Source organism: Solanum lycopersicum, chromosome 7, assembly GCF_036512215.1.
Source record: "Solanum lycopersicum chromosome 7, SLM_r2.1".
NCBI classification, from domain to species: domain Eukaryota; kingdom Viridiplantae; phylum Streptophyta; class Magnoliopsida; order Solanales; family Solanaceae; genus Solanum; species Solanum lycopersicum.
In genome coordinates this window covers 60,829,550-60,901,638 of record NC_090806.1, presented here as the reverse complement: position 1 = coordinate 60,901,638, position 72,089 = coordinate 60,829,550, and the positions used below count along the sequence as shown (strand labels likewise).

The window sequence follows — 72,089 nt, the reverse complement described above, 5'->3', positions numbered from 1 at the left end:
ACCATCTATGATTGAAAAAGCAAAGATTTTTAGTATAAAATCAATATGTTAGTAAAATTTTCTATTATTAAATCATAGATAAATAATTAAGGTGAATGAGGAGTGTTTCGTGATTTCAAAGTTGCTCCAAGTGGATCTCGAGAAAATAGAGAATTCCACATATTTTAGTACATTTTTATACTTTTTTTATTTGACCATTATTTTGAATTTTATTTTTACTTCACATTTTTAACATATTAAGAAAAAATAATTAAATTTTCTCATATTTTATATTAAAAAATATTGATTACTCATTCTTTAGAGACGTAACATAAATATATCCAATTAATAAATATAATATAATAAACTAATCACATCAATCATTATTTTCTTAATAAATATACTATGAAAAATAAAAGTGAACCAATAGAATAGTTATATACATGAGTCAACTAGGTTATATTATAGATTGTGAATCCCCGTGTAGCCATTTGATTCTTTTAATTCCTATTTATGTGTTGTTACTATTAAAAATAGATAGTATTTTTTAGTATTTGTTATTTTATAAAATCAATACATGATGACACTATTCTTTGTATTTTATCCTTTGAAAGCTTTTAGCTTGAAACTTGAAAGTATACATTTATCCAACATAGAAAAATTAAGTACTACATCCCTTCTTATATATGTCGTCTTTTAATCAGAAAATCAATATATAAATAACATTATTCTTTTTATTTTATCCTATAAAGTATGAATTTGATTAACATAGAAAAGTTAAATAATAAGTTCATGTGCATTAGTGAACGTAATTAATCAAATAAATTAATTTTCGTTTATTTGTTGAAAACCTGACTAAAATCACAAAATAAGAACACAATGATAAATTTATCTAATTTCGTAAGGGACAGAAAACCTAAAATAAAAAACTAAATAGAAACGGGGGAGTATACACAAATCCCACAATCCGTATGACTCATCCTTCTTTTTTTTTTTGAGATGTCTGTCTCTTTTGGATCAAGTTTTGATATTTGAGTGTAACGACCCGCTAGGTCGTTTTGAGAATTAGGACTATTTTGACTCTTTCTGGAAAAAAAAATTAAAGGGGGGTATTTTAACTATTAATAACTACAAGTACCTAGTTGATGAAACTTTTATTAAATAAGTAATATAGATAATAGATTAGTGGGGTTTCACGGTTAACATACTCTTGTTCAGAAAATAAAAGGGGTGGAGGCAGAAACTTACTGTAAGCGACGAACGAGAGGAAAAAACAATAAGAATTGCTCAGGTAAACGCAAGCAATTTTCATTCTTTCTCAATTCTGCATATCAAAAATAGGTTGTCAGAGGGCATTAGATTGTTGTTATTATTTTATTCTTATGTTGTTATTTAAGGGTGCTTTTCTTTTTTTTTTGTTTGTTTTCATGGGTGAGATGTAGTGTATAGTGAGTTGAGAATTTATTTATTATCACGGATTGGGATTTCTAGGGACGTTAGTGTGGTTATTAGGTGATATTCTAATAGAATCTTAATCGCTAGACGTATTGTGAAAATCTGGAAATTTGCAGAAAATCTGGAAATTTGATCTGCAAATTTCCCTCCCGTATAATTAATATTGCATAAGAATGATGGGAAAGGTGTTGAGCCAATCATTGGGCAATGATTGCCAATGATTGGCATGTGACAAATTGGCATTGTTATGAATTCTGGGAATTGCCAGTGATTCCCGTTGATTGCCCAGCGATCATTTTTTTCTGTTTTTATTTTTTTTTTAATTTATTTTTTTATTGAGATAGATAATTAATTATTAGGTGTTATTTTATATGATCTAACATTGAATTTAGTCCATTTGAAGAGGTTAGAGTTAAGTTCTTGGCTTGAAATTTAGCAAGTATGAAAAATTTGGCATACCAATATGTATCAAGATTTGGAGTTTGTTGAAAATATGAGTGAGTTGTAGCGTCTATGATAGACATATAATAATTTGAAATGTCTACAAAAAAATTGCTTACTGAATATTGCAAAATTGGTAGACTGGGAACGTTCCGAAACCTTGCGAAAAGGAAAGGAAAAATCTTAAAAGATTCGTGGCACAAGTTCGGCATCTAAGGTATGTTAAGACTTTTTAGACTTGTTGAAGGACGTTTTCCTAATTCAAGATTAAAAATGGAAATAGACAAAGGGGTAAGGGAAAAAATGGTGGTCTCGTATCAATGGTGTGACGGGCATTGGTACGAGTACCGGTGTTATAAAAAAGGAAAATTACTATTATAGAATGTGGATTGAAATTTGAGAATGCCAAAGCATATGGGCATTAGTTGATATATTATTGACTTAAATTCCTTTTGTGATTGTGTTTTATTTATTTCACCCGTATAGTTGTGATAATTGAGGTGGTTATGTATTATGTTCATATTGATTGATTGAGATGCATCATCATCCCCTCTATTGCAATAATATTGTGCACATGCATAGACATGAGACTGAGTATAAGTTGGGCACGTGGAGATCGTCCGTGCTGGGGATGGTGAGATGTTAAGATTGTAATTTGGGCACGTGGAGACCGTCCGTGCGAAAATTGTTTGATATTATGATAGTGCGTTGAGATCGTCCGCACAGACACGTGGAGATCGTCCGTGTCGGTATATGGACCTCGCGAGTCCCCCATGGGTCATGAACTCTCGATGTATTTCTGAGGAGTATCATGTATATACGGTTGAGTGAGTACTGGGTATTCTGAGACATATCATTACATGGCATCATATTGCATTGCATTTCATCCCATCATTCATTCTTGATGACTATATGTTTCGTTTGGTGTTTGGAAAATATTAAATGTTGATTTCCTTTATTGATGAAACTTAAATAGTAAGTGTAATATATATATATATATATATATATACTTGTACAATCTAAGAATTTATTTTCTATATAACTCCCGTCACTACTTCTTCGTTGTCGGTCAATGAGACATACTGGGTACACGTGGTTTCGTACTCATACTACGCTTGTTGCACTCTTTGTGGTGCAGATTCGATTCCGAGTAGGAGCACATCTCGTGGAGCAAATTGAGTCCGGCTTGAAGTTCTTGGAGTTGTGGTGAGCTGCTTGGCTGTTCCGTGGCCCACACCTCCCTCTATCTTTTACTTATTCTGTTATTCAGTATTCAGACAGGATATCCCTTATGTTAGATTTGCTTTTTTAGTTTCAGACTTGCATCGTATTTTAGAAGCTCTTGTACTCATGACACCATTTCTTGGGTATTACTTTTTTTCAGTTTTCCGCCTTCGTACTTATAAGAACTCAATGTTGGAGATTTGGAAATTGTTGTCTTTTCACTTCTTTGTTAGTTAAGTTTGTTAAAATATGTTGGTTGGCTTACCTATTGGTTGGGAATATAGGTGCCATCACGACTCGTGATTTTGGGTCGTGACAAATTTGGTATCAGAGCTCTAGGTTCATCGGTCTCAAGAGTACAAGAGCAATGTCTAGTAGAGTCTTGCGGATTGGTATGAAGACGTCCATACCTATCTTCGAGAGGCTATAGGACATTTAGGAAATATTCTGTTCTTTTATTCCTTATCGTGCACATTTGACCTTGTAGAAATTCTAATCTTGATATATCATTCTCTCTCAGATGACGAGGAATCGTACGTCGGCAAGTGGTGGTCAGGATCCTAATCCTGTGCCTGCTTCTGGGAACCCTATCCGAGGTAGAGGTAGGGGACGAGCTCGAGGTCGGGGTAGGGGCCGTATTGCAGCACTTGTGGGTGGTCAAGTACCAATAGCTACCCAGGGTCATGATAGGACCGTACCTCCTGATGCAGATGTTCTTCATGGGGATGTGCAAGATCATGTCGAGGGGGATGGGTCAGCTCAGGCTCCAACCAGTACTATTGTTCCCCCAGTGCTTCAAGATACCCTAGCTCGTATGTTAGGAATCCTAGAGGGGATGGCCCAGGCAGGAGCTTTGCCTGTCACTTCTGATGGCTCACAGACCCGTGTTGGAGGTCAAACTCCAGATCCGATAGTTGCTCCAGATTCTCAGACTCCCAGGACTCAGCCAGCTGCCGCTGTAGCTCCTCGTTTGGATAGTATGGAGTTTCCAGATATGACATCACATTTGGTGAACAGGCCTTCTATGACTATTGATGAGCAAAAGATGTTTGGGAGGTTCAGACTAATGAATCCTCCTACTTATACTGGTGACTTAGCTGAGGATGCATATGAGTCTATAGTTAGTTGTCATGAGAGGTTGCATAATCTTGGATTAGTGGAGTCTCATGGAGTTGACTACACAGCGTTTCAGATGACTGGCTCTGCTAAACAGTGGTGGAGGGATTATATTAGTAGTAGGCCAGCTGGATCTCATCCACTATCCTGGACTGAGTTTACTCAGGTATTTCTATCCAAATTTGTTCCACGCAGTGAGAGGGAGCGCAAGAGGGCCGAGTTTGAGGGTTTACAGCAAAATGGTATGTCAGTTGCAGAGTATGAGGGTAAATTTCATGCCTTGGCTAGGCATGCTTCGATGATACTTCCCACAGAGGCTGAGAGAGTGAGGAGGTTTGTTAAGGGGCTGATTATTCCAATTCGTCTAGGAGTGTCTCAGGTTGCTGCTTCTGGTGTTCCATTCCAGAAAGTGGTAGATGCTGCTAAGGAGTTGGAGATGATTCGACGTGAGGGATTTGAGCAGCGAGAGGGCAAGAGGACTCGTTATTCAGGTGATTATGGTGGTGCTCCGTCTAGGAGTCGGGGTTACTCGGGCAGAGGTTATCACCCTCAGTCCAACAGACCCATTCATGCTGCCATATCAGCGTCTGAGGCTGGTTACGCTGGGCATAACTCTTCGAGCTCGGTACATACTTCGCAGGGTTCACCTTCTAGACCTGTAGTTCGTGGAGGGCATTCTGGTCATTCCGGTTCCTCTCATCAGCCGGCGTCTCGTAGGGGTTGCTTTGAGTGTGGTGACATGGGACACTTTGTGAGAGACTGCCCTAGGACCCGACGTGGTGGCTTACATCAGGGTTCTCAGGTTTCGACTTCCAGGGCTGCAAAACCTCCAGCTAGGGGTGGTGCACAGAATGGTAGAGGTGGTTCTCATTCAGGTAGAGGTGGTTCTCCTTCTGGTCGAGGTGGTGGTCGTGGAGGTCCACAATCTGATGGAAGTCGTTCTCACTGTTATGCTTTTCCAGGTAGGCCAGAGGCTGAAGCCTCAAATGCTGTTATCACAGGTATTATTCCGGTTTGTCATCGACCAGCTACTGTATTATTTGATCCAGGCTCTACTTATTCTTATGTGTCCACATATTTTGCTCCTAGTCTGGATATATTGTGTGAGTCTCTTGATTTGCCGATACGTGTTTCTACTCCTGTCGGGGATTCTGTAGTTGTAGATCAAGTGTATCGTTTATGTACTGTTACTTTGATGGGGTATGACACTCATGCAGATCTAAAGGTCTTAGAAATGATAGATTTTGATGTGATTCTTGGTATGGATTGGTTATCTTCTTACCACGCAATTTTGAATTGTCATGCCAAGACCATCACTTTAGCTATGCCTGGAATTCCTATAGTAGAATGGAGAGGTACTCTTAGTCATCCTTCTAAGGGTGTGATATCATTCCTTAAGGCTCGTCAGTTGGTACAGAGAGGATGTTTGGCTTACTTGGCCCATATTCGAGATACTAGTATTGAGACTCCTATGCTTGAGTCTATTCCAGTGGTGAGTGAATTTTCAGAGGTATTCCCAACCGATTTGCCAGGTCTTCCACCAGATCGTGATATTGATTTTTGTATCGATGTGGAGCCAGGCACTCGACCTATTTCTATTCCTCCTTATCGTATGGCACCGGCTGAATTGAAAGAGTTGAAGGAGCAGTTGCAGGATTTGTTGAGCAAAGGTTTTATTAGACCAAGTGTATCTCCTTGGGGTGCTCCAGTGTTATTTGTGAAGAAAAAAGATGGATCTATGCGTATGTGTATTGACTATCGACAGTTGAACAAGGTAACCATTAGAAATAAGTATCCGATACCTCGTATTGATGATTTATTTGATCAGTTACAGGGTGCTTCAGTTTTCTCCAAAATTGACTTGAGATCTGGCTATCATCAGCTGAAGGTTAGGGCGGAGGATATCCCTAAGACGGCTTTTCGAACAGGTTATGGTCATTACGAGTTTTTGGTGATGTCTTTCGGATTGACCAATGCCCCAGCAGCTTTTATGGACTTGATGAATGGAGTGTTCAGACCATATTTAGATTCCTTTGTTATTGTCTTCATAGATGATATATTGATATACTCACGCAGTAAGGAGGAACACGAGCATCATTTGAGGATTGTTCTTGGGATTCTAAAGGAGAAGAAGCTTTATGCAAAGTTTTCAAAGTGTGAGTTTTGGCTTAGTTCGGTAGCATTCTTGGGACATGTAGTGTCCAAGGAGGGTATCATGGTGGATCCTAAGAAGATTGAGGCGGTTAGAGATTGGGTCAGACCTGCTTCAGTTACTGAGATTCGGAGTTTCTTGGGCCTTGCAGGTTATTATCGACGGTTTGTTGAGGGTTTCTCATCCATTACATCTCCATTAACTAGACTGACACAGAAGGAGGTGACTTTTCAGTGGTCTGACGAATGTGAGGTTAGTTTCCAAAAGCTCAAGACTTTATTGACTACTGCTCCGATTTTGACCCTACCCGTGGAGGGAGAGGGTTTTGTCGTATATTGCGATGCTTCTCGGATTGGTCTTGGTTGTGTATTAATGCAGAAGGGAAAAGTGATAGCTTATGCTTCGAGACAGTTAAAGGTTCATGAGAAGAACTACCCTATTCATGATTTAGAATTGGCGGCTGTGGTGTTTGCATTAAAGATTTGGAGGCATTATCTTTATGGTGTGCATTGTGAGGTGTTCACGGATCATCGTAGTCTCCAGTATATATTCAATCAGAGGGATCTAAATTTGAGGCAGAGGAGATGGTTGGAGTTGCTCAAAGACTACGATATGACTATTCTTTATCACCCAGGCAAAGCAAATGTTGTAGCAGAAGCCTTGAGTCGGAAGGCGGTAAGTATGGGTAGCCTAGCCATGTTACAGGTTGGCGAGCGTCCCTTAGCTAGGGATGTCCAATCCCTGGCCAATAGCTTTGTGAGACTTGATATTTCAGAATCTGGTAAGGTGTTGGCTTATATGGAGGCTAGGTCATCCTTGTTGGAGCAGATTCGGGCTCAACAGTTTGATGATGGTGATTTATGTAAGATTAGGGACAAGGTGTTAAAAGGAGAAGCCAAGGCTGCAATTCTTGATAGTGAGGGAGTTTTGAGGATTAAGGGTCGTATATGTGTTCCTCGTACAGGTGATTTGACTAGATTGATCATGGAGGAGGCTCATAGTTCGAGGTACTCTATTCATCCAGGGGCTACTAAGATGTATCGTGACTTGAAGCAACATTATTGGTGGTGTCGTATGAAGAGGGACATAGTAGATTTTGTATCCCAGTGTCTAAATTGTCAGCAAGTGAAGTATGAACACCAAAAGCCTGGAGGTATGACTCAGAGGATGCCCATACCTGAGTGGAAGTGGGAGCGCATTGCTATGGACTTTGTGGTAGGGTTGCCACGTACCTTGGGTAAGTTTGATGCTATATGGGTCATCGTGGATCGACTAACTAAGTCTGCACACTTTGTACCAGTTCAGACTACCTATAACTCAGAGAAGTTAGCCAAGATCTATATTCAAGAGATAGTTCGTTTGCATGGGGTTCCTATATCTATTATTTCAGATCGTGGCACCCAATTTACATCTCATTTCTGGCGGTCTATGCAGAAAGAGTTGGGCACTCGGGTGGATCTTAGTACAGCCTTTCACCCTCAGACTGATGGTCAATCTGAGCGGACTATTCAGGTTCTTGAGGATATGTTGCGGGCGTGTGTGATAGACTTTGGTGGTCAGTGGGACCAGTTCTTACCTCTAGAGGAGTTTGCTTACAATAATAGTTATCACTCGAGCATTGAGATGGCACCATTTGAGGCTCTGTATGGCAGGAGATGTCGATCTCCAATTGGCTGGTTTGATGCATTTGAGGTTAGACCATGGGGTACAGATTTGTTGAGGGAGTCCTTGGACAAGGTCAAGTTGATCCAAGATAGACTTCTCATGGCTCAGAGTAGGCAAAAGAGTTATGCAGATCGAAGGATTCGTGATTTAGAGTTTATGGTTGGAGAGAGGGTTTTATTGAAGGTTTCACCCATGAAGGGTGTGATGAGGTTTGGAAAGAAGGGCAAGTTGATCCCAAGGTATATTGGTCCTTTCGAGATTGTTGAGCGTATTGGTGAGGTGGCGTATCAGTTGGCTTTGCCACCTGGTTTGTCAGGTGTTCATCCTGTATTTCATATTTCCATGCTTAAGAAGTATCATCAGGGTGGTGATCATGTGATTCAATGGGATTCAGTGTTACTTGATCAGAATTTGACTTTTGAGGAAGAGCCGATCACCATTTTGAATAGACAAATTCGGAAGCTAAGGTCCAAGGAGATTGCTTCAGTAAAGGTTCAGTGGAAGCATCGTCCAGTGGAGGAGGCTACATGGGAGACAGAGTCAGACATGAGGAGTAAATATCCTCATCTTTTTGATCATTCAGGTTAGCTCTTTTATTTTACCGTTCGAGGACGAACGTTTGTTTAAGTGGTAGGTGATGTAACGACCCGCTAGGTCGTTTTGAGAATTAGGACTATTTTGACTCTTTCTGGAAAAAAAAAATTAAAGGGGGGTATTTTAACTATTGATAACTACAAGTACCTAGTTGATGAAACTTTTATTAAATAAGTAATATAGATAATAGATTAGTGGGGTTTCACGGTTAACATACTCTTGTTCAGAAAATAAAAGGGGTGGAGGCAGAAACTTACTGTAAGCGACGAACGAGAGGAAAAAAAAATAAGAATTGCTCAGGTAAACGCAAGCAATTTTCATTCTTTCTCAATTCTGCATATCAAAAATAGGTTGTCAGAGGGCATTAGATTGTTGTTATTATTTTATTCTTATGTTGTTATTTAAGGGTGCTTTTCTTTTTCTTTTTTTTTTGTTTGTTTTCATGGGTGAGATGTAGTGTATAGTGAGTTGAGAATTTATTTATTATCACGGATTGGAATTTCTAGGAACGTTAGTGTGGTTATTAGGTGATATTCTAATAGAATCTTAATCGCTAGACGTATTGTGAAAATCTGGAAATTTGCAGAAAATCTGAAAATTTGATCTGCAAATTTCCCTCCCGTATAATTAATATTGCATAAGAATGATGGGGAAAGGTGTTGAGCCAATCATTGGGCAATGATTGCCAATGATTGGCATGTGACAAATTGGCATTGTTATGAATTCTGGGAATTGCCAGTGATTCCCGTTGATTGCCCAGCGATCATTTTTTTCTGTTCTTATTTATTTTTTTTATTTTTTTTTAATTTATTTTTTTATTGAGATAGATAATTAATTATTAGGTGTTATTTTATATGATCTAACATTGAATTTAGTCCATTTGAAGAGATTAGAGTTAAGTTCTTGGCTTGAAATTTAGCAAGTATGAAAAATTTGGCATACCAATATGTATCAAGATTTGGAGTTTGTTGAAAATATGAGTGAGTTGTAGCGTCTATGATAGACATATAATAATTTGAAATGTCTACAAAAAAATTGCTTACTTACGAATATTGCAAAATTGGTAGACTGGGAACGTTCCGAAACCTTGCGAAAAGGAAAGGAAAAATCTTAAAAGATTCGTGGCACAAGTTCGGCATCTAAGGTATGTTAAGACTTTTTAGACTTGTTGAAGGACGTTTTCCTAATTCAAGATTAAAAATGGAAATAGACAAAGGGGTAAGGGAAAAAATGGTGGTCTCGTATCAATGGTGTGACGGGCATTGGTACGAGTACCGGTGTTATAAAAAAGGAAAATTACTATTATAGAATGTGGATTGAAATTTGAGAATGCCAAAGCATATGGGCATTAGCTGATATATTATTGACTTAAATTCCTTTTGTGATTGTGTTTTATTTATTTCACCCGTATAGTTGTGATAATTGAGGTGGTTATGTATTATGTTCATATTGATTGATTGAGATGCATCATCATCCCCTCTATTGCAATAATATTGTGCACATGCATAGACATGAGACTGAGTATAAGTTGGGCACGTGGAGATCGTCCGTGCTGGGGATGGTGAGATGTTAAGATTGTAATTTGGGCACGTGGAGACCGTCCGTTCGAAAATTGTTTGATATTATGATAGTGCGTTGAGATCGTCCGCACAGACACGTGGAGATCGTCCGTGTCGGTATATGGACCTCGCGAGTCCCCCATGGGTCATGAACTCTCGATGTATTTCCGAGGAGTATCATGTATATACGGTTGAGTGAGTACTGGGTATTCTGATACATATCATTACATGGCATCATATTGCATTGCATTTCATCCCATCATTCATTCTTGATGACTATATGTTTCGTTTGGTATTTGGAAAATATTAAATGTTGATTTCCTTTATTGATGAAACTTAAATAGTAAGTGTAATATATATATATATATACTTGTACAATCTAAGAATTTATTTTCTATATAACTCCCGTCACTACTTCTTCGTTGTCAGTCAATGAGACATACTGGGTACACGTGGTTTCGTACTCATACTACGCTTGTTGCACTCTTTGTGGTGCAGATTCGATTCCGAGTAGGAGCACATCTCGTGGAGCAAATTGAGTCCGGCTTGAAGTTCTTGGAGTTGTGGTGAGCTGCTTGGCTGTTCCGTGGCCCACACCTCCCTCTATCTTTTACTTATTCTGTTATTCAGTATTCAGACAGGATATCCCTTATGTTAGATTTGCTTTTTTAGTTTCAGACTTGCATCGTATTTTAGAAGCTCTTGTACTCATGACACCATTTCTTTGGGTAGTACTTTTTTTCAGTTTTCCGCCTTCGTACTTATAAGAACTCAATGTTGGAGATTTGGAAATTGTTGTCTTTTCACTTCTTTGTTAGTTAAGTTTGTTAAAATATGTTGGTTGGCTTACCTATTGGTTGGGAATATAGGTGCCATCACGACTCATGATTTTGGGTCGTGACATTGAGATAACAAGTTATTATCTTTATTATACAAAATTGAGCAAGTTCCAACTTCTTGTTCTTTTTCCATCTTAGAGGTATGTAATCGTGGCACATAGATCCAATTAAGTTGAGTAATGTCCAATGGCATTATAGATTTATGTCATGTGTAGTGTATAATAATTTATGGTTAATATTTATTTAAATTATATATTCATTATAATAATAACTAATAAAAATGACAAATTTATCAAATTTTTTTTTAAAAAAGAAAAACTATCAAATAAAGCAATTAAGTGTACTAAGCTAATATTTTCAAGAAAAAATTAAGATTGGCGGGAATATGCGAACTTTTTGACTTTTTACCCGCCAAACTTCTTCGGGTGTAATTTCCCACATGCTTTCTTCAAATTCTGAAGTAATCTCCAAAAATAGATCAAACTTAAAAACATCATTGAATTCTAAAATAGTAATTCAATTAAAGAACATGATAAGACCAAAAAAAACTTATTTGGAGGTTTTCAAATAATTATAAAAATATTTATTCAGATTTTTCAAAAGTGTCAAATTCTTTAAAATTAGAATAATTTGAAAAATTCAATACAAGTATGAGATTTGATGGGTAAAAAAATCGAGAAGTCCGCATATTCTCGTCAGTCTTATATTTTTTCTTGAAAATATTAGCTAGGGTACACTTAATTTTTTATTTAATAGTTTTAAAAAATAAAAATAATTGACGGATTTGTTGTTTTTATAATTAAAATGAATATAATTTAAATGGATCTCAACCATAAATTATTATATGATACATATAACATAAATCTATAATGTCATTAAAAATTACTTGAGCGAATCTTTATTCGTAATTATGTTCTTTTTGTTTAGATTTTTTTATATCGTGAATGTATCTAAAACTTTGGAATTTATATCTTATCTTTATGTAAGAGTTTGCTACATAATGGTTTACTAATTAATGAGAAGCAATTGATCATTATTGTTAGGTATGTGTTTGAGTAAAATAAAAAAAATACTTATAAATACTTATTTTTAAGTCAACAAAAATAAATAAAAAGATCGTAAGCTATAATTTTTTATTTACGAGTCAGTAAATTGAAAATCAGTCCAAACATATACTTTGTCACTTGAGAGGAAAAGAGAACGAAGATTTGAGTTCTTCAAACAAATTTATTAGTCACAATTTTTATATTTAGACATATTATGTTATGGTTTCACTATTATAAACCTAAATCTGACAAACATATTACTATTAAGATTAAATTTAAAACATGTGAAAATGGATTTTTTTTTTTAATAAAGAAATGGAAAATAGGTGACTAATGTTATAAAATCAAGCTCATGGCAATATAAATATAAAGATATGAAGACAAGAGGAGTAAGATGGAAGATAAGACTTTCTTTTATTCAAGTGTATTATACAAAAGGTGAATGATATCTCTATTTATAGAGTTGAGATATCACCCCAAAGGCCACCATGATAAATTCCCAATTAGTAGGTACATAGTTATCCAAATGGTTCTTATCACCTTGGAAACATGTATACATGAATACAATCAAGTTTTGAGTATATCTAAAGGACAATCCACACAATTCTATGGATTTATAACACTCCCCCTTGGATGTCCATAGATAATGTGCCTCGTTAAAACCTTACTAGGAAAAACCCCGTGGAAAAAAATTCTAGTGAAGGAAAAAGAGTACACATATCTTTTGATACGCACTATTTGTTGCCTCATTAAAAACCTTGCCAGGAAAATCCAGTGGGAAAAAACCTCGGTCAAGGGAAAAAGAGTGCAACGCGTATTATACTCCCCCTGATTAAAACATCACTTAATTTCTTGTGATGATGTCTCCAATCTTCGTACATTGTGGTTGGTATATTCTTTTTCAAAGAAAAACCACACATTTCTTGAATATGGTGTGTCATTTATCTCAATCATACGCACTTTCGACTTGCTTCATGGAGGACTTTTAATTCTGCATAGCAACATTTGCTTCATTGATCGCCAGGATATTATTGTTCCTCCACATGCAAACATATAGCGTGCTTGAGATAGAGCTTTATGCGGATCAGATAAATATTCTGCATCTGCGTAATCAATCAATTTTGTCTTGGATTCCTCGGGATAGAATAAACCCATAACTATGGTCCTTAGAGGATATTCAATTATGTGCTCAACACCATTTCAATGTCCTTTATCGGGGAGAAACTGAATCTTGCCAGTAAATTTACTGCAAAACAAATATCTGGTCAAATATTGATAGTAAGATGCACTAGTGCCCTGATTGCACCAAGATAGAGTTTCATCACCAAGAAACTCTTCATCCTTCTTTTGAGATCAAACTGAATCATCATTTATGTCAAGTGATCTCATAATCATTGGGGTACTCAATGAATGCGATTTATCCATATAAAATTGCATCAAAACTTTTCAGTGTATGTGCACTATTAGACAAATATTTTATTTGTCAAATTATCAATGTGTAGGTCAAGACAAAATTTTGTCTTACCAAGACCTTTTCATAAAATACAAGGACAATTAGGGTCATTCTTTTGTACCCTTTTTCTTCCTTGACTATTTCAATCCATATAAGGATTCTTGAAGCTTTATTGAAAAAGTTTCTTCAAATTCTTATATGCTTCAGACACCTCAATTGTTTTAAGGATTTTCATATAACCTTCATTGTCTAGCTAGACATTACAATTATTCATTACATGCATTCAAGTTTTCATATGTTGCCAGATTAAAACAAACCTCATTGAATCCACCAAAATAGGAAATATCCCCAATAATGTCAGGATTTTTGCGATAAACCTTTATGCCCCAAGGCACAAATCGTATTTGATATCTTACGGTTATACTATCGCATAATAATATATTTTTACCCCACTGACATTATACCTTGATTTATGGACTACCAGTCCAAAATGTCACTTTTCTAAGTGAAACAAAATATACTTGAATTGTGCATTTTACTTGGCCAACCATTTATCTGTCCACATTATATGACAGATTTGAATTCAAGATCCTCGTCACAATTTATATCATTGAGCGCTACCTCATATCAAAGATACTGTCGACGGTTATTTGATATCGATTCGAACAAGACATAACTTATCGAGATCTCTTCATTTTTTATTATTTCAGGTACCTGAACCTTTTTCAAGATTTTATGAAGTGTTATGTCAATGTGCTCTTTTATAGCACTTGCCTCATTATCATGACCATATTGATCATTTGCTCCTTCCTTCTTTAAGGAATTTTATATTTGGAATCAATTGGTCTATTACGCTTTCGGCGTATCATAGACTCTGTCCTTCAAGGACTTCATATTGGAGCATTTGCAGCTGAATTATATCATAGGGTCAGTGCATTCATCTGGCAACTGATTTGCAACATTATGCAAATGAATTATCCCTTGAACTTTAAGTTCACATATTTATTTAACGAGGATCTAGATAATTCATAATTAACATCACACATAATTTTCAGCTGTCAATCATCTCTCCCCCTAATGTTAGAAAATCTAACATTCATTCCAACCTTATTTGGAAGTTCATCTATGTGCGTGGTGGAGCAATTAAAATCGTAATCGCACATTTTAATATTTTAGATGAAAATTATATGGTTACTGACCCTGAACCAATTTTAATGGGGAGACCTTGTTGGCTTGATGCATACATGTGTTGCTACATGTTAAATAAATTTATCTCACACCAAATTTTGTTTTGGGAGTTCTGTTCTCATAACCATGATTTAGCTATAGTTAGAGGCATACAATTTTAGCTAAATCAACCAGCATTATCAATATAATTTCATAATTTGGAACTGTGCTCTTAATTAACAATTCGAGCAAACAACCTTACATACACCATTTGTAAGTTGACAATAAAACACATGTGATCATCTCATAGACGCATCTATCATATAGTTGCAGATGATCCACATGGAAGGTGAATGGGCCCATATTCACCTTTTTATATGTTCCAAAAACTTCAGGGGATTACAATCCCAACCTTAGCTGGTACAATGAAAACAAGCAATACAAGAGAATTCTTGAAGAATCTTTTATTTCTTCATCATATAAGCCTCATAAATTCTCAATTACGTTTGCATCACATTTAAATCAGAATGGTCAACTGATCATGCCAACTGATTTTTATTTCAGTACACTTATAGTTTACTTTTGCATGTGATTCCATCAGCATGCACATGTTTGTGTGCAACAAACAAGAGGAAAAAATGGGTAATATTTATAACCCTCTTCAATTGTAGTAATTTAAAGATATTAAATCTTTATAATTTATAGTCTCAATATTTCTTTTCAATTCATCCGAAACTTAAAAAGTTTCTTTTGAGATTTACTACAACCCAATATTATTCCATTGATAATAGCACAACTCGTTAGAGCTTGCAATTTAATTTTGTGTACTATCACATATTTCATGACACCATTCCTATGGTGAGCATCTCCTTCAAGGAGGAAATTATATTATCATTGTCATGGTCAAAATCATTACGAGCAAGATATGTTTCTTGCTTTACTTTTGTTGTACCATAGGTACACAACCAATGACAAATTTGTATTGCCACACAATAATGACTACAACCATTATAGGCAAGAACTATTTCTTTCTTTTGCCCTTTCGGTAGTTCACAATAAACATACCATAGTGACGTATAAACACACAATACCATTAACTATTTCTGGTAAATAAAATGTATTTCCTCTCAAACCTCCCGTAGAGGTGAATTCTGGTGTATATATCATTTTTCTCAAACCTTCCATAGAGGTGAGTTGTGGCATATATCCAACCTATAATGATTTTATCACATCTGGACTCATTCTCTTATAGAATGGTCGAGCATTCACGATACTCATCAAAAGTCACATTCTCTTCAAGGAATGGACTAATTATTTATATGTACTTCATAAATTTGCATTACAAGCACATCGTCGTGGCTTTAAAATTCATCATATTTCCATGACACACCTCAACATCACTTTGAAGGATCAAGTGTATCATCACTTTATCTTCTTGTCTTTTGATGGAGGATTTATAAAACTGTCAAATTGGGTCAACAACATTCACAAGTCCAATGACCTTTCATACCATTTTATAATAAAAATTGCCTTCACATTTTGAAGGACTATTTGGAGACCCCGTAGTGTTCTTTCTTTTATAATTATCACAATGATGACTATTATAATTCCGTCATTTCATTCCCCTTTTAATATCGTTAAATATTTGTCATCTTTCAGATTAACTATTTACTGCTACCACATTCATACGATAGAATAGAGCAAGTGAACATGCGATTCCAAAATTATCATATGTTGCTACCACATTCTTTTCAAGGAATGAAGCAAATTCAATAGGACGAATTTCAAGACTTTTCATCAAAGCCTTAGTCATCATTATATCATCACTATGGTGCATTGACTCAAACTCAATGTCTTATCCATATAAGGCGTTTTACGCCATAATTCTATGGGACTTGAGCCCAATCACGGTGCATCAAAACTCAAATTGATGTCTTACCCTTTTGGTGCGATAGAACTTGAATCTATCGTCTTATCCTCAAATATTTTTCATTATGGTGCATCCGAACTTTAATCAGATGTCTTACCCTTTTGGTGCGATGAAACTTGAATCCATCGTCTTACCCTTAACCAACGGTATAATAGACCGAAGTACAACATGACTCACCCTTTGAGTCTTTCAAAACAATCAAAAAAACATTCAAACTCGTGCTATATACCTTCTTCTATTTAAGAAGTTTTGTATAGCATGTTATATTCAACCAATAGTAGTATATGTCTTCGGTTCTTGATAATTGTTAGTGACTGAATATTATTTTTATTCTAAATCATAAATTATTCTAGAAAATACATACCTGATTTTATGCATATAATACTTTGATCTTCATAACGAGATCAACCAAAATATGAGCTAAAGATAATCAAGAACTCACTCTCAATTGAATAGAGACTCGTGCTGATAACGTGTTATAAAATTAAACTCATGGCAATATAAATATAAAGATATGAAGACAAGAGGAGTAAGATGGAAGATAAGACTTTCTTTTATTCAAGTGTATTATACAAAAGGTGAATGATATCTCTATTTATAGAATTGAGATATCACCCCAAAGGCCACCATGATAAATTCCCAATTAGTAGGTATATAGTTATCCAAATGGTTCTTATCACCTTGGAAACATGTATACATGAATACAATTAAGTTTTGAGTATATTTAAAGAATCCACACAATTCAATGGATTTATAACAACTAATTTTTTATTTTTATTTTTTAAAAGGATTTTTCTCCCCAAACTCTCAAATTATCATCTTCTTCTCCACATTTCCCTCATCTTTGCCACTTCACTCTCTCATTTCAGCCATCAATTGAAAGGAAGCTGAATTCACTATTATATTACAAACCTCTTCTTATGCCCCTAAGAAGGGTCCAATTAAAGCCAACTATAAAAGGGTATGCTTTGAGATTTACATTTCTGATGTTAAAATATTAATGGGTATTTTCAAGAACCGAAACAAACTTTCAATTTTGGTATGAAATGTTATTTTGGTGAATAGTTTTTGTTTGTTTTCTTGTAAATAAAAGAGCTTTGAATAGACTTCTGCTAGTTTTATATTCATGCATATTTCAGAAATTCGTAAACTTGCTGTAGAATTCTAGGAGATGATGCGCTATTAGAAGTGTGGGGTGATGAACTAAAGATGGTTTTAGGTGTAAAGTTTGGAACTTTATGATGAAGCTATGTTATTTATGGTGGATGGTTTAAGCATTTCATAGCTATGTATTCTTTGCAATTTACTCAAGTTTGAAATGTTATTATCAGTTCACCAATTTCAAAATGATTTAAGTTTTAAAATTTCTTTATTAGAGTTTCTATTAACATTTCCCTGTTCGTCTTCTCATTGAGAAAGAGTGTTTGTTAGGGTCTAACCGGAGATCTTGTTATTTCAAAATAATTTTTTGGATGTAGTATTGCATAACTTTGTCTTAAATGTAGCTACATGGTCAATGAGGATTCATGTAGCTGACCCCTACTTGCTTGTGATTGAGTCACAGTATTGTTGTTGTAGTGTTATATACTTCCTCCGTTTTAAAAAGAATGAAGAGGTTGAAAGTACGAGGGAACCATCTGCTTTTCCGTATCATTTGGATGTTGATTTATACATCCTTTGAAATAAAATGTTTTGAAATAAAATGTATATAATTATGAGTTAGCTTAAATGGTTACTAGTTCTCTTCCATGTTCTGAGATGACCCTCACATACTTTCTTCCCCTTTCCCCAGTTCACGTTCTTTTGTGTGCTTCCGACTTGGTTTGCAGTAATGTATCAAAGATTGTTTAAGTTGTTCGAATTATGTATTTTGAAGTCAATGTATAGCCAAGGTTGAGGACACTGATCCAACACACAGTGAATTGGACTGATGGAAATTAAAGAAGTTTGTTATGTTCCGGTGTCTCTGATTTTGCTCTTTCTTATTATAGTTAAAAGGATTGAAGTATGTTGTGCTAGTTAGTTTACTGTCCTAATTTGTTTACTTTTTTGGGAATTAATTCTTTTGGCTTTTGATGCAGATTCCGTACAGGCTGGACTTTGTCGTTGGAGCATACCACTAATTGTCTTTTCATTTTAGTTGAAAACTATTAGAAGTTGGATCAGCTGCCTCTTTGGGAATTACCCTTTGTACCCATTACGATTGATATCTTGAATGGCTGGATCTTTGATGCACTATTAGAAGTATGGGGTAATGAATTAAGGATGGTTTTAGGTGTAACGTTTGGAACTTTATGATGAAGCTATGTCATTTATGGTGGATGGTTTAAGCATTTCATAGCTATGTATTCTTTGCAATTTACTCAAGTTTGAAATGTTATTATCAGTTCACCAATTTCAAAATGATTTAAGTTTTTTTTTTCTTTATTAGAGTTCCTCTTAAGATTTCCCTGTTAGTCTTCTCATTGAGAAAGAGTGTTTGTTAGGGTCTAATCGGAGATCTTTTTATTTCAAAATAATTTTTTGGATTTTTAGTATTGCGTACTGTCTTAAATTTAGCTACATGGTCAATGAGGATTCATGTAGCCGACTCCTACTTGCTTGTGATTGAGTCACAGTATTGTTGTTGTAGTGTTATATACTCCCTCCGTTTTTAAAAGAATGAAGAGGTTCAAAGTACGAGGGTGGAACCATCTGCTTTTCCGTATCATTTTGGATGTTCCTTATTTATTTATATGTTTTTCTTGTACCAAGTGTTCTCTAACTTCGTATTAAGTTATTTTATTGACATCTATCCGGACAGGTTGGAAGAAGACTGAGTCAGAAGCCGCGACACTAAAAAATCACCTGGAATCCATCACTCTTTTGAAGCTTAATGCTTAAGACAGGGCATCACATTTGGATGGTGCACTGAAGGAGTGCATGCGACAGATACGTAATTTGAAAGAAGAGCATGAACAGAAGCTGCATGATGTGATCCAGAATAAAACCAAACAGTTTGAAAAGATGAAGCATGAGTTTGAAAAAAAGATAGCTAACTTGGACCAACAGGTCTGCGGCAGAAAATTCTGCACTCTCAAGCTCTTTGCAGGAGAGTTCTAGCATGGTGATAAAGCTCAGTGAAAAAAATCCCAAGCTGAAGCAGAAATATTGAGTCATGTGAAAAGGGATCTGAAATATTGAGTCATTTATGCAAACGGTTGTGCTCATTTTATGATTCGACTTCTGATCCAGACATTCCTCGTGAAGGAAGTCTTGTTCTCCTACTTCAGAGTCAACATCAACCTCTTTGAAGTGCTCGTTGGAGGAGAAGAACAATTGAAATTAGAGAAAGAAAATATGGCTCTTGATCTTGCTAGATACTCCGAACATGGAGAGCACTAAATCCCAGTTGGCTGAAACCGAGCTACTCCTAGCAGAGATTAAGTCACAATTGGCATCTGCTCAAAAGGCAAACAGTTTGTCCGAAATTAAGCTCAAATGCATGGTAGAGTCATACAACTCACTTGAAACTCGGAATGAGGAGTTGCAAGCTGAAGTCAACCGTCTTCAGGCAAAGATAGGAAGTCTTGATAATCACCAGGATACCCTAGCTAGTTGCAAGGATTTTGATGAACATCTACAAAGGTTAGTGGTTTCTTATCCACATTGGCCTGGAATTATAAATATTTAACTGTCAAAATTAGTTTTTAAAGTTATCACATTGTTCTTCGTCCTATAGAACGGATTTTACTTTATTGTGGAAGTATCTATTGATATCTCAAATACTTGAAGTTTTTGTATATAAGTGAATTTTGCTCCAACCCCCTAATCTTTGGATGAAAAGAGTCAAAGTTTTTTCTTTGACCATGATTGTCTTATATTTTGAACTATTAACTTTTAATAATTATTATACTTTTTATGTAGTTTCTTAAAATTTTATTTCAGACATGAAGATTCTATGTCTGAATTTGCGTAGAAAATAAAGTTGTGAGACTCTCATACTCCGGACCCACCCAAAATGAAACAGAGGAAGGAAAAGGAAAAGGCAAACAGTTTGTCTGGACTTTTGATCTAATTTCACATTAACTCAATGAAAGGCAATAGATTTCAGTATGCAACTGAACTTTGAAATAAATATTGGTGTTATATTGTTGCTAACAAATAGATTTATTTTTGTTTTGCTCCATCTCTCTAAGTTTGTTTCAGGTACAGAAGTTCCAATGCATATGAAAAGATTTGCAAATTAAACATTTATAATATATGAGCAAATAATGATATTTGGATGACTTTTAAGTCTCACTATGCTTTCAGAACTCAATAAATCATGTGTTTTCTGGCGAGGGCCATAATTTAAATAGTAAAAGAACAATAAGAAATTGATATAGTTTTTAGTAAACATGGAGTTTCGTAATGTTTTGCTTCAGCTGTGATAATCTTCTTATTGAAACCGAGATTCAAAATCCTCAGAGGCGACGACAAATTTCCAATAGAAGCTGTAATTTCACCAGTAAGGTTACAATTTGAGAGGACTAGCACTTCAAGGAATGAACTTGCTTTATGAGAAGGTTGATAAGTAGCACATTTATGAGAGAGTTTATGTAGCACATATATGTAAAATATGAGATAAGGTTGCTTGTAATGCTAATGTCATTGATATCTAGATGAACGAGAAGTGAAATCATGATGAGTCAAAGAAATTAAAAGACGTATTCTTTTCTAGGAATTATTATATTTATAATCAAACAACCGATAACCTTAAAAACACCCTTCTACCTGACGAACTAAACTTAGATATACCCTCGATCTACCACATAACTTAATTCTTTTACCCCAAATGTGGCTAGTTTAATAAACAAAAAACTAATTCAAAATAATCACCAACTATAATTTTGAAACAAAATCTTATACCACTATCTTCTTTGGATTTAGCTAACTCGTGAGATTTTATCGAATATGTTATTGTTTCAATGCTTACTCAAACATTACTTTCAAATTCAATTAAATTCAAATGTACTAAACCTAGTATAAGGTCACATATATCATTTCCTATAACAAAAATTATTTTTATTAATAAAATGTGTCAATGACCATATATAATTACTACTTGTAATTTTAATTTATAAAAAAATAAAAGTAAAAGCAAAGGGGAAGCGCCAGCTTGACCAAAGTCAAGAACGAATCCCTTCAAAATCCTTCCGTTGTGAGCTCCTAACGGATAGCCAATTTAAATCTCTCTTTTCCCACATTTTTCACAATTACAAATTACAGCTTTCTTCTTCGTTTTAGGAGGAGGAGAAGAGGAGAAGAGGCGTTCATCTGTGACCGGAAAATTGAATGTTGGAGTGAAGGTACGACCGCTACTTTCTTAGACGTCGACTCATGTGTACTTGTAGGAAAATAATTGGGTTTTGTGTTTTTTCTTGATTACTGGGTTTGATGATTCACATTTTTGTATGTTGGCTAGGGGTTTCTTGTGTTAATTTGTGTACGGAAAGATAATCTAGGTGGGTTTTTTGATTTCTTTTTCTGGGGTTCTCTTTCTCGGATAAAATAAGTAAATTGGTTAATGTTACCTTGGGTTTCATGAAAAAATGATTAAAGATTCTTGAAGTTTTTTGGTCGAGATTGTGATATTTGGAAGTTGAATTCTTTGTTAATTGACTTCCCTTGTATAAACAAGTTCACTGTCCACTTTGCTTTTTGAAAATTTAAAGAAAGTTCTAATGTTTGTATGTTAATGGGTGGAAGGAAAGTTTAAATTTCTGTCATAAGTACTAACCATTTAATTTGCTCTAAAAAGTAATAATCTAATTGTGAGTTCTAGCTTTGTTTTAAGTCTTTAATTGGTGGAAGGAGGTAGTAATGGTTGATGGCTTTGGCGAGGTCATGGATCGGGTGCAAGTGGTGGATTGAACCAAATTGTAGGAGGTCTTGTTTACGGTGGTGTGTCATTTTCTGTAACTACCATTTTTGCGTATTATATGTCATCTGGGATCATTTTGTGCCTTATAATTTGGCTTTGTTATGAAATGCGATCATCAGTATTTGATCTGAATAAATATTCCTTAGTATATACATATCATTTTGATATTTCTCATTGAGATTATGATTTTACCTATTTGGAAGTTTTTAGGTGCCAGATTCTTGTATTTCTCTGTTTCTTTTATGTTTATTTGCTTGTATACATAATTTGATTACCTTCTCAGCTCCCTCTACTCCTGTATACCCGTGCCTTAGTGTTGTTTCTCTGTTTTCCTCCTTTTCTGCTTAATTCTTTGCCCAATTCTCGTCGCATTGTAGTTACATGCAAGTATATCCCGAGGACTTGTCTAAAAAAATTTGCTGCTTAATTTGGTCAATGCTAGCAAAGAACTACTAGATTTTTCTAAATTTTGACGCTTATAGCTTTAGTTTGAGATTTTGATGGATGCTGGTTGTAGTTTAGTTCTGAAATTTTGTTTGCTTCTCTAGTCTCTTTACATTACAATCTTATTGGTGCTAGAAAGAAAAAGACAGTTTTCAGTTTGGTAAATGAATCTCGAATTGTTTTGACAACTATACATTGTGAGAAATCTTCATTCAGTTTGTCTTGTCTGGTGATATATGTTTTGGTTTCCTTTGTATTTCAGATTAAACAGGAAATAAAAAAACCAAAGTATGTGCTTAAGCTTTTTATGTAATTTATGTCGATGTAAATTTTGTTTCGCCTAACTGCCATTGAATTTCATGTTCTAAAAATATTTTGATTTAAAAATGATCAAATTTGTCTATGTAACTAAGTTTGTTTGTTATCTTCTTGATAAAAGTTTGTCCAGAATATATATTTCTCCTCCTCCTTTTAAAAATATTTTGATCAAGTTTGTGTTTATATCTTCCTTCTCTTGGATCAATGAGTTTGTGTTAGTTCCCCCTCTCATTATATGAATTCTGAAGTGCATTATAAATGATAGATTGTAAACCTTTCCACTTCGTCTTGCATCTGGCAAGCCTGTTTAGAAATAGGGTTGGTTTGTAATGATTTACATGTTCCAATGCTGCCCTGTTTGTGGCCTGATGCGATCTGAAATACTTCTACATGAGAGTCGAAATCATTTTAGCTACAGTTTGTGTTTAGAAATTTCTAAATCAGTGTGAATGTTCAATTAGATTGAATTTCTCATTTCGAGTATTTCGATTCCTGAAAGTCCTTGGCTGTCAATTTTTACCAGTGGCATTTTAGATCATATCAGTGGACCAATTCCTGCTTTTTGTCCCTTAAAATGATTTTATTACTGTTCTTAGTTTGTCAACATCGATATAATGTTATCTTTGATCATCGTACTAGGCAAGGAAAAAGGAAAGGCTTTCCACATATTCCATCCATCGGGCATACGCGCTATATAATTTGACTAGCATGTTGAGGTAAACTTCTAATATCTTTCTTGGGGGGGGGGGGGGGGGTAGGTAGGAGGTAGGGTAGGAGGTAGGGTAGGGGGTAGGGTAGAGGGGGAGGGGGGTAGGGGAGGGTAGGAGTAGGGGTAGGAGTAGGGGGTAGGGTAGGGTGACAGAGTAGGGTAGGGGGTAGGTAGGAGGTAGGTGGGTCGGGGGTAGGGGGCCTCGGAGCGCAGCGCTCCGAGGTCCGGGGGGGGGGGGGGGGGTAGAGAGGGGTAGGGTAGGGGGCCTCGGAGCGCAGCGCTCCGAGGTCCGGGGGGGGGGGGGGGTAGAGGGTAGGAGGTAGGGTAGGGGGGTAGGGTAGAGGGGGAGGGGGGTAGGGTAGGGTAGGAGTAGGGGGTAGGGTAGGGTGAGAGAGTAGGGTAGGGGGTAGGTAGGAGGTAGGTGGGTCGGGGGTAGGGGGCCTCGGAGCGCGGCGCTCCGAGGTCCGGGGGGGGGGGGGGGGGTGGGGGGTAGAGAGGGGTAGGGTAGGGGACCTCGGAGCGCGGCGCTCCGAGGTCCGAGGGGGGGGGTAGAGGGGGGTAGGGTAGGGGGCCTCGGAGCGCGGCGCTCCGAGGTCCGGGGGGGGGGGGGGTAGAGGGGGGTAGGGTAGGGGGCCTCGGAGCGCGGCGCTCCGAGGTCCAAGAGGGGGAGGGGTAGGGTAGGGGGCCTCGGAGCGCGGCGCTCCGAGGTCCAAGAGGGGGAGGGGTAGGGTAGGGGGCCTCGGAGCGCGGCGCTCCGAGGTCCAAGAGGGGGAGGGGTAGGGTAGGGGGCCTCGGAGCGCGGCGCTCCGAGGTCCAAGAGGGGGAGGGGTAGGGTAGGGGGCCTCGGAGCGCGGCGCTCCGAGGTCCAAGAGGGGGAGGGGTAGGGTAGGGGGCCTCGGAGCGCGGCGCTCCGAGGTCCAAGAGGGGGAGGGGTAGGGTAGGGGGCCTCGGAGCGCGGCGCTCCGAGGTCCAAGAGGGGGAGGGGTAGGGTAGGGGGCCTCGGAGCGCGGCGCTCTGAGGTCAGGGGGGGGTAGGGTAGGGGCCTCGGAGCGCGCCTCGGAGCGCGGCGCTCCGAGGTCCGGGGGGGTATAGGTAGGGTAGGGGGCCTCGGAGCGCGGCGCTCCGAGGTCCGGGGGGGGGGGGTATAGGTAGGGTAGGGGGCCTCGGAGCGCGGCGCTCCGAGGTCCGGGGGGGGTATAGGTAGGGTAGGGGGCCTCGGAGCACGGCGCTTCGAGGTTAAACGCCGATAAACGTAAAACTATACCTGGTAAACTTTAACTCTTTATCCGATTTGTATGGCATTGTGTTGTGTTTTACACGCAGATATCGAAAAAATAATCTGTCTCAATAGGACATCGGAGGCACGATTTATGATCGTTTGAAATTCAAAGTTTTACAAACTACCCCTTTTACATAAATATGTTGAAACTTCTAATGGCCGTAACTTTTGCCTCGTGTATCTTTTAGACTCAATCCCTTTGTCTGATTTGACTTTCATATGGTAAAAAACCGACAAACATACAACATAAATCCTATGGCCGTGTGTGGTATTTTTTCGCATAGATATCAAAAAAGAAGCAGATTGAAAAAATAGCGTCGATCGGACATCGTAGGCACGATTTATGTCCATTTGAAGTTCATAATTTCACAAATACCCCTTTTTCGTTATATATGTTTAAACTTCAAATGGTCGTTGTTTTAGAGGCTAATTTTTTTTGAAGTTGTTTATTTTTTCAAGATCTACGTGGTAAATTTTTTTCAACTTGACTTTAATTTTTTCCTTATATTTTTTTCTGTATATGGTAAAAAATTGATAAACGTAAAACTATACAAATCCTAGGTATTTTTTTGTGTAGATCCCAAAAAAATAATCAGGTTGGGAAAAAATAACCTCGATCAGTCATCGGAGGCACGATTTATGTTCGTTTGAAGTTCAAATTTTCACAAACTACACACCTTTTACGTTATATATGTTGAAACTTCAAATGTCCATAACTTTTGCCTCGAGTATCATTTAGAGGCGATTCTTTTTTCAAAGTTACTTATTTTATCGAGATCTATGTGGTAAACTCAATCACGTTATCCGAATTGACTTTGATATGGTCAAAAATTGATAAACGTAAAACTACAAATCATATGGTAGTGTGTGGTATTTTCTTCTCGTAGATATCAAAAAAAATAGCAGATTGAAATAAGATCACCTCGGTCGGACATTGGAGACACGATTTATGTCTGTATACAATTCAAAAAATTTCACAAACTACCCCTTATACGTAACTTTTTATCTTTTAGAGGCGTTTCTTTTTTTAAAGTTGCTTATTTTGTCCTACGTGGTAAACTCAATCACTCTATCCAGTTTGACTTTCAATTTTCCTTGTAATTTTTCCTATATATGGTAAAAAAAATTGGATAAACGTAAAACTATAAATCCTACGGCAGTGTGTGGTGTTTTTACATGTAGATATCAAAAAAATAGCAGATTGAAATAAGATCGCCTCGATCGGACATTGGAGACACGATTTATGTCCGTTTAAAATTCAAAAAAATTCACAAACTACCGAGATCTACGTGGTAAGCTCAATCACTTTATTCGGTTTGACTTTCAATTTTCCTTGTAATTTTGCCGTATATATGGTAAAAAAAATGGATAAACGTAAAATTATATGGCAGTGTGTGGTGTTTTTACGTGTAGATACAGAAAAAATAACCAAAAATTAATTGCCTACATCGGAGGCACGATTTATGTTCAATTGAAGTTCAAAATTTCACAAACTACCTCCTTTTACGTTATATATGTTGAAACTTCAAATAGTCGTAATTTTTACCTCGAGTATCTTTTAGAGGCGATTCTTTTTTTAGAGTTTTTTTGGAGATCTATGTGGTAAACTTCAATCTCTTTATCCGATTTGACTTTCATTTTTTCCTTATAATTTTGCCCTATATATGAACCGATTAACGTAAAACTATAAATCATATGGCAGTGTGCTTGTGTTTTTCACGTAGATATCAAAAAAATAAGCAGATTGAAAAAAAAATTGCCTCAATCGAACATCGGAGGCACGATTTATGATCGTTTGAAATTCAAAATTTCACAAACTACCATTTTTAACTTTTGCCTCAATTATCTTTTTAGGCTATTCTTTTTTTAAAGTCGCTTATTTTTTTGAGATCTACGTGGTATATTCAATCACTTTATCTGATTTGACTTTTATATATGTTGAAACTTCAAATGGCCATAACTTTTGCCTCGAGTATCTTTAGAGGCGATTCTTTTTTTAAAGTTGCTTTAATCTACGTGTAAAACTCAATTACTTTATGGCAGTGTGTTATTTCTTATCGCATAGATATCAAAAAATAAGTATATTGAAAAAAATCGCCTCAATCTGACATCGCAGGCACGATTTATGTTTCGTTTGAAGTTCAAAATTTTACAAACTACCCTTCTTACGTTATATATGTTGAAACTTCAAATGGCCATAACTTTTGTCTACTTTTAGAGTAACTTTTTTTTAAAGTAGATTATTTTATCGAGATCTACGTTGTTAACTCAATCACTTTATCCGATTTGACTTTCATTCTTTTCATATAATTTTGCCTATTTATGATTGAAAATTGATAAACGTAAAACTATAAATCCTATGAAAGTGTGTGGTGTTTTATCTCATAGATATCAAAAAAATAAGCAGATTGAAAAAAAATTGCCTACATCGTACATCGGAGGCAAGATTTATGTCCATTTGAAGTTCAAAATTTCACAAACTACCTTTACGTTATATATGTTGAAACTTCAAATGGACGTAACTTTTGCCTCGTGTATTTTTAGAGGCGATTCTTTTTTAAAGTTGCTTATTTTTTCGTGATCTACATTTTAAACTCAATTAATTTATCTATTTTTTCTTATAATTTTTTCCTATATATGATTAATAACCGATAAACGTAAAACTGTAAATCCTATGGAGGTGTGTTTTATCGAGTAGATATTGAAATTTTTTTGGCCTAGATCGGACATAGAAGACACGATTTATGTCCATTTTAAGTTTAAAATTTCATAAACTACCCCTTTTAAGTTATATATGTTGGAACTTTTGAATAGCAGTAACTTTTGAATCACCCTCCTATTTATACTACTCTAATGACTAAGAAGTAAATAAATGCTGCTATACAAGTCCCTAAGTACATGCACTCAAGACATGTCTACATTCCAAGAATGTCTCTAACTCTTCCAAAAGAACTCCTAGATTTCTCTAGTCTGTCCCAAGATTCTAGAGGGCCTGCACAAGCCTCTCTAAGGCTCAAGGCCGCCTGCGTTTTGGGCCGCCTGTCCCCTTTCGCATGCAATCTGCCTGGATAGGTGGCGATCTGCCTGGATAGGTGGCAGGACGTCACAATCTCCCCCACCTAATGATGCATTCTTATTTTTTTTAGATCTACGTGGTAAACTCGATTCCTTTATTCGATTTGACTTTTATTTTTTCCTTATAATTTTGGCCTATATATGGTCAGAAAATTGATACACGTAAAACTATAAATCTTATTTATGGTAGTGTATGGTGTTTTTTCGCATAGGTATCAAAAAAAATGAAAAAAATAAAGCGCCTCGATCGGACATCGGAGGCACGATTATGTCCATTTGAAGTTTTAAATTTCACAAACTACTCATTTTACGTTATATATGTTGAAACTTTAAATAGCCGTAACTGTTGCCTCGAGTATCTTTAAGAGGTGATTCTTTTTTTAAAATTGCTTATTTTTTCAAAATCTATGTGGAATCACTTTTTCCCATTTGACATTCATTTTTTTCTTATAATTTTGTCCTATATATATATAGTCAAAAAAATCGATAAACGTAAATCTATAAATCCTATTTTAGTGTGTGGTATTTTTCGTATAGATAACGAATATAGATAAGCAAATTGAAAAAAAAATCGCCTCGATCAGACTTTTGAGGCACGATTTATGTCCGTTTGAAGTTCAAAATTTCAAAAAATACCCCTTTACGTTATATGTTGAAACTTCAAATGGCCGTAACTTTTGCCTCAAGTATCTTTTAGAGGCTATTCTTTTTTTAAAATTGCTTATTTTTTGGAGATATACTTGGTAAATTCAATCCCATTTATCCAATTTGACTAATTTTGCCCTCCATATCGTCAAAAACTCTGATAAACGTAAAAGTATAAATAAATACTATGGCAGTGTGTGGTGTTTTATCGCATAGATATCAAAAAAATAAGCAGATTGAAAAAAATCGTCTCGATCGAACATCGGAGGCACAATTTATGTCAGTTTGAAATTTAAAATTTCACAAACTACCATCTTTTTACGTTATATATGTTGAAACTTCAAATGAACGTAACTTTTGTCTCGAGTATCTTTTAGAGGCGATTTGTCTTTTAAAGTTTCTTATTTTTTTGAGATCTTCGTGGTAATATCAATCCCTTTATTCGATTTAACTTCCATTTTTTCCATAAAATTTTGCCCTATATATGGTCAAAAAGTGATTAACGTAAAACTATAAATCCTATAACAATGTGTGGTATTTTTTCGCGTAGATATCGATGAAATAAGCAGATTGAAAAAAATCTCCTCAATCAGACATCGAAAGCACGATTTATGTCCGTTTTAAATTCAAATTTCACAAACTACCCTTTTACGTTATATATGATTAAACTTCAAATATCCGTAAATTTTGCCTCGTGTATCTTTTAGAGGTGATTCTTTTTTTAAAGTTACTTATTTTTTTGAGAACTACTTAGTAAACTCAATCCCTTTATCCGATTTGACTTTAAATTTTTTCTTATAATTTTGCCCTATATATGGTCAAAAATCAATAAACGTAAAATTATAAATATGTCGTGTGTGGTATTTTTTCTCGTAGATATCAAAAAAATAAGCAGATTGAAAAAAATTACCTCGATCCGACATCGAGGGCACGATTTATATCCGTTTGAAGTTCAAAATTTCACAAACTACCCTTTTACATTACATATGTTGAAACTTCAAATGTCCGTAACTTTTGCCTCGAGTATCATTTTAGAGGCGATTCTTTTTTTTAAAATTACTTATTTTTTTGATATCTACGTGGTAAACTCAATCACTTTATCTGATTTGACTTTCATTTTTTCCTTATAAATTTGCCCTTTATATGATCAAAAAGCTAATAAACGTAAAACTATAAATCATATAGCAGTGTGTGATGTTTTTTCGCGTAAATATCGAAAAAATAAGCATATTGAAAAAAAATCACCTCTATAGTACATCGGAGGCACGATTTATGTATTTGAAGTTCAAAACTTTACAAACTACCCCTTTTGCCTTATATATATTGCAACTTCAAATGGCCGTAACTTTTGTCTCGAGTATCTTTTAGAGGCAATTCTTTTGTTAAAGCTACGAATTTTATCGAGATTTACGTGGTAAACTCAATCCCTTTATCCGATTTGACTTTCATTTTTTTCCTTATAATTTTGCCCTATATGTAGTCAAAAACCAATAAACATAAAATTATGAATCACATGGCAGTGTGTGGTATCTTTTGCATAGATGTCAAAAAAATAAGTAGATTAAAAAAACGCCTCGATCCGACATCGTAGGCACGATTTATGTCCGTTTGAAATTCAAAATTTCACAAGTACCCCATTTACATTACATTTGTTGAAACTTCAAATGGTCGTACATTTTTCCTCGAGTATCTTTTTGAGGCGATTCTGTTTTTAAAGTTGATTATTTTTTTGATATCTACGTGGTAATCTCAATCAATTTATCCGATTTGACTTTCATTTTTACATTATAATTTTTCTCTATACATAGTCAAAAACCGATAAACGTAAAACTATAAATCCTATGAAAGTGTGCGGCATTTTTTCGCATAGATATCAAAAAAATAAAGAGATTGAAAAAAAATCGCCTCGATCAGAAATCGGAGGCACGATTTATGTAAGTTTGAAGTTCAAAATTTCACAAACTACCCCTTTTACATTATATATGTTGAACTTTTAAATGGCCGTGACTTTTGTCTCGAGTATCTTTTAGAGGCGATTCTTTTTTTAAAGTTGCTTATTTTTTCGAGATATACGCGTCACTCAATCACTTTATCCGATTTTATTTTCATTTTTTCTTATAATTTTGCCCTATATATTGATAAACGTAAAACTATAAATCCTATGACAGTGTGTGGTATTTTTCGCTTAGATATTGAAAAAATAAGCAGATTGAAAAAAATCGCCTCGATCGAACAACGGAGGCACGATTTATGTCCGTATGAAGTTCAAAATTTGACAAACTACTACCCCGGTTACGTTATATATGTTGAAATTTTAAATGGCCGTGAATTTGTCTCGAATATCTTTTAGAGGCGATTCTTTTTTAAAAGTTATTTATTTTTTCGGGATTTACGTGGTAAACTCAATCTCGTTATTCGATTTCACTTTAATTTTTCCGTTATAATTTTGCCTCATATATGGTCAAAAACCATAAACGTAAAACTAAAATTTATATGGCCGTGTGTGATTTTTCGCGTAGATATCAATAAAATAAGCAAATTGAAAAAAAAATCGCCTCGATTGGACTATGGAGGCACGATTTGTGTCCATTTGATGTTCAAGATTTCACAAACTACTTATTTACGTTATATATGTTGAAACTTCAAATGGCCGTTACTTTTGTCTCGAGTATCTTTTAGAGGCGATTCTTTTTTAAAAGTTTCTAATTTTTTGGGGATCTACGTGGTAAACTTTATCCCTTTATCCGATTTGAATTTCTTTTTTCCTTATAATTTTGTCATACATGGTCAAAAAATGATAAATGTAAAATTAGATTTCCTATGGTCGTGTGATTTTTCGTGTAGATATCCAAAAAAAATAAGCAGATTGAAAAAAAAATCTCCTCAATCGGACATCGGAGACATGATTTATGTCCATTTGAAGTTTAAAATTTCACAAACTACCCCTTTTACGTTATATATGTTGAAACTTCAAATGGTCGTAACTTTTTTCTCGAGTATCTTTTAGAGACGATTCTTTTTTTAAAGTTGCTTATTTGTTGCAGATCTGCGTGGTAAACTCAATCTCTCTATCCAATTTGACTCTAAATTTTTTCTTATAATTTTGCCCTATATATGATTAAAAAAAACAATAAACGTAAAACTATAAATCATATGGCTGTGAGTGGCATTTTTTCGCGTAGATATCAAAAAAATAAGAATATTTATCAAACATTGAAGGCACGATTTATGTTCGCTTGAAATTCAAAATTTCACAAACTACCCCTTTTACGTTATATATGTTGAAACTTCAAAATGCTATAACTTTTGTCTCGATATTCTTTTAGAGGCGATTTTTTTATAAAGTTGCTAATTTTTTGGAGATCTACGTGGTAAACTCAATCTCTTTATCCGATTTGACTTTCATTTTTCCTTGTAATTTTTTCCCATATATGGTCAAAAACTCAAACATAAAATTATAAATCCTATGGCAGTGTGTGGTATATTTTTCGAGTAGATATCAAAAAAATAAGCAGATTAAAAAGAATTGTCTCGATCGGACATCGGAGGCACAATTTATGTCCGTTTGAAGTTTAAAATTTCACAAACTACCCCATTTACATTATATATGTTGAAACTTCAAATGACCGTAAATTATTTTTCGAATATTGTTTAGAGGCGATTCTTTTTTTTAAAGGTTCTTATTTTTTCAAGATCTACATGGTAAACTCAATTTCTTTATCCTATTTGACTTTCTTTTTTTCCTTATAATTTTACCTTAGTTACAAATCGATAAAAGTAAAACTATAAATCATATAGTGTGTGATATTTTTTCACGTAGATATCAAAGAAATCATCGAATTGAAAAAAAATCGTTTTGCTCGAACATTAGAGGCATGATTTATGTCAATTTGAAGTTCAAAAATTTACAACTACTCCTTTTACATTATATTTGGTGAAACTTCAAATGACCGTAAATTGAATTTCTTCTCTTTTTTCCTATAATTTTACCTTATATATAGTCACAAACTGATAAAAGTAAAACTATAAATCATATCTCAGTGTTTTATGTTTTATCACGTATATATCGAGAAAATAACTAAATTGAAAAAAAAATGCCTTGATTGGATATTCGAGACATGATGTATGGCTTTATACGTTTCATTTGGTGAAACTTCAAATGACTGTAACTTTTGCCTCGAATATATTTTTTTGAGACGATTCATTTTCAAAGTTGCTTATTTTTTAAAAATCTACGTGATTAAATCAATTCCTTTATCTGATTTGATTTTCTTTTTTCCCTATATTTTTATCTTATCGATAAATGTAAAAGTATAAATCATGTCTTTGTGTGTGGCATTTTATCGCGTAGATATCGAATAAATAACCAAATTAAAAAAAATTGTCTTTATTGGACATCTGAGGCATTAAATATGTCCGTTTGAAGTTCAAAAATTTTACAACTACTCCTTTTACGTTATATTTAGTGAAACTTCAAATGACCGTAACTTTTGCCTCGAATATCTTTTAGAGGCAATTCTTTTTTTAAAGTTCCTAATTTTTTTGTAAACTACATAGTAAATTCAATTTTCTTTATCCGATTTGACTTTCTTTTTTCTCTATAATTTTACCTGATATGTAGTCACAAACCGATAATAGTAAAACTATAAATCTTATCTATGTGTGTGGTATTTTATCACGTAGATATAAAAAAAATAACTAGGTTATAAAAAACGTCTTTATCGGACATTCGAGCCATGATTTATGTTCGTTTGAAGTTCAAAAATTTACAACTACTTTTGTTTCGTTAAATTTGGAGAAACTTCAAATGGACATAACTTTTGCCTCGAAAATCTTTTAGAGGCGATTCATTTTTTAAAGTTGCTTATTTTTTCGAGTCTACGTAATAAACTCAATTCCATTATCTGATTTGATTTTCTTTTTTTTCCTTATAATTTTACCTTACGTATAGTCACAAATCGATAAAAGCAAAACTATAAATCATATCTCAGCGTGTGACATTTTTTTGAGTAGATATCAAAAACATAACCAGATTGGAAAAAAGAATCACGTCGATCGGACGTCCGAGACATAATTTATGTCCGTTTGAAATTCAAAAATTTACAACTACTCCTTTTAAGTTATATTTGGTGAAACTTCAAATTACTCTAACTTTTATCTCAAATATCTTTTAGAGGCGATTCTTTTTATTTAAAATTGCTTATTTTTACTAGAACTACGTGGTAAATTCAATTCATTTATCCGATTGACTTTTCTTCCCTATATTTTTACCTTATATATAGTTACAAATCGATAAAAGTAAAACTATAAATCGTATCTCGGTGTGGCATTTTATCGCATAGATATCAAGAAAATTAACCAAATTGAAAAAAAATTGCCCCGATCACACATCCGACGCACGATTTATGTCCATTTGAAGTTCAATAATTTATAACTACTCCTTTTATGTTACATTTGGTGAAACTTCAAATGACCATAATTTAATCCTCGAATATCTTTTAGAGACGATTCTTTTTTTTAAAGTTCCTTATTTCTTTGAGAACTATGGGGTAAATTAAATTTCTTTATCCGTTTTGACTTTCTTTTTCCCCTATAATTTTACCCTATATATAGTCACAAATCGATAATAGTAAAACTATAAATCTTATCTCAGTATGTGTTATTTTATCGCGTGGAAATCGAAAAAAAATCAGATTGAAAAAAAACATCGTCTTAATCGGACATCCGAGCCATGATTTATGTCATGTTGAAGTTCAAAAATTTACAACTACTTTTTTTCGTTAAACTTGGTGAAACTTCAAAAGACCGTAACTTTTGCCTCGAATATGATTAGAGGCGAACCTATTTTTAAAGTTACTTATTTTTTCGAGATCTCCTTAGTAAACTCAATTCCATTATCCGATCTGATTTTCTTTTTTTCCTTCTAATTTACCTTATATATAGTCACAAACCGATAAAAGTAAAAGAATAAATCCTATCTTAGTGTGTGGCATCTTTTCAAATAGATATCAAAAAATAACCAGATTGGAAAAAACACCTTAATCGGACATCCAAGACATGCTTTATGTCAATTTGAAGTTCAAAAATTTACAACTACTCATTTTATGTTATATTTAGTGAAACTTCAAATGTCTGTAACTGTAACGACTTGTTTAGTAGTTTTGAGCAACATATTTTATTTTTGGAAAAACTGGCTGAGACGACGGACCCCACGACGGACCGTCATGGGCACATGGACTGTCGAGGGGGTCTCGTTCCAAAACACTTAGATTTTTGAAATTTGAGTACTGAAATCGACTCTCTGAACTTCGTGACGACGTGGCAGGACGGACCGTCACAGGCATGACGGGCCGTCACAGACTGCGTAATCCCAGGCTAGGTCGGATTTCTGTTAAATGTTTTAAGGGGCGTTTTGGACTATTCCTGATTATAATTATAAAGTTAGTGGTTGAATATTAATAATCCAATTTCTTGAGGGTTAAAGGAGATAACCTTGAGTTAATTAATGGGTTAATTCATCATCTTTTATACTTAATTATATGCTAATTAGGGTAAAAGAAAGAGGGTTGAATAAGAAAAATAGAAAAAACAGAGAGAGGGAGAAGAACGATCTCGAGAGAGGGAGAAGAACGATCTCGAGAGAGGAGAAACGAAGAGGAAAACAAAGCTTTGGGGAATTTGCTTGCTTGATCACTAATCTTCGGTGGAGATAGGTTATGGTTTTTATGCTATTCGTAGTAAACTCTTAATAGCGAATGATATGAATTTGGTAGTGTTGTAAACCCTTCTATATGCTTAATTGTATGCTTGTATGGATGTGATGAAATAATTGTGATGAAATAAGCATGATGAAGCTATTGAATCCTAAATCTTGAAAACCTCTTGTTAATGATGATGCCTTGGTATAGAAGAAGGCTTGATGAACTAAAAGAATGAGGTTAGGGGATCGGGTGTCACGAGCCGATACGTAGTAATAGGGGGATCGGGTGTCACGAACCGACACGTAGTAATAGGGGGATCGGGTGTCACGAACCAACACGTAGTAATACGGGGATCGGGTGTCACGAACTGACACGTAGTATTAGGGGGATCGGGTGTCACGAACCGACACATAGTATTAGGGGGATAGGGTGTCACGAACCGACATGTAGTATTAGGGGGATCGGGTGTCACGAACCGACACGTAGTATTAGGGGGATCGGGTGTCACGAACTGACACGTAGTATTAGGGGATCGGAGTGTCACGTTCCGACACAAGAGGAATAAAGAGAGTGAATCTTGAAATATGTTAATATACTCAATTTAATGAACCTAATTCCCAAATGAGTATGATGGGGAGGTGTGAGTCCTCATTGATGTGCTTGGTGTTGTGACCAAGGGTTATGGTAATTGTAAATGCCGCATGTTGAGTATTGTAGTTGATTTTATGATACTATTTGATATATACTGTTTTCTATTTTGAGTTGGTCGATGATATCTACTCAGTACTCGTGTTTTGTACTAACCCCTACTTGTATGTTTTCTTTTTGTTCATTGTGGAGTGCAGCAAACGTACCGTCGTCTTCAACCCAACCGCAACTCTAGCCAGTCTTCGTCACACCAGATTTCAGGGTGAGTTAAAGCTTCTAGCTTGGACTGGATCTCCTTCTTCATGTCTTGATGCCTTGAAGTTCTGGCATAGACTAGCTATTACTTATGTTTAGTTTCTTAGATACTCTTAGCTTTAGTAATTTGAGGATAGATGTTCTTGTGATGATGACTTCCAAATTTTGGGGATAATAATAAGTATTGAGTTTTTAGAAGTTGATTATTGATTTTGTTAATGAGTTTTAAGTCTTCCGCATTGTTTTCTATTTATTATGTTTGAAATGTTGGGGTTTAGATTGGTTGGTTCGCTCACATAGGAGGATAAATGTGGGTGCCACTCACGAAACGTTTTGGGTCGTGACAGTAACTCTTACCTAGAATATCTTTTAGAGGTAATTCTTTTTTTAAAGTTTCTTATTTTTTCAGGAACTACGTGGTAAATTTAATTTCTTTATCCGATTTGACTTTCTTTTAATCCTATAATTTTACCTTATATATAGTCACAAATCGATAAAAGTAAACTATAAATCTTATCTCAGTGTGTAGCATTTTTTCGTGTAGATGTCAAAAAAATAACCAAATTAAAAAAATTGTCTCGATCGGATATCCGAAAAATGATCTATGTCCATTTGAAGTTCAATAATTTACAACTATTTCTTTTACGTTAAATTTATTGAAACTTCAAATGCTTGTAACTTTTGCCTCGAATATCTTTCAGAGGTGATTATTCTTTTATGGTTGCTTATTTTTCAAGATCTATGCGATAAACTCAATTCCCTTATCTGATTTGAATATCTTTTTTTCCTTATAATTTTACGTTATCATAGTCACAAACTGACAAAATAAAACTATAAATCTTGTTTCAGTTTGTGGTATTTTATCGTGTAGGTATTGAAAAATTAACTGGATTAACAAAAATTCCCCTCGATCGGACATCCGAGCCATGATGTATGTCCGTTTGAAGTTCAAAAAGTTATAACTACTCCTTTTACGTTACATTTAGTGAAACTTTAAATGACTGTTACTTTTGCCTAGAATATCTTTTAAATGTGATTCTTTTTTTAAAGGTTCTTAATTTTTTGAGATCTACGTGGTAAACTTAGTTCATAATTCAATTTGACTTTGTTTTCTTCCCTATACTTTTACCTTATATATAGTCACAAACGATAAAAGTAAAACTATAAATTCTATTAAAGTCTGTGGCGTTTTATCGCATAGAATCGAAAAAATAACCAAACTGAAAAAAATTGTCCTGGTCGTATATCGGAGACATTATATATGTCCATTTGAAGTTCAATAATTTACAAATACTCCTTTTACGTTACATTTGTTCAAATTTGAAATGACCGTAACTTTTGCCTCGAATATCTTTTAGAGGCGATTCTTTTTTTTAAAATTGCTTATTTTTTTAGATCTACGTGGTAAACTCAATTTCTTTATCCGAATTGAATTTCTTTGTTTCCTTATAATTTAACCTTATATATAGTCATAAATCGATAAAAGTAAAACTATCAATCCTATCTCAGTGTGTGGCGTTTTATCGCGCATGTATCGAAAAAAAACCTAATCATAAAATAAATTGCCTCGATCGGACATCCTAGACATGTTTTATATTCGTTTGAAGCTCAAAAATTTACAACTACTCCTTTTACGTTTCATTTGGTAAAACTTCAAATGACTGTAATTTTTGCCTCGATTATCTTTTAGAGGCGATTCTATTTTTAAAGTTGTTTATTTTTTTAACATCTACTCCCATAATATTTCCTTTCTTTTCCTCCTCTCTTTCCCGTTTAAGGCAAGGAGGTTGTGGGATCAATCCCCCACAAGCTCATTCTTTTTCTCTTAATTTATCTCTTAACTTTCTCACCTATGGAAGAGGTTGTGGGTTCATTCCCCACTCACCACATTTATTTTTCTCCTTTATTTTTATCTTAACTCTCTCATCTATTCAAGAGGTTGTGGGTTCAATCCCCACTCACCTTGTTTTATTTTTCTCCTTTATTTTTCTCCTAACTCTCTCATCTACTCAAGAGGTTGTGGGTTCAATCCCTACTCACCACATTTATTTTTCTCCTTTATTTTTTTCCTAACACTCTCATCTATTCAAGAGGTTGTGCTTTAAAACTCCACTCACCACATTTTATTTTTCTCCTTTATTTTTTTCCTAACTCTCTCATCTATTCAAGAGGTTGTGGATTCAATCCCCACTCTCCAGATTCATTTTTCCTTTCATTTTTTTCATGAAATTTTTATGTAGTTTACATTTGGTGAGGTCTTGGGTGCAATTCCCAACGACCTCACAATTTAAAAAAAAACATAGCTATTTTTTTTCAATTCTTGGCCGAGACCATCAATTTCCAGCAAGCTGGAAATTTGGTCTTTTTCAATCCATTTTGTCTCATTCTTATGCTGATTTTTGTAGTATTTTGAGTGACATTCAGTCAGACACCTTAACCTTATATGAACATCATATTTTTAACATTTTCATACACGCGAAACACACCATTTTAACATACAATTACTCCTTTTACATTGCATTTGGTGAAACTTCAAATGACTGTAACTTTTGCCTCGAATATCTTTGAGAGATGATTTGATTTTTAAAGTTGATTATTTTTCAAGTTCCATGTGGTATCCAATTTGACTTTCCTTTTTTTCCTTATAATTTTACCTTATATATAGATACAACCCGATAAAACTAAAATTAGAAATCTTATCTCAGTGATTTGTATTTTTTTCTCATTGATATAGAAAAATTTACATGATTGAAAAAATATCGCCTTGATTAGACATCCGATCATGCATGATTTATGTCCGTTTGAAGATAAAAAATTTACAACTACTCCTTTTACGTTATATTTGGTGAAAGTTAAAATGATCGTAGCTTTTGTCTCGAATATCTTTTAGAGGCAAATCTTTTTTTAAAGTTGCTTATTTTTTTTTTAAATCTACGTTGTAAACTCAATTTCTTTATCCGATTTGACTTTCTTTTTTCTTATAATTTTACCATATATATAGTCACAAAATGATAAAAGTAAAACTATAAATCATATCTTAGTGTGTGGTGTTTTTTCGCGTAGATATCCAAAAAATAATCGAATTCAAAAAATTTGCTGCGATCAGACATCCGAGGCATGATTTATGTTCGATTGAAGTTCAAAAATTTACAATTACTCCTTTTACGTTACATTTGGTGAAACTTCAACTGACCGTAACTTTTGCCTCGAATATTTTTTAGAGGCGATTTTTTTTTAAAGTTTCTTATTTTTTCGAAATCTACGTGGTAAACTCAATTTTTTATCTGACTTGACTTTCTTTTTTTCCATATAATTTTACCTTATATATAGTCACAAACCGATAAAAGTAAAACTATAAATCATATCTCAGTGTTTGGTGTTTTTTCGCATAGATATCAAAAAAATAATCACATTAAACAAAAAATTGCCTCTATCGGTCATTTGAAGTTTCACCAAATGTAACGTAAAATGAGGACCTCGAGGTTGGCGCCTCGGGGTTGTGGAGGGGGGTTAGGGCCTCGAAACAGGCCCTCAGGAGGGGGTCTTAGGGCCTCGAGGGAGGGTTAGGGCCTCTAGGCAGTCACATTGGGGAGGGGGGCTGGGATGTTAGGGCCTCGAAGCAAGTGTCTCGGGGCGGGTGGCTGGGGGTTTAGGGCCTCGAGGCTGGGGGGAGGGAGGGCCTCAAGGGGGGGGGGGGTTAGGGACTCGAGGCAGAAACCTCGAGGCGATGGGCTGGGGGGTTCAGGGCCTCGAGGCAGGCGCCTCGGTGCTGGGGGAGGGGGTGGGGCCTCGAGGCAAGCGTCTCGGGGCTGGGTAAGAGGGCAGGGCCTCGAGGCAAGCGCCTAGGGGCTGAGGGGGTTAGGGCCTCGAGACAAGCGCCTCGGGGCAGAGGGATGGGGGGGGGGGGTTAGGGCCTCGAGGCAGACGCCTCGGGGCAGAGAGCCGGGGAGGGTTAGGGCCTCGAGGCTAGGGGATTAGGGCCTCGAGGTAGGTGTGTCTCTTAGATTTCGGTCATAGTCTAAGGATACTTGTGTATTCTTCCTTGTTTTTTTAAATAATCATGTGGTGTCTTAAACCTAATAATCCGATTAATTTCACTATACACTTTATGTAAGACTTATTTAAGGATGAATATTCTCTATCAATCATATTTTCAATCTTAAAACTCCTATTTTTAACTTTTGATCAAAAAGATGGGAGATCAAAGATGTAATTATTCATTTCACTGTCGCTTACGGGTCAATTGGTTGTTTATTAGAGTTATGTCATATGAATAATTATTTACATATTCCCTTTTATATCTTTGTTATAGAGATAGTGTTTATCTATAAATTTCATGTTTTCTATATTCATGATATTAATGATTATCATAAAGTATTGTGTATTTGAGTAAGTATATAATGTTATAGAGAGGTAATGGTCTTTTAAAAAAAGTATCTGTTATAATGGATGTTAGTGACGTTATATATATAAGTAGAATGTTATTATTGAAAAATTGAAAAATATTACTTGAAAATTTGATTTTAGAGAAAATCAAGTCGTTAGGGAGAAATGCTATTATAATGAGTGACATCTTATACTGAGTTTTGACTGTGTAACTTAATATCTAATGGGTATGCTGAATTTTATACAACTTGCATTTCTATATATTTGTCATAATTTACTTTTTATTTTATTTAAAAAGTGTTTTTTGTTAACATTTTAATTCTAATTTTCACATAATATATTTAAGATCATAAGATTATAAGATATTTCAGTACATTCAACATGTCTTTAGTTAATCTCCACAAAATTTTAAAAAAAATTATTTTCTTAAACATCATTCCAAATCGAAATCAAACAAACAAATTGAGACAAAGAAAATAATAAACATGATATAAGCTAAACTAGTTTTCCTTCCCAAGACAAAATTCAGTCTATGTATATTTAATATACATCATAGTCAACATTATATATTGTATGTATAACTAATTAAACATAACAATTCATGTATTAATAATATTTTTCTATATATTTAAATAAAACTTTAGCTTTAAATCAATCCAATTTTAAATTATCATTTTGATAATATATATAAGCAATAAAATAAAGGGAAAAGAACCGAAAAAAGTGGTTTTTTTCCATTGGTACATGTAAAGAAAAATATATTGTCCCACATGCAATTCCAAACATGTCAAATAATAAGTACACACCACTCAAAAGAGCAAATAAAGAAAATACAAAATCGATTTGAAACAAAACTAAATAAAGGTTTTCCATTTTTCAAAATGAAAATAAAAAATAAGACCAAATTGTATCGTTTGGTAGCTGGTAAGAGTTTTATAGATATTAATAATATATAAATTAGTTACAAGAGAATTTATATAGTAATTATACAAAATATTAGTTATACACGTGTTGACATGAAATAATGCTTCATCCGTTTAAAAAAAATGAACTAGTTTAATTTGACATAAAGTTTAAAAAAATAAAATTAAAAAAGCCAATCTTGTCGTCTGAAATTAAAATTATGTCAAATATTACTACTCTAAACATGTCACGTCCAATACTAAAAACTAAATTTTGTTACAAAAGAAAATGAATTATTCTTTATTAAAAGAGATGACGCAAACGAAAAATAGATCATTATATCTTTTTTAAATGAAGAAATAATATATAGATTCTTTGGTGACTTATACTTTTATGTGTATATTTTTATAAACTTGTCAACCAAATATCGTATTAATATTTTCTTTTATCTACCTTATCAAACATAGTATTTAAATTACTTCTTTCTTATCAAACTCCTAATAAAGTCACTAGATAAATAAAGGACATGTCAAAAACACCTGAAAAGGTTCATGTAGAATGTAATAAACCATATTCTCTTCTCATCTTCTTGTGAATATGGTTCAAACCATGTTCTCCAATCAAATTCTTCTTTGCGACTTTCTATAATCGCAGTTGATTACTATAGGGTTTAAAGTTTAGGGTTCAGGAACAGAACCTCGATTACCAATTTGACTTTCATTTTCAAATTATAATAAGAGGTCTTTTTGTGATATAATTTTGATCATACTAATTCTCATCATGTCAACTTCCGAACAAGTTGGAGGAGGACGAGGAGGAGGACGAAGACGTCTTAGAGGTGGAGGAAATAATGGTGTTTGGCCAGAGCCATTCTTGGAGGCATTAGCTACACAAATGGCTATTAATACTACTAGTTCCATTAATCGTCTTGCTGCTGCTCAAGCACTCTCAAATCTTTTCCAGGTACACACACCTCTCAAATTACTTTATACGCTCTCATGATATCTAATCATCGTTTTTCTTTCTTATGATATTTTAAAATATATTATTGATATAATAATAAGTTGTATATAACATGACATGAATTACTTGTATGTACAAAATAAACGAATTCAGAATTTAAAATTTATATAAATCGATATGAAATATTGTTAACTCCCACCCTAAGAGTTGTTAATTAAGCTAAGGTACATTATTATTATGAAATTAATAATGGGGTTTTGGGTGATTTGTATTTAATTGGTCAGGCGTAATTATGTATGTTTGTATTAAAGATAATATAATGATTTTTGTAAGATAATGAGCATTTTTATATATAGTTTGGTCAAATGGAACCCGTGATCAATAAATTATATATATAAGTAGGTGTAGGTATATAGATTGTAGTATAGTATATAATTATATAATAATATTAGAGATAAAATGGCATTAAATAATATTACTGAAAAAGTATGATCAGTGCATATAAATGAAATGTTGAAAGTAACTGGTTATGACTGGCATTAGGATGAATTTTAGCAGCAGAAAAAAAGTCTTTTTGAGGAACTCTATTAGCTACTAGCTCTGTACTTGTGCATCAGAAATTACTTTGTCTATTTTAGTTATTTTAGAGTTCGATTAAATTTTAATTTATATCGAGAGGTTTCATATCAAAGTGTTTAAATTCTCTAACAAAGGTGAGTTTGTATTAAAGAAATTTAAATTCTAAATGAGTACTTACCACTCTATCATAACTCAGATCGATTAACAATATATTTTTCTTATTGTTTTATTGACTCCCTAAAACATGATTTTTTTCGTCTCAATTTACGTGATACTATTTGACTAGACACAAATTTTAAGAAAGAAATAAAGACTTTTGAAATTTTTGATCTAATATATTGCTTGATCATTTATTTGATTATAAATCATTTCACTAAAACTAAAATATTATTTTTAAAATATTACTTTTAAAAAATCCGACACTCACGGATCGATACTTTGAAAGATTCTTGACCTAAGGTTTGTCTATTCTTTGGACAGTCGTTTTCTAGGATTTTGTTGCATCTATGCCAAAAAAGTTCTTTTGGTTAAAATTTGAATTCCTTTCCTTTTCATTGCATGATCCTCTTTAAGCTCTACATATTATAAATCCCCACAACTTTTTTGACTCAAACTTTCTAAATATATATATATATATATATATATATATATACATAATACTTTCTCCGTCCTTATTTACTTGTTCATATTTTCTCTTTTAGTTGTCCTTATTTACTTGTTTATTTTGACAAATCAAGAAAGGACAAAAAAAATATTTCTATTATTGCCCTCATTTTAAGTTCTTGAAAATTTTCAAGTTTTAATTCATCATTTTTTAAGCCATAATTCATAAGAGTGAAATTATAATTTCACTATGCTAATTATTATTATCTTAATATGTGTGTCATTTTTAAAGTGGACAACTAAATAAGGACAGGGAAAGTATATTATAATATATATCACTCAATTATTAAATGCACTTCTTTTTTATTATTTGCCCATATATAACACTAGCTTGCACTCCTATATATTACTCTAAATAAAAAGATGTGGAAAGAGACCTTTGAGTCCTTTTTATTGACATCATTACTAAGTACAAATTCAACTTTACTAAGTACAAATTTAACTTTCTATACTTAGTTAAAGATGTGGATCAAAATACGTATATGTAATTATCTTTAACCTTTTTTGATAATATTAATTCATCGTGATAAGATGAAATATTCTACGATAAATTTAAATTATTCATTAAGTTAGTAAATTTAGATATCTCACCTTATTCAATATTAAATTTGAGACTATTTTATTTTATTTTTTAAATAAAATAATCTCGAAATAATTTAATCCGCCTGTCAAGACTAATGATATGTATGGCTTTTCATGAGTATTATCCATTGGGTAATATCATCTATTTTCCGGGTATTATTCTCTATTTGGTAGGTAGCTTATTAAGGGGAAAAAATAAATTATAGCGGTTGCATTTTTTCAGAATTAACCTACCAAATCTAAGTAATATATAGGAAACTTACATAAATATATTATATCAAAAAAATATTTGTCATTTATAATAATGATATTTTTTTATTTGATCACTATTATTATATTTATAATATATATTATAGTACAATTTATAATATACATATATATTTATATACATAATTTATTTTTAAATATATATTACAGATTTAACATAACATTATTGTATATATTTTTATAAATGATAATAAATTTTTTTAAATATGATTAATAGTAGAATTTTATCAAAAAGATCCCCATTCAAATATCTTTATCATTATATACTCTGGATTCATTTTTCTAGTTATGATAGAGTAATTATTTGAGTTTTTATTATTATTATTATTATTTTTTTGAATAATTGGGTATTAATTGTTTATTGGTTGATTTCCAATGAAAACTGTAACTATCAGATCTGTTTGCATATCTAGTATGGTATAGTATGAATTGAAATGAAGAGCTTGTTACAGATTCTTTATTTGTATACTTGTCAGTACAGATAATTAACTATATAATAATAATAATTCTCTATAACACAGTAAATAAAGGTCCATTTTATTTAACAGGAATGAGTTGTTTGGATGATTAAGATTTTGAGTTTTTAGAAAATAAAGTTCCTGAATCATTTTATATTCAGAATTCATACATCTGATTAATTCAAAGTCATAAAATAGATATTTATTATTTAAAAAAAAAATTAAAATAACATATATTTATTTATTTATCATTTGTCACATAACGTCAAGTATAGTATACATACTTAGGAAGTTTGAATTATAATTAAACAAAGTGTCGGATTAATTCACTTGATACTACATATCTATAAGTATTTAACAGGTACATAAATTAATCGAAATATATAAATAAAGAATTATGTTAACTTTATAGATATATCTAAGTGAATTAATTTATTAAAAAAGACAAGAATGTATTGCCCATTCCTTATATCATGTGTAAAAAAAACAAGTCTTTCCAGTTAATGATTCACATTCTTGGCTGACACTCTATTTATTACACTCATTTCATGAATCTAATTTCTGCCCCCTCTTCCTCCAACCTTATCCATATAATAATAATAATAATAATAATAATAAAACGTATAATATCCTTTCATTATTAGAAAATTACTAATTTTTTTATTGAAGTTTCATGGAAAAATAATAGTAGTGTTGCCATACAGAAATATTAGAAAGATTTTCAATATTTTAACAAGAATTTCGATTGAGGTATAAATGAAAAATCATATTTTATAGGAAAAATGTATAAGTACCCTCTCAATCTATGTTCGAAATATTAGAGATATATTTAAATTATATTAAGGTTCTATTACCCTCCTGAACTTATTTTATAAGTAATTTTCTACTCCTTTTCATCCTACGTGATATTAGCTTGAAAAAAAAGTCAAACAACATTGGACCCAGAAGAGAGTGCCACGTAGGTCAAAAAGGGGTAGAAAATTATTAATAAAATAAATTCAGAGAATAATAAAACTTTTATATAGTATAAGTATATCTCTAAAATTTTGAACATCGATTAAAGGATACTTTAGCATTATTCCTATTTTACAACATAAATTTCTTATCACGTCCTTTCTTTTAACAAGAGACATAATCTTCTTTCTCCCTTCTCAAAATAGTACAATTGTTTTTCATTTTGACAATTTTATATTACAGGCTTGATTAGTTTAAATTTGTAAAAGATAAATTGATATAATTAACATAAATATGTTAACGTTTTCTGTAAAAAGCTTATCTCTAGTTATAGTTCTGTTACTCAAATTCTAAATTTTTAATTAAGAGTTAAGAGACGTTGACTAAATTCAAGTAAAGATGAATCTATCGTTGAAGTAACAGGATCGACAAAATTCAATAATTTTTATTTTTTTTAAGTATCTTATTTGATTCTAAAATATATTAAGTATATATAACTAAAAATAATAGCTTTAATATTTTGAATTGCTAGTGATGGGAGTTGAGTGTATTCTAAAAGCTGAAGGAGAGTTGAGAGACAGTAACCTTTTCTTGGAAATGAAAGAGAAAAAGGAGATGTGTCTATTCCTCTTATATTTTATAAACTATAATATTTAGTAGTATTTTCAAAAATTATTTAGACATAAAATTGTTTATAAGTTTAAAATTCAGAAAACTTCAAAAACTGTTTTAGTTGATAAATGACAAAATTTCTCGTATTGATGGTTAATGAGATTACGAAATTTTTATATGATTTACATAATTCTACTTCTTTAGAGCGTGAGTTTATTGTATGACTCATCTCATTCAATATCAATTTTCCGAAAATAAAATCGTTCATTCACTAAATGCGAGATAGGATGTTAAAAGAATGACAAATTTTTTATATCATTAATTAAGGAGATAGCAAAACTAGAATAACTTTTTTTTTTTGAATTATTTTTTATGATATGAGTTACTCAGAATCTAATCGTACGATTTTTAATCGCATAAACTTTTCAAGACTTATTTTAAATTTGAAATATTTAATTTCAGAATTGTTATGACTGACATGAGAAGTGATGAGTAGTTATTTTCTTGGTTCATTTCTCCTTGATATTGATAGTGTAGGTAGGTATGATGAGTAGCTAATTACTAGTAATAAATAGCCTACTATTTTCTTACTCTTTTTTTCTTCTTCTGACTATCTCTGCATGCCTTCCCTTTTATTCTAATCATGCAATAAGTTTACACACTATTTTTCTTCTTACAACATACTTTTTCTTCAAATACCACTCATTTCTAATATTCTTTTTCTTCCAATTAAAAGAAATGAATAACTAACTCTAAATTAAACTTCTTATTTTACATATTATTAGTATAACTTTCAATTACTCGCTCCATTTTAATTTTTCATATTGTATATTTAAGATTAGAGTAAAGAGTATTTTAATATACTTGATATAATTTTAATTTAAAATTAAAAAAATTAAAAATAAAATTAATTTACTTTATAAATTTTCGTGTCAAATCAAATAATATCGTTCAATGACGAAATAACAAAGAGTATTTTAATATACTTAATATAATTTTAATTTAAAATTAAAAAAAATAAAAATAAAATTAATTTACTTTATAAATTTTCGTGTCAAATCAAATAATATCGTTCAATGACGATATAATATTGTTATGGGCATATCACGTGAAGGAATATATCGTGCCATGAGGGGCTGTTTTGTACTTTCCATAACCTTCTTCTAAGTTAAAGGAATATGTTTCGTTTTAATTTACGTAATGTAGTTTGATTTGATCTAGAGTTTAATAAATGAATAATGTTGAATGGTCATAAAATTTGGTCAGAGGTTTGCTAAAAATCATAATATCGTTTATAAAATAAATTGATTTTTTAAAAATATTTTTAATTAAAAGATATTAAAGTTAAAAAAATGTTTAACAAGGTTAAATAACATAGCGTGAAATATGACCATTCTAGCCAAAAGGATTTTTCCTTAATAAAAATAGACTTTTTATTGAAATAGTGATTTAGAATAAATTATACATATTTGTGGAAGTTAGTACACAAATATGTCTTTTAACTTAGCCTCATTCTACATTTATGTCCTTTAATTTTAGATATGCGCAAATTCACTTAATTTCTACGTTATCTATACCAGCTTTGTTATAAGTGACAAGTGTCGATTAATTAGTATATTCTGTCTTTCTATATTTACTTGTTCACTATATTGAAAACCTATGTTCGATTAGATAATAAAAAGACAATTTATCATTTTATGCCTATTCGACGTTCATTTTTAAGTAGTATTACTTCTCAATATTTGATAATATAACCAATATTTTTTGTTTATTGCTTATTAGGTATGTTTAATTCACTATGTTTTAGTTTATGTATGAAATGAAACAAAAAAATAAGGTAAGGAGAAGCCATGAAAAATAAGAAATTACTTTTCATTATGTTTTAACTTATGTATCGTACGTACTTATTAAAATTATTGTAACATCAAAAATTTAAGATTATCTTGAATTTGATTATATTAAGTATTATGAATAAAAATTTAAAAACATTATCTTAAATATGATTATATTAAGTATTATTTCACAACGTAATAAATATTTTGTAAGGTTTGTTCAACATGGAGAGCTGTGTCCCGGTCCGATCTGCTATGGCAAAATTTAAGCAACCGTATATGGAACCGCGATCGTCTTCTCCATCCGACGTGGCATGACGAATACGTATATTGGCACCGTACGTCTAATAATTTCCGTCAATGTAGATACGTATACCGTACCCTCCATTTTGTACGAGCAAACAACGACGATGATAACAATGACGGTCTCTCTTGTCGTCGTATCGCGTTATCCGATCGCCATTTAGCTGCCGGATTTTCCGATGGATCGGTCCAATTGTTTCATCTAATATCTAGGGCTCATCTGTCTACTTATTATCCGCAACAACGTGACCGGCTCGGCCGGTATTCTAGGGCTATTTCGGGAATTATTTTATCGGATGAGAAACTTGTGTTTGCATCATTGGATGGTGATATACATGTGGTGGTGCTCGGCGAGGCGGATCAGTATCCGCCCCGTCGTGCACGTTTAGGTGACGTGGTGAATGACGGCGCTTTGGTGGATTTCACCGGCCGTGGTCGGTGGTGGATTGGCCTCTATGCAGGTGCGTGCGTCATTATCTTACTTTTTCAATCGTACTTTTAGTTTGACATAAAATTTAATCTTAAAAAAATACAAATATATTTTGAAATAGACTAATAACAAAAAAATGTCATTCGACGTACTCAATAATGCTAAATATTCATTTTTTTGTATGTATTTAATTTAGAAAAGTAATAAAATATTTAAAATGGAGTCGTTAGAGATAAACAGGTCAAATATATTGACCAACTAATTAATTATGAAAGAATGTCTGTTATTATGATGTTAAAAGTGTAACATAATAATTTGCTTTCGAGAAGATTTCTTAAAGAAGGCTTAATTCTTCCTTGACCAATGTTCTTTTTTTTCTTCTTTTTTGGGAAAAAACAAACAACAAAACTATTTTAGTTTTTTACTACTCCTTTCGAGCATGAAGTTTAAGGAAGAAAAAAAATGTATTTGATGCCTTGCAGACTAAAATAGGTGATCTATATTTGTACGACTATGAATTTATTAGGAATAAAATAAGTATTTTAAAATTAAATTATCACTAAATATAAAAATATATCATTTATTTTAAGATTGACTAAAAGAAGAGTGAATCGTATAAATTGGAACGAAGTATAATATATTGTACGCCTTGAATAAAAAAGGTCCCAATAAAAATGATAAATTATCTTCAATTTTGAAAGAACAGGTGAAAATAGATGCGTAATGAACAACTAAAAATGGGTGGAGTAGTAGTTTTTAGAATAAAATAACTTCTATTTATAGGAGATTTGCCTTTGTGCTCTTAGAAAATAAGTTTTCTCAAATCGACATTTAAAATATTGGAAAAGAGGTATAATAATTAAATTAAAAAATATTTTCTATGTAGGTGTCACGTAAGAGTCACGTAAGATAACATAAGGGGTTATGCGGAAATTTAATATTTCAAAGGGTAAAATGTAAATATAAACTCAATGTTAAATAATAAGGAGCAAATATATATAACCAAAAACTATAAAAAAAAGGATGGATATAACTATTTTCTAACCCTTTTACCATCTATCAAAGCAAAACTTTGAAGTTTATGAACTTTTTGCAATGTAATTTAGTGAGTGTCTAACGTTAAATTAGTTGGGCTGAATTACTGTAAAGAATAATTACACCTATTAATTTCTCATCATTACTCTACCATGATGATAATTGCTCATAAATTACGATAATTTGTAGCGTGATCCAATTTTTATTATGTTACTAAATTAAAATGTCTCCTTTTCTTTGGACAATATTTTCAGGTGTACCGGGTCGGGCATTTCACGTATGGAATAGTGAAACGGAGCAACTAATCTTCGCCGACGGCGATTTAACCGATCCCGAGGCATTAACCGGTTGGCACCTCCTAACCGAGTTAATGGACCTTGTGGGCCGGGTCCGTGTCACAGCTCGTGACACTGCTGTGGCATGTACCGGCCCACAACTCGTTGTTATAGACTTACATAACCAAGGGTTGATCCTCCGAGAAAGATCCTTCCAACATGAGCTCATTGTAGGATCTTTCGACGCCACGAGCGACTCGCTCGTGGCGGTGGACGGACGGGGTGTAGCCACAGTCCGTCGGACTGAGGATTTGGATGAGTCGTGTAGGTTTAATGTGCGAGGCGCGTCGCAACGAGGGGTGGTTGGAAGCATGAATAGTAGTGGATATGGTGTAATGTGTGTGGGAGAAGTTATTAGGGTTTGGGAAGTAGAAAATGGAGTGTATCTTTATAGTTTAAGGGAAAGAATAGGGGAAGTTAATGCCATGCATGCAAATGAAAGGCATATAGTAGCTTGTTCTAGTGATGGTACAATTCATTTATGGGATTTTGGGGCTTAATAATTAATTAATATGGGGATTAATTATTATTAATTAGGACATTGGAGTTCCCTAATTGGTATAAAATTTAACAAGGATAATTAGGGTTTAATTAAGGTCTTGTCTTTTTATGTAGGAAATTAAACAATGATTTGGAGCTCAAAATGAATTGTTTCTTCTTTGTTTTTGGCAATTTATGTCATCTTAATGGTTTAGCTTTTCAAAATTATTATACTACAATGTTTCATTGTATTCCAAAGAAAAATGCATTATGCATGTTATGGTATGTTATTAAAACTATACATTTCAAAAGTTTTATAGACGTACTGATGAATATTTTGACATATTTAAGATCAATGATTTCAATTTTTTTTCCCTTTTAAGTAAAAATCTATGAAAACAAAGTGAAACGTAGTGTAGTATATATATGTTAATATATGTTGAATGTCAATTAAAATGATAATTATAATTTATACCCATGCAACAATCAACATATACAACCCAAATAAGAGTTAAATGTGTGCATTTGCGATATGTAACTATCTTATGCAATACCAATTAGGAGCATGTTTGGATGAGGTAATAATTTTTTATTCAATAGCCATATTTCTAAATTTTGATTTATTTGTCTTTTTGGCTTAAAAGCGCTTTTTTATTTTTCTCAAACACCACAAACAGCCTATAAACTTCTTGATCTGCTAAAAAATAAAATGATGAAAACATAAAAACGACTAGGATAAAACAATAACATAGTCATTATAATCTCACAAGTTGGGCTTGAAGAGGGCAGGATAAATGCACGCCTCATTTCAGCCTACCTTTATGAGGTAGAGAGGTGGTTTCCATAAACCCTCGACTCAAAAGAAGTATGATAGAAAAAAAAAAAAAAAAGACAATGACAACAGAGAGGTGGTTTCCATAAACCATCAACTCAGGATGTAACATAACATTTAACATGAAACATGAGTGTATTCTTAAACAAAATAGACAAGCTATACAATAATTGCTAACAACAGTTCCAAGTTGTCCATAATTTCAGCATTCTTGATGAGCTGATCAATTCCTATAAACTAAATGAACTCCTCAAGAAGATCTCACATACAATCAATCATCACCAGATAAATCTCCCCAACGAACGTTGTGCTTTGCAGCTAGATAATGTGCTCCCACTGGCCCCCTACTTCCGTATGGATAAAGCTCTGGTGCGATCTTCTTCTCTTCCAGCTCCTTTAACAACGGCGTAAATAGAGCCCATGCAGCATCAAGTTCATCGCTTCTTATGAACAATCTTCGCTCTCCTTCTATTGCATCTAACAAAAGCCGCTCATATGCATCTGGTATTTCACCTCGATACCTTTACATAATGAGCCATTGAAGTCAATGTAAATATAGTGTTCATCTTGATCATGTAATCTTAAATCAATCACACAGATAAGTCATCCATCATATATAACGTTAGCAAGTGAGGTAGATTAAAGTCTTATACCCGCAATTCTTCTATAAACCGATAACGTCCACTGTCCACACTTTCTAATTTAAGCAAGTGTCAGCTTCATAGTTCAAACAAATCTCATTGAAGAACGGCAAGAAATCTGTTATTAATTACATTCCTAGCTCTATATCAGATAATGCGGTGAAAATTAAATTCCAGGTGCTACACCATATGTATGTGTCATCCATACTGAAAGCATCCTGATCATAGAACAAACAAGGGGCAATGGTGAACTACAAGAAAATTTTTGCTGTCATTGGGTGTATTCGGTACGAAGGAAAACGTTTTCTTGGGGAAAAAAGTTGGTTTCTGACTTATTTTCTACGGCTCAGTTTAGTACGCAAGAAAATACTATACCGAAAACATTTTATATAAAATCTAGCAAAACAGGGGTGGGAAGTGGGGTTCGGGAGTGGCGCATGGTGGGATGATCAAGGGGTGGGAGTTAGGATCTTGGGGAGTAGACAATGAACTAGGAATATCATTTATGGAACATGTTTTCTCTACTTCTATTAGGGAAGTCATTTTCCTTATTTTTAAGGAACTTGTTTTCCTATAGAAAATGTTTAGAAACCGAACATGAAAAAATCCATACAGAACACACCAATAAGCTGTTACTAACTCTAGATCAGCACGAGTCTCTTACTTTGCTTTGTAAAGAAGATTAAGGTCACTCCGGTCAAGTCTCATTCCAAGACCAGGAACCTTGTTGTTAATTTTCAGATATATGGCTTCATCGGGTTGTAGACGCAGAACTAGCTCATTGGTTGCCTTATCCATATCAGCTCCAAAGTTCCTTTTGTACAAATTTCCGGGGACATGTCTGAACTGGACCCTGATCTCTGCCCTGCAGTTCCAGTAAAACAAAATCTCCAATAATTTTGTGGTTATCAGGATATATACCTGAAAATATATCACTATGGAGGAAATAACAATCTAGCGACCTCTTTGTATGGAGAGCTTTTCCTGCTTTCATGAGGAAAGGAACCCCGTCCCAACGTGCATTATCAATAAAGAGTGCAGCAGCAGAAAATGTTGGAGTGATACTGCCATTTGGCACAGTTGGATCATCTGTGTAAGCTGGGTATGATTTAGCACCCTTGCTATGACCCTTATACTGTCCAAGAACAATATCTTCAAGTTGCAATGGCCTCATTGACCTTAAAACTTTAACCTGAATCACATGGACCATGTTTTAGTATATTTCCTCTAGTTTTAATCATATTCACTTGGATGATTTACGGAATGCAGGATTTACGAGAATAATTTGTGGCATAAATGTGCATACCTTTTCATTTCTGATGTCCTCAGCATCCAAGCTGACAGGTGTTTCCATAGCAAACAATGCTAGTATTTGAAGGAGATGATTTTGCATAATATCACGGATGATCCCGTAGTGGTCAAAGTATCTGAGAAGAAAGAGCAGAAAGATTGAGATCCAACTACAACAGAATACTACTTTTTAAGTATCAGCGGCAGAGTAATGAGCCTCACCCTCCTCGTCCCTCGGTACCAAAATCTTCAGAAAATATAAATTGGACATTGCGGATGTAGTTTCTGGACCAAAGAGGCTCAAAGACAAGATTCGAGAACCGAAGAACTGAGAGATTCTCAACAAGTTCTTTTCCCAAGTAATGGTCAATTCTGAGGAGAAAAAAAAAAACTAGCATAAGAAAACTTCAACCCATGTTATCTCCACAAGGTAACTGGCAAAGAAATGCAGTTAATCTAACCGAAAGATTTGCTCCTCAGTTAGGTACTTCTTTAGGCATCTGGTCAGCTCACTAGATGATTCTAAATCACGACCAAATGGTTTCTCAACAATGACCCTTGTCCACCCACTTGTTGAAGAAGCTTTAAGACTTGCACATCTCACCACATCCACGAATATATTTGGAGGTATTGATAAGTAAAACAACCTATTAGAAATCCTACAACCCTAGAATGTAATCATATGATCAGCACTCACAATCAGCTTTTTATCATTCATCAGTAACATAGCTTAGCATTGTTAAGTAAAGAGCAGTAAAATGTGGCATAAACTGCATCAAGCAGAGACTAACTTTTGCCACTCAAACCCCAAGAAACATTAAGTATACTATGTATACTTGGGGTTCTTTCTTTTGGTCTATCATTTCATCTAAATTGAGAGGCTAGGTAACTGTTCATAAAATTATAATTAGAAAAATACATTATCCTGCCAAACTTTTAAGATTTGCAGTCCATAATAAAGTATAAGTAACACATAACCAGCTCTCCGCTTCTCTAAGTATGCTTCAAGAGAAGTGCGTACATGTATGACATAATATGCAAAAGCTATGAACAACAAATACTTATTCTTATTTATCATCTAATATGCAAATGGAGTAACTTATACAAATAGTTGATTAGCATATTGAACAAAGAGAAGTTGTGGAAGTTCCCCTGTAACTCTCTTGTCACTGCTTTAGATGGAGATAGTAATAGGAGTCTCATTCTGGAAAATTCTGGATTCCTCAGCTTAAAAGTATTGTAGGGGTTGATCAAAGTAGGATCAATCAACCAAGGAAAGTAAGGTCTGAATTTTTTTATGTCGTACATATGTAGGTATATTATATACATATTTCCCTTTAGTTTTATTTTTAAATATTTCCCATAGTTCAGACCTTTATGAAGTTCGATAAAAAACTATCCTATTTTTCCTCCAAAATCAAATTTTGTATATGCATCAATGGAGCTTTCATTTGACCCATGTATTTTCAGTCTTCTGTAATCTCCTACTTAGTTGACTAGCATCAAACCATTAAGAATCCTTCATATAATCACCTTACATTGAGACACTATGTCATCATAAATCTTCTTCGGGCTTATGCCATAACATCATTGCAGAATGATATCTATGTCAACCTGACCATCTTTACCTGAAAGGCTACTTAACTAAAACTTCACGGCGCCAAGATAATCTCTTCGAATATCTTGCCAAAAATATTTTAAACATCAGAGAAACCACTAATGCACATCATGCCTATAATATGTTACATCTCTTATCTGAGATTTATGTACCTTACTCCTTGGAGCAACAGGAAGTTGCCTTCAAGGTTTGAGAAAAATATTAAACTAATAAAGATGATGGTTATTGATACAGCTAAGAAGATGACATCTAATTTACTGCTATAGTTTCTTTAGACATGCAAAAATGGACTGCAGACAGTGCACAAGCTTCCACATAAAGTTATCTCATTAGTACTTCCATATCTTTATCACCCCGAGTTATTGGAAGTTCATATGAGAAGTGTCACGTTTATGCTCATTCAGGTATATATGTTCCGGCAATGCTTAGTAATGGGCAGAAATAAGTACAGCACATGCATTACCTCCTTTTCCTTTAATTTGTAATCCAGTTCTGCAAAATCATCCTCAGAATTGTACTGACCGGAATGATAAAAACATCTTTCCAGAAAATGCTCCATTTTGGCATCACAATTCTCTCTGCAAACCCTCATTCACATGGATTCCATCAGCTTCATAAATCATAAACATGAAAATATTGCATGTTAAAAGTAATTTCACATAATGGTATACCTCTTATCAATTCGACAAGTTAAGGTTGTACTGATCATGTTTCTCAGCTCTTCATCACTCAATTTTGTTCGTGAGTAGCCAAAAACTACAAAATTCTGAAATGTACAAATAAAGACACATCATGAGCTACTGCTGAATCTTCCAGGATGGTTAAAATGTGTCTGCTAATTAACCTAAGCTCAAGTTGTTTTTGTGCATGATTAGTAGATAACAATATACAGTTAGAGATATGAAATTTAACCTCAGGCAGACAATCTTCATAGAAAAGAGCAAATAAAGCTGGAAAAATCTTCTTCTTGGCTAGATCACCTGAAGCTCCAATAACAGTTATGCTGACAGTGGTCTCTCCACTTCCTAACTCTGTCAAAGGCACTTGTTCTGGCATTGATTTTGAAGCCGAACATAAATACGTACACGTCAGATAAGGAAATAGAAGCAGAAAAAGATGTAAAGAACAAACCTTAATTCGTGGATGAATGTGAACCATCATCTAGAACTAAAAAATTTCAGTATCATCCATTATAATCTACAATCAAAAAGCAAAAGAACACCTACAAGAGGTTTCGAAAACCTCAAAAAAAGATCTTTTACTACAATTCTACAAAGATCATGACTGTTATTTTATCTTTTTCTCTTTAATTATGGATCCAATTCAAATGGCAAGGAAGTTAAGCTTGTGGGATACTTTAGTATAGTACATAGCTTAGTTTGAAATTTGAATACATCCACTAATTTTAAACTAAATTCAAACTGTTTCTATTCTAAGACTAGCAACTAAACCAGCATATAAAAAAAAACAAGAATTCCAGCTATGGGTACAGGGCAAGTTAAGTATCAAAGTAAGTGAACCTACAAAACCATAGTATACCAAATTACACAATCAAATATGATAAGCAATACATCAATCACTAGGAAGACACTTGTAACACCATTAGAAAAGAATGTTAAACTGAGCATGAAAAATGTTAAGATCACATTTTTTTTTCCTTCAAATGAAGAACAAGCTCACCATCTTGCACAGACACTGCATTAAGTGGAAACCCATTTGAGGAAAAGACTTCAAAATGCTTTCTTGGTTGGATTCTTGAGTAAATTCCAGATACCCAATTGAGGGGTTGGGTTCTAAATGGTAAAAAGTTAAACTTTTTGCAGAAATATGGTGCTCCATTATGTAAAGTTGAAGGAGAAGTTGCAGCTGAAGATGAAGAACAAGGGTTCAATCTCAACTGCATACCCATACAGACAGAGAAATGCCTTTGTTCAAGAATTTGAGTTTTCTTGATGAATTTCTTTTAAAAACAAGATGAGTTTTATCTGTTGTTGAAGATATTATTGGATACTGACAGATTCTTTGTCAATTGAAAATCTTTGATAAATTTTCAAGGGAAAAAAATTGACTGCCGAATGCTGTCCCTTAAGTTTGCTGAAAAGCTAGTAAGTGAAGTCCACCACCTTTTCAAATACCTCATCTTTTATATGAGGTCCATATTTTTCCCTCACAAGTTTACTAATTTTACTACTCAAAGTCTTATATTAGTTGATGATTATCTTTTTAAAAGTAATTATTTTATACTATTTTTATTTATTTTTTTGCTTGTTCAATATTGACTTTTCACTTGTCCCTTTTTTGCTTGTTATTTTTGATAAATTAAAAAAAAATTATAATACCATCAATTTATTTAGGGTTTATTTGGGAAGACGTAATTGAAATTGGTGTAATTATCAACGATTGATTGTCGTTGTAGGAGGATATCTTTTTTGTTGACAGAGGTACACCTAGATATCTAAAAGGCATTTCGCCTTGAGTAAATTCAAGTTGATCCAAGATTTGATCTTTAACAGCCAGTGATACACCTCAAAAATATACAGAGCTTTTGTCCAAGTTTGCTTGTAGGCCAGAGAATGCAGAAAATCTATTGATTTTACTTGGTCAACAGGTAATTAGTGTAATTTTGCAGAGAGTGTAAATTGCTAGTAATTACATTGTATAATTTACCAGCGGATTACTTTCTTTCTTTTTTTCTTTTATTTCTATTTTTTAATTTTTTTGTTTTAATTTTATTTATTTAAAATCAAATATTTTTTTATATTGAGGAGTTGTGACTTTTTCAAAGAAATGTTACTTTCTCAATGAGTTGTCACTTTTTCAAAAATTTGTAATTTTTTTAAAGGATACTAACTTTTCTAAATAAGGACATGTTTATAACTATAAATACAGGAATTGGCGCCCCCTGTATATAATAGGGAAAAATTGTATATAACAGCAAATTATTAATTCAAATTAAATGTTATAACCATAGTTTGATTTAATTGTACCCCATAGCAAACTGTTGTTATTTCACCTCTCTCTCGGTGAATCTCGTTCGCCTCTCTCGCTTTTATACAAACACAAATGTGTATAAAATGTGTAAGTGTTTGTATAAAGCGATAAAAAATTGTATATATACGTAGATTTTTGTTTCCCTCTCCTAGATCTCGTTTGCCACTCGCTCGTTCACTCACTCGCCTCTCTCACTATATAAAACACAAATGTATACGTTGTGTTTGTGTTTGTGTTTGTATAAAGCGAGAGAAAATTATATATACAAATACAAATGCATATACTTTCATCATATACGCTTGTGATTATCCAAATACAATCTTCTCATGCCCAACTTTTTTTTCTTTCACTCTTTATCGCTTTATACAAGCACATATTATACCATCGATCCTTTGTATATGTATAAGAAAATAAATTATACGATTGCTTTCTTTTGTACATGTATAACGAAATTATACAACTGCTTTCTTTTGTATATGTATATGAAATATACATATTTATATTTGCTATAGAGCACAATTATGTAAACTATAGCTATAACATACAAATATAAATTTTATATTTGCTATATATGAAAATTACTGAATACTTTATATCAAAGAGTCAATTTCACAAATAATCATGTTAGAAACCATTATTAATGAACCATTTAAGACAGGCCTGTCTGTGCACTATTACTTGTACCTCTACCCATTGGTTTGTAGCCCAATTATTTAGGTGATGTTGGAAGTGATGAAAGCTTTTGATCTTAGGATGGATGGAGTTTCAACATAATATTTGGAGGTGTATTTAGATCTTCACATTTTCCAAATGATAATGAAGAATTTTATGAATAATTATTTATATTATTTAGTATAAGATACATATGCTATGTGCATGCTCAAGAACTAGTTTCTTACAAATAATTTAAGATAATGAAAAAAGATACCCAACAACTATTAAGAGGGAAATTACTTTATCTCATTACTTTTACTTGTCAATTATTTCTAAATGATGTTTTCATTTTTATTTGTCACTTTTGATATGTCAAGAAAAATAATTAAGTTTTTTCATATTTTACCTTTAACATTAAATACTAATTGTCCAAATTATTTTTCAAGACCTAATTATCAAACATCAATTAATAAGAATAATGTGATAACATATCTATATCAATAATTATTTATCAATCGATGAACCAAGTCAAACAAACAAATAAAAATAAAAAATATATTAATAAATGCTATGACTTTCTTGTATGGTGAAATACAAGAATGCATTTTTCATTATCATATTTTAATTTCAATATCTCAAATTATAATTAATTATGATTTTTTTTTCAATAAAAATCTTCTTATAATCTAGAAAAATACAACTACAATTTATTTGCAAAGATGCTCTTATAATCCCAAGAAAATTACTAATATATATGTATTACAATTAGAATATAGAAAAGTTCATTGCTTACTTATAAAGTCATAACATTACGAATGAAGTAAATTATATGTATTTAGTTAAATGATGCTAAAATATAATTTTGTATTTTAGTACTTTAAATTAAATTATTTAAAAGTTTATTATTTATAAATAAAATTTTTAAGAAGAGAACCAATGCATAGTATTGCAACAAATGATTATAATTTTATTAATTTGAAAGAGTGTTTCTAATCGTATATAAGATATATAATGATTTTTTGACGTTAAATAATTATGAATTATATATATAATTGAATGATTAGTTTTATGAGATTATACATATCTTATTTCATTATAAGTATAAGTGTCGTTCGTTAATATGTTTGTTATTCCGACAAATTAATATACGAATACATTCATTTTGTTTTCTTACTTGAAATAATCGTGTTGTGTTGTTGAACTGTGTAGTCCTCTTTTTCAGGAAGATATTTTAATTATTTAGCATACATAATTATGAACTAATTATCAAAAAAATATTAAATCTCATTTTCTTGGATCATGTGGTAAGAGAATTAAATTAAGAGAGGTGTGGGTCAATTAACAAATATTACTAGTTTATTATTATTCAATATGATTATAGTTTCAATAAATTACTCTGGATATAATTTGACATAATTTGCTATTAATTATCGAACCATGAACTAATGGTAAAAGGAAAAAAGATCTTCCTTATTTGTATACTCATTTATACAAGAGAGATATAAGATGATACATATAGGTTGATATATACAAGATGATACATATAGGTTGATATCTACAAGATGTATCACCAAAAAAACATACAAAATGTATCACTTGTTTTTGTATCGTTTGTACTTATTCATTCTTACTAAAATATCAATCAAAAATTGTTGCTGAAGATATGCATCCGTGTATCCAAAATCTCATCCGCTTATGAAAAATTTGGAGATTGTGTATATGTATCTGTGTATACTGATGATACAATTGTGTATTTGTGTATATGCTTACGTTTCAAATCAAATAGCAGCACAAAGTGATGAAATTTGAACCTGTTTTTTTTTTAAGACATTTCTCTTTTGTGATTGAGCAGGTTACAAGTGCATAGATATTCGATTTGTATTTTATTTCATTTTTATTTTTGATAATGTTTGTTTTTTAACATAAAATTAGTTTGGGGTGAAACTGATAATATCGATTGGATGAACGATCTTTCTTCTTATACATTTTATGTGTAGTGATTATGGTATTAAAATGGAGATGATTGGTGGTTGGACAATACTTTTATAATGTATATGTGTACATATAATAGTTGTATCTACAGTATTATACATAGTTATATTTTGTATATACACATATATACATTGCCTAATCATGTGTATAATTATTATATATAAATGTATATACATATATATCTTATACATTATATAATGATGTATATAAATAAATATTATATAGCAATATATACAAATAAATATACTTAAATTTTTATAGAATTTTGATACACTTATTGTATAAATGTCTTGATATTTAAATATAATAAATTTATATGGAAATGAATTGTTGGAGGTTAGTGATGTGTTCTTGTAGCGATAGTGAATTTTGAACTTGTCTATGCTCATCCAAATCGGCATAAAAAGTGATTAGAAATTAAAGTAAAGCCTTCCTTTCTAATTCAAGCCAATTTCGTACTGAAAAAGTATAGATAAAATTTGATCAACATCGTTTTTGGATCGTTGTTATTTGTTGTATTCCGTTGTATTGTTAGTCTAAATGTAAAGTTTGTCTAGATTGTTACTGGAATGTTATTGTATCGTATCGTTTAAATTCATAGCAAAGGTACCTATGAAAGAACTCATTTTATGTAAGAACCGATCCAGTATGATCGCATCGTTACATTAATCTTTTCGTTATATTAATCTTTTCTTCTCATTTTATCTTTACTTATTATTTAATAATTCTATTTTATCATTTAAACCCTGCCTTTTTATAATAACTTTGCTCGATATCCCTATATTTTTTTTTTATAAATATATCGTTCAAATCATGAATATGTAACATTATATAACGACAGATTAAAAAGGATAAAATTTATTCAAATATTACATTATTAAAATAAATACAATACAATTTGATATATTATGAAACAATATATCACTACCCTCGAGCCAAAGCGTAAAAGTGGAAATGATTAAATTATGAGAGACGGCTATTTTGGATCTGAAATAAAATCATAGTAAATAGTGATGGTGAGGTGGTTTTGATATTTATTTTTTTAGTGGAAATTTAGGTGGAATCAAGTAAGAGTCATACATTATGCAAGTAAAAAAAATAAATATTGTGATATAACAAATGATTATTATTTTTTCAGTGTATTTAAGTCACTCTATTTAATTAATATCCGTTGTATATTTTGTTTTGCATGAATATTTGGTATTAGACAATTTTTAGGTAAAATTTAAGATAATTTTTGCATGTACTTTAAACATTTAATTTTTTTTTGTTAATACTTCAAACATTAATTAGTGAGGACTCCAAAAGTAGATATTTGTACAAATTAGAAATTTGGAATAAATTTTAAATCTACGTCACATTTCCTACCCATGTTAGCTTATATTGCATCATATAATGTTAGGCATACGCCGAATTCTACACTCTTTATTTATTGCAACAAAATAGTTTCGATGTGGACTTTATTGCCCCTTCAATTAATAATTACTTTATGTTACTTTCAATCGATATCGATATATTATATGTACGTAAAAGGAAAAAAAGACAAAGTAAAATTATTTACGTACATGAAAATTGTTTTCTATTTTAAAATATAATTATTTTGTTGATTCATTAATTTTTTTGATGTATTTAACTGTTATATTGATTAAAACTTTTTATGTTACAATATTTACGATTTTAGTTAAGATTAAGATATTGAAAAGATGATATGTTAAAAGGAGTATTGATCATGGTTTTGTCACGATCCAAAACGAGCCGCGAGTGGCACCCACACATATCCTACTATGTGAGCGAACCAACCAATCTAACCCCAATATTTCAAACATAATAAATAGAAAACAATGCGGAAGACTTAAAACTCATTAATAAAAATAGATTAATAACTTCTAAAACTCAAACACTTATTAATATTATTCCCAAAATCTGGAAGTCATCATCACAAGAACATCTATCCTCAAATTACTAAAGCTAAGAGTATCTAGAAAGCTAGAATAAATAAAAAGCTAGTCCATGCCGGAACATCAAGGCATCGAAACATGAAGAATAAGATCCAGTCCAAGCTAGAAACGTTAGCTCACCCTGAAATCCGGTGTAATGAAAACTGGCTAGAGTTGCGGTTGAGTTGAAGACGACGGCACGTTTGCTGCACTCCACAAATAACAAGGAAAGAAACATACAAGTAGGGGTCAGTATAGAACACGGGTACTGAGTAGATATCATCGGCCAACTCAAAATAGAAAACAATATATATCATATCATATCATAAATCAACTACAATACTCAATCTGTAGCAACAACATGTACAAGAATCTTTGATAAATAACGTCAAGTACACTCATGAGGACTCAAGCCTCCATATCATACTCATTTGGGAAATAGGTTCTTTTCATTCGAATTTATTAACTTAATTCCAAGATTCATTATCTTTATTCCTCTTGTGTCGGCACGTGACACTCCGCTCCCCTACTACTATGTGTCGGAACGTGACACTCAAATCCCCCTAATTCTACGTGTCGGTTCGTGACACCCGATCCCCTAGTTCTACGTGTCGGTTCGTGACACCCGATCCCCTAATTCTACGTGTCGGTTCGTGACACCCGATCCCCTACTTCTACGTGTTGGTTCGTGACACCCGATCCCCTAATTCTACGTGTCGGTTCGTGACACCCGATCTCCTAATTCTACGTGTCAGTTCGTGACACCCGATCCCCTAATTTTACGTGTCGGTTCGTGACACCCGCTCCACTAATCTTATTCTGTTAATCCATCAAGTCTTATTTTATACCAAGACATATCAATCTCATTACTTTAGTTCATCAAGCCTTCTTTTATACCAAGGCATCATCATTAACAAGGGGTTTTCAAGATTGGAGTTTTCAAGATTTGGGATTCAATAGCTTCATCATGCTTATTTCATCACAATTATATAATCATATTCATACAAGCATACAATTAAGCATATAGAAGACTTTACAATACAATCCAACACATATCATTCGCTATTAAGAGTTAACTACGAATAGTGTAAAAACCATAACCTACCTCCACCAAAGAATTGCGATCGAACAAGCTAATTCCCCCAAAGCTCTGTTGTCCTCTTCGTTCCTCTCTCGATCGATCGATTCTCTTTCCCTCTCTGTGTTCTTTCTATTTTTCTTATTCAAATCCTCTTTGTTTTATCCTAATTAACATATAATTAAGTATCAAAAATGGTAAAAGTAGCCCACTAATTAATTTAAGGTTATCTCCTTTAACCTTCAAGAAATTGGATTATTAATATTCAACCACTAACTTTATAATTATAAGCAGGAATAATCCAAAACGCCCCTTAAAACATTTAACAGGAATCCGACCCAGCCTGGGATTATGCGGCCTGTGACGGGCCGTCGTGCCTGCGACGGTCTGTCCTGCTGCTTCCGTTACAGAGTTCAGAGACTGAAATTTACTGAAGAGTCTGTGACGGCCCGTCATACCTGTGACGGTCCGTCCTGTCACTTCGTCACGAAGTTCAGAGAGTCGATTTCAGTACCCAATTTTCAGAATTCTAAGTATTTTGGAACGAGACCTTTCGACGGTCCATCGTGGGGTTTGTCGACCAAGACAGCTTTTCCAGAATTAAAATCTGCTGCTCAAAACGACTAAACAGGTCGTTACAATAGATACCAATTTACCCATCGTTCGTCCTCGAACGATTATAAGAAGGAAAACAAGGGCGAAAATGAGTACCTGAATCTGTAAACAGGTATGGGTATCTTTCTCGTATATCAGCCTCCTTCTCCCAAGTGGACTCTTCAACTGGTCGATTCTTCCATTGAACTTTGATGGATGCAATCTCCCTTGATCTCAACTTGCGAATTTCTCTATCTAGAATGGCAACAGGCTCCTCATCATAGGTCAAATTCTCATCAAGAAGAACCGAATCCCAACGAATGATGTAGTTTCCATCCCCATGATATCTTTTCAACATAGACACATGAAACACCGGATGCACTCCTGACAGTCCTGGGGGCAAGGCTAATTCATAAGCCACCCCCCCTACTTGCTTAAGTACTTCAAATGGTCCAATATACCTTGGGCTTAGCTTACCTCTCTTTCCAAACTGCATCACCCCTTTCATGGGCGAAACCTTCAGCAAGACTTGCTCACCCTCCATAAACTCCAAGTCTCTAACCTTTCGATCTGCATATTCCTTTTGCCTACTTTGCGCCGCCAAAAGATTTTCTTGAATAGATTTCACCTTCCCCAATGAATCCCTCAAAAGGTCAGTAGCCCAAGGTCTAACCTCAAATGCCTCAAACCAACCAATGGGAGACCTACATCTCCTCCCATACAATGCTTCGAATGGAGCCATATAAATACTTGAGTGATAGTTATTATTGTATGAAAACTCCGCTAAGGGTAAGAAGTTATCCCAATGACCGCCAAATTCTATCACCCATGCACGAAGCATATACTCTAACACTTGAATTGTTCGCTCAGACTGACCATCGGTCTGAGGGTGAAATGCAGTACTAAGGTCCAACCTAGTACCTAATTCAGCATGCAATGTTCTCAAAAACTTAGAAGTAAACTGCGTACCTCTATTTGATATGATGGAGAGTGGAACTCCGTGCAATCGAACGATTTCTGAGATATAGATTTTGGCTAACTTCTCTGCATTGTAGGTCACCTTGACTGGAATGAAGTGAGCAGACTTAGTTAACCTATCAACGATTACCCAAATGGAGTCATACTTACTCATTGTCTTTGGAAGACCAACCACGAAGTCCATTGCAATTCTCTCCCACTTCCATTCAGGAATGGGCATTCTTTGAAGTGTTCCTCCGGGCCTCTGGTGTTCATACTTTACGTGCTGACAATTTGGACATTTGGCAACAAAATTAACAATGTCGCGCTTCATTCTACTCCACCAAAAGTGTTGCTTTAGGTCACGGTACATCTTGGTTGCACCAGGATGTATAGAATATCCGGAACTATGAGCCTCTGTAAGAATAGTGTGGATCAAATCATTAACACGGGGCACACATACCCTTCCCTTAATTCTCAAAACACCTTCCTCATCCATTATTGCTTCTTTAGCCTCTCCTCACAACACCATATCCCGAGTTCGGCTTAGTTTCTCATCATCAAACTGTTTTCCCTTGATCTTGTCAAGAAAAGAAGATCTTGCCTCCACACTGGCCAAAAATCCTCCCCTCTCATTCACTTCTAACCTCATAAAGTCGTTAGCCAGAGTCTGAACCTCTCTACCCAATGGGCGTCTAGAAACTTGCAAGTGGGCTAGACTTCCCATGCTCCCTGCCCTTCTACTTAAGGCATCTGCCACAACATTAGCCTTTCCCGGATGATACAAAATAGTGATATCATAGTCCTTCAGTAGTTCCATCCATCTCTTCTGTCTCAAATTCAAATCTTTTTGAGTAAAGACATACTGTAGGCTACGATGATCCGTGTATACTTCACATTTAACCCCATATAGATAGTGTCTCCATTGCTTTAAGGCAAACACTACCGCAGCCAATTCCAAATCATGGATCGGATAATTACGTTCGTGCACCTTTAATTGCCTTGAAGCATAAGCAATTACGTTCTTCTCTTGCATTAGCACTGCACCCAAACCCGAATAGGATGCATCACAGTAGACAATGAAATTCTTACCTTCCACTGGCAAGGTAAGGATTGGTGCGGTAGTCAACAAAGTCTTGAGCTTCTGAAAGCTTTCTTCACATTCATCCGACCATACAAATGGAACATTTTGCTTAGTCAAGTTCGTCAATTGGGAAGCAATGGAAGGGAATCCCTTGACAAATCGATGGTAGTAGCTAGCTAAACCAACAAAGCTCCTTATTTCTGACACATTAGTAGGTCTTACCCAATTCTTCACTGTCTCAATCTTAGAAGAATTCACCATCACCCCATCCTTAGAAACCACATGCCCCAAGAAGGACATTGCATCTAGCCAAAACTCACACTTGGAGAATTTGGCATAAAGCTTTTTCTCCCTCAACATATCCAATACAATTCTCAGGTGCTCCTCATGTTCCTTCTTGCTCTTTGAGTATACCAATATATCATCAATAAATACGATCACAAAGAGATCCAGATATGGCTTAAAAATCCCGTTCATCAAGCTCATGAAAGCAGCAGGGGCATTTGTAAGACCAAAAGACATCATTACAAATTCGTAATGCCCATACCTGGTCCGAAAAGCAGTCTTTGGCACATCCGTTGCCCGTATTTTCAATTGATGATAATTGGACCTCAAGTCAATCTTAGAGAAGACACAAGCACCTTGTAACTGATCGAACAAGTCATCAATGCGAGGAATGGGATACTTGTTCTTAATAGATACCTTGTTCAACTGCTGGTAGTTTATGCACATCCGAAAACTCTCATCCTTCTTCTTCACAAATAACACCGGAGCACCCCAAGAAGATGCACTTGGTCTAATGAAGCCTTTGCTCAACAACTCTTGAAGTTGGGCCTTTAACTCTCTCAACTCCGCGGGAGCCATTCTATAAGGGGGTATAGAAATGGGGCGAGTACCCGGTTCAAGATCAATGCAGAAGTCAATATCTCTATCCGGTGGCATACCCGGAAGGTCTGCAGGAAACACATCTAAAAACTCATGAACTATCGAAACCGACTCAATTGTAGGTACTTGGGTAGTATCATCCCTGAGATGTACCAAGAACGCTAAACAACCCTTACTAACCATTTTCTTAGCACGAAGAAAGGAGATGATACGAACTGGAGTGGAAGTGTAGTCGCCCTCCCACACTAACGGATCTGCCCCAGGCTTGGCTAACGTCACAGTTTTAGCGTTACAATCCAAGATCGCAAAATTCGGAGAAAGTCAAGTCATACCCAGAATTACATCAAAATCAACCATTTCTAAGATAACCAAGTCTACATAGGTATTGCTCCCCACAAAAGTCACCAGACCAGACCTATATACTTTTTCAACTATCACAGACTCACTTACCGGAGTAGAAACACGAATAGGCATGTCAAGCAATTCACAATGTAAATTAAGTACATTAGCAAATGAGGAAGATACATAATAAAATGTGGATCCAGGATCAAACAATACAGAAGCCATGCAATCACAAACCAAAAGATTACCTATGATGACAGCATCAGATGTCTCCGCTTCAGATCTCCCAGGGAAAGCATAACAATGGGCCCTATCACCTGTCTGCCCGTTGCCCCTACCATGTTGCGCTGCAGTAGTTCCCATTTGTCCGTCACCCCGGCCGTTTTGGTGACTACCATTACCTCGGCCACCACGTCCTCCAGAATAACGGCCTCTACCATGACCACCTCTACCTCTAGTTATTGGGGGTCTATAACTCTGTTTTGGACAATTCCTCCTAATATGTCCAGTCTCCCCACATCCATAACACTCTCTGGAGTCAAGCATGGGTCTCTCATAGAAGTGTTGACCAGTCTGAGGTGGACCCCCAACTACAGTCTGTAGTGAAGACTGAATTGGTCGGACTGAGTAACCTCCTGAACCCTGTCCTCTAGAGTAAGAACCATTAAACTCACCTCCCTTTCGAAAAAACCTCTTTTATGTCGATGCCATGGTGAAGTCATCTAGCTTCACTCCTTCCACCTCTATCACGAAGTCTACTACTTCTTGAAAGGATTTTGCCGTAGCCGCTACCTGCAAGGCTGAAATCCGCAATTCTGACCTCAACCCCTTCACAAAATGGCGAATCCGCTCTTGTGGACTGAAACAAAGTTGGGTGGCATACCTGGATAATGCACGAAACTTAGCCTCATATGCAGTAACCGAAATCCTACCTTGCTCTAGGCTCAAGAACTCATCTCTTTTCCTATCCCTCAAAGTCCGGGGGATATACTTCTCCATAAACAAGCTAGAGAATGATGCCCAAGTCATAGGTGGTGCCTCTGTTGGTTGACACTCAACATGTGACCGCCACCACATTTTGGCGTTCCCTTGAAACTGATAAGTCACAAACTCAACACCAAACCGTTCTACTATACCCATCTTGTGTAGTAGCTCATGACAGTCAATCAGAAAATCATAGGCATCCTTAGATTCAGCACCCTAGGTTTCAATTTCAAGAACTTACTGAAAAGTTCATGCTGATCATTTGTCATTATAGGCCCTGTAGTCAGACGAGGAAACGTGTCTATTTCCAATGAGGCATCCATGCGGGGAGCCACAGTAGCCGCATGTTGTACCTCCGGAGCCTGAGGTGCTGGTGTAGAAAACACTGGAGGCGCTTGGCCTTGATCAGATTACCCGCTAAGATAAGCAAGAACCTGATTGATCATCTCTGGGGTAGGTTGGGGTGGTAATTCCTCATTCTGTACTTGTTCATTTTCCCCATCCTCCCCTTCTCTTACTACTTCCTCAGTCGGTGGAGGAGTCACCGCCCTAGTACCAGATGGGCCAGGCGTTCGTCCTCTTCCTCTAGAGGACGTCCTCCCGCGACCTCTACCGCGGCTTCTTGCTACTGCTCCTCTTTGAGCTACAGTCTCAGTGGCTGGCTCAGATGCATCTTGTCTTGCCGATGTTGATGTTGGCGCGGTTGTTGCTCTAGTTCTAACCATCTGCGAAATAGAGTAAAGATGGTCAGATACCAATTTGTATCACCTAGATACCAATTGGATCCAAGTAATAGCACGAAAGAAAGAAAGAAAGAATGAAGTTTTCCTAAAGTCTTATAGCCTCTCAAAGAAAAGTAAAGGCATCCCCCTACCGTTCCTTAAGACTCTACTAGACTCGTTCTTGTGTGATGAGACCAACGAACCTAATGCTTTGATACCAAGTTTGTCACGACCCAAAACGAGCCGCGAGTGGCACCCACATTTATCCTACTATGTGAGCGAACCAACCAATCTAACCCCAACATTTCAAACATAATAAATAGAAAACAATGCGGAAGACTTAAAACTCATTAATAAAAATAGATTAATAACTTCTAAAACTCAAACACTTATTAATATTATTCCCAAAATCTGGAAGTCATCATCACAAGAACATCTATCCTCAAATTACTAAAGCTAAGAGTATCTAGAAAGCTAGAATAAATAAAAAGCTAGTCCATGCCGGAACTTCAAGGCATCGAGACATGAAGAAGAAAATCCAGTCCAAGCTAGAAGCGTTAGCTCACCCTGAAATCCGGTGTAATGAAGACTGGCTAGAGTTACGGTTGAGTTGAAGACGACGGCACGTTTGCTGCACTCCACAAATAACAAGGAAAGAAACATACAAGTAGGGGTCAGTACAAAACACGGGTACTGAGTAGATATCATCGGCCAACTCAAAATAGAAAACAATATATATCAGGTCATATCATAAATCAACTACAATACTCAATCCGTAGCAACAACATGTACAAGAATCTTTGATAAATAACGTCAAGTACACTCATGAGGACTCAAGCCTCCATATCATACTCATTTGGGAAATAGGTTCTTTTCATTCGAATTTATTAACTTAATTCCAAGATTCATTATATTTATTCCTCTTGTGTCGGCACGTGACACTCCGCTCCCCTACTACTATGTGTCGGAACGTGACACTCAAATCCCCCTAATTCTACGTGTCGGTTTGTGACACCCGATCCCCTAGTTCTACATGTCGGTTCGTGACACCCGGTCCCCTAATTCTACGTGTCGGTTCGTGACACCCGATCCCCTACTTCTATGTGTCAGTTCGTGACACCCGATCCCCTAATTCTACGTGTCAGTTCGTGACACCCGATCTCCTAATTCTACGTGTCGGTTCGTGACACCCGCTCCACTAATCTTATTCTGTTAATCCATCAAGCCTTCTTTTATACCAAGGCATATCAATCTCATTACTTTAGTTCATCAAGCCTTCTTTTATACCAAGACATCATCATTAACAAGGGGTTTTCAAGATTGGAGTTTTCAAGATTTGGGATTCAATAGCTTCATCATGCTTATTTCATCACAATTATATAATCATATTCATACAAGCATACAATTAAGCATATAGAAGACTTTACAATACAACCCAACACATATCATTCGCTATTAAGAGTTAACTACGAATAGTGTAAAAACCATAACCTATCTCCACCAAAGAATTACGATCGAACAAGCTAATTCCCCCAAAGCTCTGTTGTCCTCTTCGTTCCTCTCTCGATCGATCGATTCTCTTTCCCTCTCCTTGTTCTTTCTATTTTTCTTATTCAAACCCTCTTTGTTTTATCCTAATTAACATATAATTAAGTATCAAAAATGGTAAAAGTAGCCCACTAATTAATTTAAGGTTATCTCCTTTAACCTTCAAGAAATTGGATTATTAATATTCAACCACTAACTTTATAATTATAAGCAGGAATAGTCCAAAACGCCCCTTAAAACATTTAACAGGAATCCGACCCAGCCTGGGATTACGCAGCCTGTGACGGGCCGTCGTGCCTGCGGCGGTCCGTCCTGCTGCTTCTGTCACAGAGTTCAGAGACTGAAATTTACTGAAGAGTCTGTGACGGTCCGTCCTGTCACTTCGTCACGAAGTTCAGAGAGTCGATTTCAGTACCCAATTTTCAGAATTCTAAGTATTTTGGAACGAGACACCCTCGACGGTCCGTCGTGGGGTTCGTCGACCAAGACAGCTTTTCTAGAATTAAAATCTGCTGCTCAAAACGAATAAACAGGTCGTTACAGGTTTGGATTTTTGCAA

The 72,089-nt window shown here is 34.1% G+C and overlaps 3 protein-coding genes across 5 annotated transcripts; 2 read left to right on the top strand and 1 right to left on the bottom strand.

Moving 5' to 3' along the window:
- The first annotated feature begins 17,434 nt into the window (after positions 1-17,434).
- Positions 17,435-36,802, top strand: LOC104648415 (filament-like plant protein 4). 3 transcript variants are annotated; one of them, XM_069287004.1, is made up of 6 exons: positions 17,440-17,581; positions 18,702-18,864; positions 19,424-20,247; positions 21,889-21,950; positions 23,927-24,003; positions 36,542-36,802. In XM_069287004.1, exons 3-5 carry the CDS (start codon positions 19,991-19,993, stop codon positions 23,983-23,985), a joined length of 378 nt encoding a protein of 125 aa, XP_069143105.1. In that variant the 5' UTR covers positions 17,440-17,581; positions 18,702-18,864; positions 19,424-19,990; the 3' UTR covers positions 23,986-24,003; positions 36,542-36,802. The 3 variants fall into 3 exon arrangements, with proteins under 3 accessions (XP_010323891.2, XP_069143105.1, XP_069143106.1); XM_010325589.4 differs by lacking the exons at positions 23,927-24,003; positions 36,542-36,802 and having other exon boundaries at positions 17,435-17,581; positions 18,702-18,871; positions 21,889-22,692; XM_069287005.1 differs by lacking the exons at positions 17,440-17,581; positions 18,702-18,864; positions 23,927-24,003; positions 36,542-36,802 and adding an exon at positions 23,232-23,368 and having other exon boundaries at positions 19,650-20,247.
- A 5,591-nt stretch (positions 36,803-42,393) lies between these two features.
- Positions 42,394-51,692, top strand: LOC101263531 (transcriptional regulator STERILE APETALA). The gene is made up of 3 exons (XM_004243827.5): positions 42,394-42,851; positions 49,013-49,562; positions 50,821-51,692. The coding sequence occupies exons 1-3, from the start codon at positions 42,669-42,671 to the stop codon at positions 51,399-51,401; spliced, it is 1,314 nt and encodes a 437-aa protein (XP_004243875.1). The 5' UTR covers positions 42,394-42,668; the 3' UTR covers positions 51,402-51,692.
- Positions 51,693-52,293: 601 nt separating this feature from the next.
- LOC101258470 (glucose-6-phosphate 1-dehydrogenase, chloroplastic) lies at positions 52,294-57,929 on the bottom strand. The gene is made up of 10 exons (XM_004243519.5): positions 57,443-57,929; positions 56,675-56,811; positions 56,434-56,528; positions 56,226-56,340; positions 54,606-54,811; positions 54,367-54,516; positions 54,161-54,281; positions 53,817-54,046; positions 53,519-53,719; positions 52,294-52,734 (listed from the first exon to the last, which is right to left on the bottom strand). Exons 1-10 carry the CDS (start codon positions 57,669-57,671, stop codon positions 52,485-52,487), a joined length of 1,734 nt encoding a protein of 577 aa, XP_004243567.1. The 5' UTR covers positions 57,672-57,929; the 3' UTR covers positions 52,294-52,484.
- Between the last annotated feature and the right edge of the window lie 14,160 nt (positions 57,930-72,089).

Excerpts from the sequence above, each read along its gene's own strand:
- LOC101263531 (XM_004243827.5), top strand. The coding sequence starts at position 42,669 with ATGTCAACTTCCGAACAAGTTGGAGGAGGACGAGGAGGAGGACGAAGA. Across the intron at positions 42,852-49,012 it reads CACTCTCAAATCTTTTCCAG|GTTTGTTCAACATGGAGAGC; the intron begins GTACACACACCT and ends ATATTTTGTAAG. Across the intron at positions 49,563-50,820 it reads GTGGATTGGCCTCTATGCAG|GTGTACCGGGTCGGGCATTT; the intron begins GTGCGTGCGTCA and ends CAATATTTTCAG.
- LOC104648415 (XM_069287004.1), top strand. The coding sequence starts at position 19,991 with ATGGAGAGCACTAAATCCCAGTTGGCTGAAACCGAGCTACTCCTAGCA. Across the intron at positions 20,248-21,888 it reads TTTGATGAACATCTACAAAG|GAGGAGGAGAAGAGGAGAAG; the intron begins GTTAGTGGTTTC and ends TCTTCGTTTTAG. Across the intron at positions 21,951-23,926 it reads AATTGAATGTTGGAGTGAAG|GCAAGGAAAAAGGAAAGGCT; the intron begins GTACGACCGCTA and ends TCATCGTACTAG.
- LOC101258470 (XM_004243519.5), bottom strand. The coding sequence starts at position 57,671 with ATGGGTATGCAGTTGAGATTGAACCCTTGTTCTTCATCTTCAGCTGCA. Across the intron at positions 54,282-54,366 it reads GGTACCGAGGGACGAGGAGG|ATACTTTGACCACTACGGGA; the intron begins GTGAGGCTCATT and ends CTTTCTTCTCAG. Across the intron at positions 53,720-53,816 it reads AAAGCTCTCCATACAAAGAG|GGCAGAGATCAGGGTCCAGT; the intron begins GTCGCTAGATTG and ends CTGGAACTGCAG.